We start from the raw sequence: 72089 nt of genomic DNA, 5'->3' as shown, positions 1-72089 counted from the left end.
TTCTATATCAGCTTATTATATTTCTTCCTTAGTTCCAAGCATCAGAAGAAAAGTCAATTTCTATTCTAATTCTATTCAATTTCATAATTCACTTTACAACCCTGATTAAACAACAACCAAAAAAAAAAAGAGGAAAAAGAAAACTATAATTCAAAAAGAAAATTACTACCCTCTATAGTCTCTCACAAGTCACATCTCTCTATATGCTGGGATTTCTTCATTCCTTTGTGTGCGTGTGAGAGAGAGAGAGATGAACATTTTTGCAGTGCACAAGCCGCTGTTACGTTGGCTAATGAAGCTGGACGAGTAATCTTATCAAAAAAAAAAAAAAAAAAAAAAAAAAAAAAAAAAACAAACAAACAAACAAACAAGCAGAGACTAGACGAGTAATCTGTGACTTAAATTTAGGGGGCTTGGCCAATAAATAGCGTCCCGGCTCAGATGGGCCCATATCCAAGATGTACACGTTTTCTAACTTTCTATATTTCTTCCGATTTCCAATTTCCAACTTCCAAGCATCAGAAGAAAAGTCAATTCCTATTCAGTTTCACAATTCACTTTACAACTCTGATTAAAAAAAAAAAAAAAAGGAAAAAGAAAAGTATAAAAGTCAAAAAAGAAAATTACTTTTTTTTGGATGAAAAAAAGAAAATTACTGCCCTCTACATCCCTCACAAGTCACATTTCTCTATATATGCTAGGATTTCTTCATTCCTTTGTGTGCGTTTGTGCGTGTCAGCGTGTGTGTGTGTGAGAGAGATGGTGAACATTTTTGCAGTGTACAAGCCGTTGTTACGTTGGCTAATGAAGCTAGTCGGGATGAGACCCCAAACAGTGGAAATCGAGCCAGGAACTGTAATGAATTTCTGGGTCCCTAATGAAACTCCAAACAAATCCAAAAACAGCAATAATAATAAAGCTGTTGTATTCATTCATGGGTTTGCAGCTGATGGTATTATAACGTGGCAGTCCCAAGTGTTAGCTCTAGCAAGAAAGTACAAAGTTTATGTGCCTGATTTACTCTTCTTTGGCGGTTCAATCACTGACAGATCAGAGCGGTCACTGGAGTTTCAAGCTGAGTGTGTGGCAAAGGGTCTCAAGAAACTAGGTGTGGAGAGGTGCACCTTGGTGGGGTTGAGCTATGGTGGGATGGTTGGGTTCAAGATGGCTGAGTTGTACCCGGACTTGGTTGAGTCTATAGTGCTCACTTGCTCTGCCATGGCCTTGACCAAGTCCATCAGTGATGCAGCCCTTGAGAGGATTGGGTTCAAGTCCTGGTCTGATTATTTGCTTCCAGATACTGTCCAAGGTGTGAAAGTACTTTTTGACATTGCCACCTTCAAGTTGCCTAGAATCCCTAATTTCATTTACAAACATTATTTGGAGGTATGTAATATTATATCATATATATATATATATATGCTTCATCATGGTGTTATCAAAAAATATATATATATATACTTCATCATGGTCACCCTAGCTATGGTATTTACTGTCTTTTCCACATGGACATGCATAGCTTCTTTTATTTATGCAGCAAATTGATATTGTGGATTAAAATCCTACGGAGTTTTTAGAGTTATCTTGTATGTAATTAAGTGACATACTAAAAAAATATTTCAATGTTAAGAGTTTTATAGTTCAATTAATTGACACCTCCTTATATTTTTAATGGAGATATCCAGGATTTACATGCTTATATATTCTAATTAACATGTAAAAGATACGACTATTCAAACATTAAATACTTTGTTGCTCATGGATTGATCTCAATGACTACGCAGATAATGTTTGACAACAGAGAGCAAAGAGAAGAATTACTCAAGGCTTTAGTCATTGATGATAAGGACTTTACCATTCCTCATCATCCTCAGGTTTGAATTTGAGTGTTTGAGAAATTAAAATTATATAAATTTATGCTAAAAATGGGACGTGTCAAATATATGGTTTATATTTACTATGATAATTCTATGAAGATGATAAATCTTAAATAAAAAAAGAATCCTACTACATTGGTATTAGGGTGTTCTAGACAATTAGGAAATGGAATTCTTTTGTCATATTTGTAGTAACAATAAAGTTCTATGTCCTTCCACATTATTCTCTAAAAAAATTGTAGTAACATATGTTTTTCCACTTTTCCTTCGAAAAAAAAAAAACTTTTCCTTCGTTTTCACTTCTCCCCGATTTCTTTAGCAAAATACACGGTTAAATTATATTAAACCTACTCTTATCTTATAGGATTTTATTAGCAAAATTAATATAAGAGTGTTTGATGCATGCATTTGTTTCCCTAGAATGCTTTTAAGTCATTTCATTACCATTCATATATATATATATATATATATATATATTTTTAAAGTCATTTCGTCTATAACGTTTTCCTTTTTCTTTTCTTTTCCCCCAAACCAATTCTTGATTAATACAAATTTTAATTGACTGCTCAGTACTCATCACTACCTGTGATCAGTTTCATCATGTTTGAATTTTCCTTAATTATTTCTTACAAAAAGTAACACTACACTCGTTGTATTTCAACTATGAACATGATAAAAAAAAGCCACAATAATTTCACATTATTTTCAAATTAGCATATATCAACCTACATAGGAATCCATCACTTTAATTTAAATTATAAGAAAACTCACGTCGGTCCATATATAATAGCATAAGGAGTAATTTACCTGTTCAACTCCAAAACTTAATAATAGCATAAGGAGTAATTTACCTGTTCAACTCCAAAACTTACTCACACCAATTCAAGTAAACTTTAATATAAATTTAGATTAATTTTTCAATAAAAACATGTTTCTCTTTTTTTGACAGAACAGTAAAACATGAAAATATGGTAATGTTTTGATTTTTTTTTTTTGGTTGCATTTACCTTTTCATATTCAAGCTACGTACGGCACGAATGCAGAAGTATCCTCACTGGCTAAAATTAATATTTTCTGCTGCAATTAAGTTCACAACAACTCATGTCTACAGTTTTATATAATGCCGATGAATATAATAATATTTTTTACTGAGGACCCAAAGTACGCAATTAACGCAATTGGGACTCAAGTATCAAGTGCAAAGCTAGTTATATAATTTGCACGTACTAACGCGGAACCTAATTTGTAGAGTCTTTTGATTAAATATTACAAAATAAGAAGTTTATTGTTGTTATAGGTACTGTTTAAAATTATTTAGCAAAATGAGAAGAGAGACTGAATTTCGGCAATATCATTGTCGAAATTGTAAGAAAAAGTATGAGAGAGAAGAAAGTTGAATGATGTGACTAGAAAGGAGAAAAAATGAATTCCAATATTGGTATTATAGAAATTCATTCCACTGCCGGTGAAGTGCTCTAGTGGGAGTGCCTGAATGAGATTTACCAATTGTGGCAACCAAGTGGCCGAAATTGTAGGGAATTGAGGAGAGAGAAAATATTAATTGTGGCAACAAAGTTACCAAAAATAGGAGGAAAAAAAAAAAGAATTGTGGTTGCCAAAATTTGGGGAGAAATTAAAAATAAAAAAAGTTCTATGTTCACAATGTTTTTATAATATTTTCACAACAAATCATAGGTGATTAGTTGTTATTAGTTTAAATTTGAATTTAACACTAAGATTACTTTTTTAATCCAACAATAACAACTAGTAACAACCTATCATTTATGATTTGTTGTAAAAATGATATTCACATATCATTTCTAAAAAATAAAGAAAAGAAAGTGACTACTGATTTATGACAATGACATAGGAAGAAAAAAATTGTTGCAATTGGTTCGTGACAATAACATTACTAAAAGAGTAAAAAAAAAATGTTTGATTTTTGACAATGACATTGTCGGAAAATTTGTAACAAGCATTGTACATTGTCAAACTTTTGAACTCAGTAGGACCCTATTGGACCCCTCCCCTGACATGAATAATTGCACAATCTAGAAGAAAAGATATCCATTTTGAACTGTACGTGTCTATGGTAGGGAATGTTTTAAATTTCGTATAATCTCACCCTTATTTCGGTAATGTCATTGTCAAAAATCAAATAATTTTTTTCCCTCACAAACCAATGGTAACATAATTTTTTTTTTCCTTCTATTTCAACAATACCATTACCATAAATTAATGGGCACTATTTTTTTTGAGAAATGATATGTGCATACCATTTTTACAATAAATTCTAAATGGTAGGTTGTTACTAGTTATTATTGTTGGATTGAAAAAGTAATTTCAGTGTTAAATTCAAATTTGAACTAATAACAACTAATCACCTATGATTTGTTATGAAAATATTGTAAAAATATTGTAGACGTAACATTTTTTTTTTAATTCCTCCCAAGATCGGCAACCACAATTCTTTCTTTTTTTTTTTCCCTCCCATTTTCGGCAACTTGGTTGCCACAATTCATATTTTCTCTCTCCTCAATTCCCTACAATTTTGGCAACTTGGTTGCCACAATTGGTAAATCTCATTTAGGCACTCTCACTAGAGCACTTCACAGGCAATGCTTGGACAGTGGAATGAATTTCGATAATACCATTATTGAAATTCATTTTTTCTCCCTCCCAGTCACATTACTCAACTTTCTTCTCTCTCATACTTTTTCTTATGATTTCAACAACGGTGTTGCCGAAATTCAGTATTTCTCCTCATTTTGTTAAATAACTTTGAACAGTACCTATAACAACAATAAACTCCATTTTTTGCAATATTTAGCCAAAAGACTCTAATTAGTACGTACTGTCATTGATTAAAATTCAATGTAAAATAGAGAAAATATTTCAACTTGGTGTGTGTTTATATATATATATATATATATATATATAAAGTAAGAGGATCATGACATCTATTTGACAAAATCAAAATATTAGATGTGTAATTTTTATTGTATGATATATCTTGTTTTTTACCTTACTCTTACACATAATAGGAAGTACAACAGTTCCTAAAAAAAAAAAGGAAGTACAACAAAAATTACGTGTTTGAAATAGTTGCAACCATCAAGATGTGATTGATCTTTTGCAATATTGTCCATATATGACACGTGATTCAATCCTTGACTATTTTGTCAGCTCCCACACTAGTCGTTCGAGTAACGCCCCAAAATCTTTTTGACGTTTCCTCGATCATAATTTGTCCAGTTTTTTTAATTTGAGCTTTGAGAAATGAGGACAAAGGAAATATATATATGGTCTTAAGATATTTGTTTTTAACCATTGATCGCATATTGTTCTTGTAGCGGGTACAGCTTCTGTGGGGAGAGAACGACATCATTTTCAACATGGAAGTTGTTAACAATTTGATGAGGTATGTTTCCTTAATACCATGCCAACGAGTCATAACAAACATCTCTCTCACTCAAGAAGACTCTATCTAAATAGAATGGATTTCTCTTATTAACAATGATAAATCGAGCTGAAATTGATTTTCGATAAACATTTTTCACAGTAACGGGTGTTTGGGTGCAGAAAACTGAAAATATTAGTCAATTGAAAATTGTATTTTAGTTGATCATACAATAAGAGCATTTATGGCTTATATTAGTTTATATTTTCATTTTCCGTAAACCATTTTTCACCTTACTCAATACTCATCAACCGAACCTTTATCCCTCACCCTTCACTATTTGTTACCCAACCACCTCCCCCCCATTAACGTCCTTGGTCTTCAATGGCCAACCTTCGACCGTGGTGCTTGAAAGATGAAGAAATGTGGGAAAGTAGTAAAAACTAAAAACTATGTTTTCCTTAACATTTTCAAAAATGCAACTAAACATTTGAAAAATATTTTTCTAGAGTACTTTCAAGAATATAACCAAACACTTGAAAATATTTTCTATCTAACTAAACACAAACAATGTAAAAGTACATATGTACAATGCATAAGTTGCTTTGTCTATATACAAGTAGAACAAAGCAACAAAGAAGAAAAGGAAAATATTGAGCTAACAGAATTTCACACTATCAGCTAAGTTACTAACCAATAAGGTATGCACATGTGGAATGAAGTAGTAACTAATCTAACAAAATAAAACTGAAAAGTATTTGCTTCTCCCATGTCTGTTTTAACTGAAGCAACTCGTTTAAGTTGAACGACATCGTTTCATCATTCATGTGTCTTAAGTTGAACGGCGTCGTCTACTCTCTTCTCTAACTTGGGATTTCTTGAGTAGAATGGTGGCGTTTTATGCTCAGTTAATGTTTTTCGCCTGTGCTGAGCTTTAACAATTCATTAATCAAAGATTTTAAATACAATGATGACACTAATTGAAACTTGAAAACCACTATAGAACTTTAGTGTGATGGTCACTTTATAGGTATAAGTGCTCATAGGGTAAGGAGGGCAAAGCCAGGATTCTTTAAGAAGGAACTTCACATATATATAATTATATACATTTTCATTAAACTAGAATAAAATTTCTATCACATATCAAAAAAAAACTTTGAAAGAAAATACAATATTTTGGCAAAAAGAGAAAAAAGAAAAAAGAAAGCAAATACTATACAATGGAAATGGGTCTTATTTGGGTTGTTTTAAAGATGATACTAATTAGGGCTTGATTGTGATTGTGATTGTGATTGTGATTGTGATGACAGGCAATTGGGAGACAGAGCAACACTGCAATATATAGAGAAAGCAGGTCACCTTGTTGAGGCTGAACGACCATGCGTCTACAACAAGCATCTCAAAGAAATTCTCACCACTTTATTCGAAAATGGGCACCAAAAACAACGAAACTTATAGTTAGTTTGTCCTCCTTCGTAGAATGCTCCTATTGGTCAGAGCTAAATATATATACTTCTAGTAATTTTTGTTCCTATTGCAAATCAAAATGTTTTCAAACATTTTGACTATGTCTCTCTTGGTAGGATTATTTAACTATAATGTATTTTTCATTTAGCAAGACTTTTAATTCCTAGCAGGATAGTAATATATAAATAAATGATATTGGTTTCCCACGTTTTTTTTTTTTTCCTAATTGTTACAGCAAGTGAGAAAGAGGGGACTCGAACCCTCAGAGAATGCTAATGACTATAAAAGCAGAAAATGAGTTATCAATAGGAATATTTTATTTGAGATATTGAAAATATTACTTTGTTTGAGATATTGAAAATATTAATTCGAGGAGGACAGTGAGGGTGAATATTGGAGTCGACACAAGCCAAAAACCCAGCCGAACCAAATGGTCCAAATCCATCTCCACCTCAATTCATAAGGCACTTCAAGTCCTCCAAAAATTCATTCTGGAAAATCTCCTGCACTACATTCCCTCGGAGCAAGAATCCTCAGGAGCTGTAAACAATATCTTGCATTCCAAATATGCCAGGCAACTCTATAAATTTTCAACCCAAAACCGTTGCTCCAAATTCCCTTGTCTATTTTGATAAAAATTGTTTTAAATAATCTAGTGTTTACAATCTATAGTTAACTTTAATAACCAATTGTTTGTGAATTGTGATTGCTGCCCATCCATGTAGGGCAGGGTTAGCCCATTAAACTAATGGTCCATGGAGTGGGGCCTTTGCTTGCTGCATCCTAGCGATGTTATCTCGCAAATTCACATATAAATCCATCCAATCACTTTAATGCCCAACTAGATTAAATAAATTCATTTGGTTGGTCAAGAAGGACAAAAGTAACAATGAACAGTCATATATATAAAAGGCCAAAGCTTATCTAGATAGACATCTAACTTATACAAAAATCATATACTATATAATAAAAATTAAGCTTAGAAGCCGTGTTACGCCAAGTAGTTTCACCAAATTGCAGAATTTTTTTTTTAGATTTTTCATATGCTATATAATAAAAATTGAGCTTAGAAGCCATGGTTGCACCAAATGGCTTCACCAAATTGCAGAATTTTTTTTTTTTTTTTGGATTTTTAGATTTTTAAAAAACTAAAAAGGAGTAGTATACTACCAAAACTCTAATTTATGTAAAAAAAAACTGCATATTAATATTAGATTAATCAGGACTCTAATTCATTTTTATTTCTAAAATATATATATATATTGCTTCACATAAGATTTTTTTTTTTTTGGTATTAATTTTAACGTTAAAAAAAAAAAAAATCTAATATCAATCTAGCTAATAAATATAAATTCTTTTTGTTGTTATCTTCTTCTCCTATAATTTCTAAGTTGATTAAAAACCTTAACTTGATTACTGTATGGGATATGATCCTAGACCCATTGAGCCTTGGGCCCTAGTCTTATGGTATAGTACATGATCCCATTCCCATTGGACCTTTGGCCTTGGTCCGAACGCATTTTAAGGCCCAATCTGAGCCCAAATACCATAATGAGTCCATCTTGTCTTAAACGTATCAGAAGTAAGCCCCTATCGATCAACTTTAACTTGATCGAGAATGTGACAGCCTATGTTCTCGATAGCCCAGTATTACCTTGGGAAATATCGTTGCCGAGCAGCCTTTTGGAGGCTAGAACCAGCTCCAATGCCATTACAACCATTCTCAACAGAGCATATTCCTATAAGGAATAATTAGATTGGACCCCACCCGCACGAGTGAGATCAAAGAGTAATCATAACGCCTCCACCCACCTCAAACTATAAATAGGAGAATAGAATGAGAAGAAGGGGGTTGGCAATTTTGAAGAGAGAGAGAGAGAGAGAGAGAGAGAGAGAGAGCTAGCAATACTAAGGGGGAGAGCAACACAGAGAGGAAAGTAAGGGTGTTCATAGGAGCTAAGGGGTGTCATTGGGTTACTTGGTGAGGAACTGCCCTTATTAGGAAATACTAGGCCCACTCTACAAGTAAGTTGTGAGCCCAACCCTAAGCCTAGTCTGTCGAGCAGAAGTTGGGTATGCACAATTACAATCCAAACTCTTCATCCAATCCCTTCCTTCACTTTTTTATTCTTTGGATAAACACTAAAATTTAATATTATATATAATAAAAGTTGGGTTTAGAAGTCATGGTTGCGTCACATGATTTCACCAAATTACAAAAATTTTATTAAATTTTTAGATTTTTAAAGAACTAAAAAGGAATAGTATACTATCAGGACTCTAATTCATGTCTAAAAAAATTGTAGATTAATATTAGATTAATCAGCACTATAATTCATTCTTATTTATAATTCAAAAAATCAGGACTCTAATTCGTTTTTTCTCTAAAAAAAATACTGCAAAAAAAATAATAAAATAAAATACTGCTTCATGTAAGATTTTTTTTTTTTTGGGTATTAATTTTAATGTTAAAAAAAAAAATCTAATATCAATCTATCTAATATATATAAATTCTTTTTGTTGTTATCTTCTTCTCCTATAATTTCTAAGTTGATTAAAAACTTTAGTTTGGTTACAATCCAAACTCTTCATCCAATCCCTTTGTAGGGTCCCGATTTGTGGCCCAAATCCAAAGTGTATGAGATCTCGGCCCAATGAGTCCAATACAATAAATTTATAGAGAGTGAGTCCAAGAACAAAATCCTAATGAATTGAACAACGGCTAATATTAAACTAAATGACAATCAAGCACGAATAAGAAGTATTGATCTTAATGGACTTTCAGTCCGAGGAAATCAACATTAAATATATTGATCACAGTTGGATACAAAGATAATTTGTATTGCTACAATATTCTCTTTCTTCTTTTTCCAATCCCCTCTCCATGAAGAGTATTTCACCTTATATATCCTCCTTTGGATCATCTTCACCCTCCACTTGTTGATCATCTGAACCTTGAGTATCTGTCCCATCAGATACTCTCTCTGATTTTCTGTGAGTTGTGGTAGCCAAGGTAGTATTGTTCAGAGGTCTTCTCCGCATAAATGCGGCTAGAAAAGTAGCTGCAGTGCATTTAAAGCAGTGGTAGCAGTTTTTCCTTAGATATTTTTAGGTTTCCTTCCTTCTCGTATGTTCATGAAGCATGTCTCTATCATTAGAGTCTCTTGGAGGATTATGCTAACAGATGGAGTACATATTGTGAACTATATTTATCATATCCGAGAAGGAGTTCCTCCTCGAACAACCTCTCACTTGTTCCCCATCTTTGAGACTTGAATTGGAAACGTTTGTAAAAATGTGCTCCCCCCTAGATCGAGGGTTTTACATGGAGTCGCCACTTATTTAATTTAAAAAGGAAAAACAAGAAAACCTTTAATGAAAAATACTTCTGTTGTATTAATGTATATGACAATTTACATCGAATTTTGTAATAAAAATTTACAATACTTTTTGTCCTAGGTACAATCTAAGAAAAGTAAATTACATTACTTTATTTCCTAGTTACATTCTAAAAAAGGTAAAATTGTATATACAAAAAAAACATTGTCTAGAACCCTTGATCTTGGTTCGGAGGCTAATTTACGAGATGGGAAGGGATTAAGCACCCATCTCGCCCGGTAAAACCGGTCTCCTAGGTTAAGGTGGCCAATGTCATATTATGTTAAACAAATACAAAGAATATGTCATATAAACATGTGATTTGCAGGAAGTGTAAATAAATATATGTTAGGGGAATTTGACATAAAGAGAAAAAAAAAATAAATAAATAAAACTTGTTAGATAACAAAAAATGAAGGTAATGGGATGTTCATCCAAGAGATCAATATAAATAAAGAATTCCTAGCCTAGAGATGTTCATTTAAGCATGTGAGGAAAAACAAAATTGTCATGTTATTTGTCATCAACATAATTGCAAAGAGAAGCAAATAAAAATAAAACCTTTAAGCATATTTGATCATCCAAGCAATTATGAAGAGAAGTAAAAGAAAAACCCTAGACATGTTTATCTAGACAAAATCAAAATACTTTGACATGTTTGTTCAAGCATTTAAAAATGTAAAACAACTACCTAGACATGTTCATCTAAGTATTAAAGAGAAAGTTGTGTTTTAGCCTAGAAGTGCTCATCTAAGCATTCAAAAGAAAATTGTGTATTGGCGTAGAAATGTTCATCTAAGCATGTAATAGAAAACCAATAAGACATAGGCATGTTCATCCAAGCATAGCATAAAAGAAGTGAATAATGATTTGTAAGCATTTATTCTAGCATGTATAAAGAATAAAAAAAAGTTAACTACTTACCAGCATAAATTAAAAGGGGAAATGATCAACTAAAGGGTTAGGGAGAAAGCAAGGAAGAACTCAACTACAACCAAAGTAAGAACAATGGTTGCTCAATAGTTTTTTTTTTTCCGCTTTCTCACTAGCTCTCTAGAGGGAATTCCGGGTCCAAAGAATGGAAGAGGTCCTCTCTATTTATAGGGGAAGGGATGGATTAGCTTTAAAGCTAAGTTATTAGCTTTCTTCTGAAGCTAAGGGAGGAGATAACCTGTTTAAATGAGCTGGGGACGGATTTGGTGTTGATCCCCATTCAAATTTTGAAATGATGCTGCACCTACTTCGTATTTTGGCTCCAATTTTCCGATCAAAATTCCAATTGATTCAAGATGGGTTTTTTTTGAAAGGAAATTCAATTATCTACAACTTTTTCAAAAATAGAGAAAGCCAAATTTCAAATTTATCCATGCCAAAAATGTGTTTCAAATTGCTGCTGAAAATAGTAACGTCTTTTGAGCATTTTTGAATTTTTTCATAGGCTGTATCTGTTTCTTTACCCATTTTATTTTTCAAAAATATTTCTTCTGAAGCAAAGGGAAAGGATAAGTCTATTAGATAGGCTTGAACAGATTTGACGTTGAACTCACTTGAAATTTTGAGAGAAAATTGAAGATAATGCTGAATTTGTGTTGTCTTCTGCACCTGTTTCATATTTTGGCCATAACTTGCTGCTCAAAATTCCAATTGATTCGCAATTGATGTTTTTTGAAAGGAAATTTAATTCTCTACAACTTTTATAGAAATAGAGAAATCCAAATTTCAACATTTCTCTGACCAAAAATGCGATTCAAGTTACTGCTGAAGATAATGACGTTTTTTGAGCATTTTTTCTTTTTCTTTTTTTTTGAATTTTTCATGGATCATATCTCTGGAATTTTTTTTAAAAGAGCAGATAAGATGCCATAAAAAAAAAAAAAAAACATTTTTTATTATTTTCTTAAAAAAATGAAATAAAATGAAATCCAATCAAAAATCACACTTGATTAATTTTAAATTAATTCTTGTGAAAACCAATCAAAATTAAGTGTTTAGAACATGACGCGATCAGGCCCATCATGTAGGCAAGCCATGATCATTGAAAATTGTTTGTATGATAGCTTTTGATCAGGTGGTCCGATCAAAACTCATGACATACCATTATGATCGTTAGAACATCAAGATTTGTTTTGTATCACAAATCTGAAGATCTACTGGTTAATTAAATGCAAGTTGTAAAATGGGGTGTCTACAACGTTTAACAACTATTTGCTTCTCCTCGGACCTATCAATGTCCTCGAACAAGGCCCAAGACCCAATATACTATTTTGGTCCCTTGTCCCTACATCCTTCCTTCACTTTTTATTCTTTGGATAAACACTAAAACTTAATATAGAATTATGATTAACGTTAATGTAGAATTCTAACTAATTGATACACATGAGGCCCAAGCCTATGTTAATTGATATAGATGACACATTTTTATCTAAAAAATTTCAAATTAGGTGCCTGAAATAAGTCATCTTTAGATAACTTTAAAAAATAAGTTACATTGAGTTTTACTTCTTCTTCTTTAGATAACCTTAAAATTCTAAATTGATTATAACTTTTTTTTTTTAAAAATCTATCCTATTTCCTTATTAGCATCATTCACGTTTACTTACTTCTTCTTCTTTTTTTATTTTATTTTTTTAATTATTTTTTATTATTACTTACGTTCATGTCATTGTTGTCAACATTTTTTTTTTTTTTTCATTCAATCTATATGACATTTTTATGTTGTGGATAAAACATATATCCTAAATTAACTCTTCTTCTCTTATAATTTCTAGAGTGATTAGAAATCTAACTTCCTTATAACTGAAAATTTTCTATATATATTACATTTTTCTATGTATTCTTATATATTCTTAGGCATAGCAACATCTTCTTCTTTTCTCTCCCCCATTATTATTAGTAATTCTCATTCTTTTATAATTTCTATGTGTTTAGAAATCTAACTCTCCTTTTTTTTTCTTCCTCTTATTACTTAGGAAATTTGATGTCTGTAAAATCCATAGTAGAAGTTTTTATCAAACCTACCATCCAAAGTATTACATGTATGTATTTCTCTTCTTTGTTATTGTGTTTTTTTCCAGCAATGGTGGACAAGTACGTATCTCATGCAAGCATACATGAATTTAAATTGCCTTTCAATATTTTGAATGCTTTATTATTTCCTAGATGTGATTAGGCACGAAAGCATATGCTTTATTATTTTTTTGGATCAACTAAATACACCACTATTAAGTTAATAGGATTTTTTATATAATTTTTTTAAACAAAATGAAATTTATTTTTTCAAATTGGATTTATTCATGTTGTCCCCTTTTTTTTTTTTTTTTTATATTTATATTTTGAATATTATCACTTAATACTTATTTATGTAAAGTATGCATAGTATTATGTATTGGTTTGCAACATTAATTAATATTTTTTGCTAATTATTAGTATAATATTTTATTCCCAAAAAATTTTCGTTAATCAATTTTTTTTTTTTTGGTTTTTTATTGCAAAATTTTGGAACTTTAATTCCTGAATTTTCATAATCTTTAAAAAGTAATTGTAAGGACACGATTCGTAACGAACCATAACAGTGTTGGGCTCGCACGTAAAAAGGCCTAAACAATATCATTTGTAGAGCGTAGGTTTGAAAAGCTAGGCCTTGGTCACCAAACGGCGGGTTTTGGTAACGTTCGTATATGATTTAAGTCGTGTTCGCCATGGGAGTCTTTCTCCTGGAGGCGGGCTGGGAGGCTATGGTTTTTGGCCATTTTTCCCAGCCCCTCTCCCCAGATTGCTTATCTTTCCTTTTATACTAGCCTGCCTTCCTTATCCAACGTCCACGTGTGGGGTTCGATTTTCCCAAACTGATACTTGTCCCATTCGCCCATACCCAGAGTGGTTGGGGGTGGTTGTAAAAGTTGGAGAATATGGCTCTGTTAGGTGCAGAGTATTGAATGGCAGTAAGGGCAGCTTTCACTGGTCGTTATATTTCCCAGCGTACCCTTTTTTAATGACGTAGATATTCTAGATCTTTTCCCCAAGCTGTTTCTAGGTCGTTCTTGTCCTTCCTTCCTGTGAGACCTCGGACCTGCCGAGGACCGAATTGTCCTCGGTTGTGGCACAAGGCTATTTTGTACTTGTATTACCTACCCTGGGCTATAACCCTTCTCGGCTCGGGCCTTAGGCCCCAACGTGTAAATGGGCCTGGGCCACGAACTATTGGGCCCCACAATAGCCCCTCAAAATCCTACTGCCCGACTTATGGTCGGAGAGGAGGATTTTGATAAAGTCAAGCCTTTATTATGGCTCGTTTAACTCTGTCTTTCATTAATACTGGCGTCTTTTTTATCTACCCAGGAAACATACCGGACTACGAGACATTACTATGAATTCATTCACAATGCGTCTCCGTCGTTTGATTATTCGAAACGCGTCTTTAATGACTTCCATTCACGAGACTATTCAATTTCAACGGTTCGTTGACAATGTGGGGAAGTGGAACGGGTACATTTTTCGTTTACAGATCTGCTTGGAAATCTGGACAGATTAAATACCTTCCGTTTTGTTCTTCATATAAGAAGAAAAGTAGGAGGCTCTTTCTCTTATACAGTGACCCTTTTCACCCTTCTGAAATCTGATGCCCTTATCCTCCTTCAGAGTTTACTTTACTCACCAGTTACACCTTAAATCGTGATACGTTCGAGATAGGAATAAGTAATGGAGGAACCGTACATCTCCCAGAAACACCATATTCTTATGAGACTCAAAATGGCTCGGTCAGGGCAGGGATGGTGGATACTCAAGATCCTTCTTACCTTCCTTTCAGCCAAAATCCGAAGCAGGGGCTCGTCACGTCAAACTTTCGGCGTGACTGAGCTGGGGTCACCCATTATCAGTACCAGTCGCTCTCTTATGAGCATAACTAACATGGCACTAGCGTGTTAGGAGTCAGGACTGACGCAGGGACCAAGTGTCCCTGCTTCTTCCTCTCTTCCTTCACTGGTGCCTCATTTTGCCTCTCTTTCTTCTTCATTCCACTGCCAGATCCATCCTGGCGTTTTTCCTTCTTCCTCTTCTTCTCCTCTCTCTTCTTCTCCTCCTTCTTTCTCTTCATCTCCTCCCTCTTCTTCTAAAGAAAGTCCTTCTCTCAATATGGACGCTACTGGAGCAGAGTTTGGAAGGGCTTCGAAGACGAGAGAAAAAGACATCAGACTATTTATTTGTGATATTGTTGTTGTTTTTTTTTTGATTATTTTTGTAATCCACCTTCTGTATAGGCTTGTTTAAGCCCTTATTTGTACGTTGTAATACCTCTTTATATTAATAAAAATGGTCATCGCTTTATTTCATATGCTCTATCTCTTCATTTCCGAAATGATTACGCCGTGAACAGATATACAATCTTGTAAATTCTTTTTATTTTTACACTTTGACCGACGTCTAGGACCGAAATCCTAGTTAATAAAAAGATCTTGTTTTGTGTTTATAGAAACTATCCGACTTAATAATACTGAATCGAACAAGTGATACTTAGGGCTGAAACCCCTACTAGGAAGAAAAAGAAAGGACATTATGATGAGCTTATTGGGTCGGCCTGGCACAATACCGCCAACCTTAGAGCACAAGACTTAGGGCTGAAGTCCTTTATCAAGGAAAAAGGCGCTGTTATGGACTTACGAGTGCTGTTCGGCACAACAATGCAGACTTGAACTAATGACACTTAGGGTCAAAAACCTTTGCTAAGGAAAAGTTATTATTATGAATTTAATCAAAGTTACTTGGCACAACACTGTCGACCTGTGAAAACAACACTAACCCCAAAAATAGCCGAGATGACAACTGAATGCTAGGTGCGGTGCAGGAGGTAATCATCCGAAGACATATAACCCGGAAATGAACAGCCCCTCCAGGTTGCTGAGTAATAGGGTGTTTCACCATCTTTCTAACAATTTAAATAGTTTTAACCTTTTATGGTATTTGAGCCGAGGTTGAGCAACTTAGAATCTTTATTAAGTAGCTGACCTTACCATAGGTTTGAGTTCAACTAAGTAATTGGTTTCTCCATAGGTTTTGAGTCCGACGACCATATAATACCTTGGTTCTATCCAAAACTCAGTTTTCTCATCTAAGTAGTTGGTTTCCCCATAGGTTTGAGTCCGAGGACCATACAATACCTTGGTTCTGTCCAAAACTCAGTTTTCTTATCTAAGTAGTTGGTTTCCCCATAAGTTTGAGTCCGAGGACCATACAATACCTTGGTTCTGTCCAAAACTTAGTTTTCTCTTCTAAGTAGTTGGTTTCCCCATAGGTTTGAGTCCGAGGACCATACAATACCTTGGTTCTGTCCAAAACTCAGTTTTCTCATCTAAGTAGTTGGTTTCCCCATAGGTTTGAGTCCGAGGACCATACAATACCTTGGTTCTGTCCAAAACTCAGTTTTCTCTTCTAAGTAGTTGGTTTCCCCATAGGTTTGAGTCCGAGGACCATACAATACCTTGGTTCTGTCCAAAACTTAGTTTTCTCATCTAAGTAGTTGGTTTCCCCATAGGTTTGAGTCCGAGGACCATACAATACCTTGGTTCTGTCCAAAACTCAGTTTTCTCATCTAAGTAGTTGGTTTCCCCATAGGTTTGAGTCCGACGACCATACAATACCTTGGTTCTGTCCAAAACTCAGTTTTCTCATCTAAGTAGTTGGTTTCCCCATAGGTTTGAGTCCGAGGACCATACAATACCTTGGTCTGTCCAAAACTCAGTTTTCTCTTCTAAGTAGTTGGTTTCCCCATAGGTTTGAGTCCGAGACCATACAATACCTTGGTTTTGTCCAAAACTCAGTTTTCTCATCTAAGTAGTTGGTTTCCCCATAGGTTTGAGTCCGAGGACCATACAATACCTTGGTTCTGTCCAAAACTCAGTTTTCTCATCTAAGTAGTTGGTTTCCCCATAGGTTTGAGTCCGAGGACCATACAATACCTTGGTTCTGTCCAAAACTAAGTTTTCTCATCTAAGTAGTTGGTTTCCCCATAGGTTTGAGTCCGAGGACCATACAAAACCTTGATTCTGTACAAAACTCAGTTTTCTCTTCTAAGTAGTTGGTTTCCCCATAGGTTTGAGTCCGAGGACCATACAATACCTTGGTTCTGTCCAAAACTCAGTTTTCTCATCTAAGTAGTTGGTTTCCCCATAGGTTTGAGTCCGAGGACCATACAATACTTTGGTTCTGTCCAAAACTCAGTTTTCTCTTCTAAGTAGTTGGTTTCCCCATAGGTTTGAGTCCGAGGACCATACAATACCTTGGTTCTGTCCAAAACTCAGTTTTCTCTTCTAAGTAGTTGGGGGAAAATAGCCCCTCGGTTATGGCATGAGACCCTGGCCTTGAGGGAATTATCTCCTCGGCCGAGCCCCTGAACCATCTATGCGGTTGACGCTACAAAGCGTAGCCCCTAGTGGAACTTTACGCTAGAACTCAACAACCGGCCGCTAGAAATGACAAGGGAACTGTCCCGACCTACCGCCTATGCCAACACACAAGCCTTCCCCACAGACGGCGCCAATTGTAAGGACACGATTCGTAACGAACCATAACAGTGTTGGGCTCGCACATAAAAAGGCCCAAACAATATCATTTGTAGAGCGTGGGTTTGAAAGGCTAGGCCCTGGTCACCAAACGGCGGGTTTTGGTAACGTTCGTATATGATTTAAGTCGTGTTCGCCATGGGAGTCTTTCTCCTGGAGGCGGGCTGGGAGGCTCTGGTTTTTGGCCATTTTTCCCAGTCCCTCTCCCCGGATTGCTTATCTTTCCTTTTATACTAGCCTGCCTTCCTTATCCAACGTCCACGTGTGGGGTTCGATTTTCCCAAACTGATACTTGTCCCATCCGCCCATACCCAGAGTGGTTGGGAGTGGTTGTAAAAGCTGGAGAATATGGCTCTGTCAGGTGCAGAGTATTGAATGGCAGTAAGGGCAGCTTTCCCTGATTGTTATATTTCCCAGCGTACCCTTTTTTAATGACGTAGATATTCTAGATCTTTTCCCCAAGCTGTTTCTAGGTCGTTCTTGTCCTTCCTTCCTGTGAGACCTCGGACCTGCCGAGAACCGAATTGTTCTCGGCTGTGGCACAAGGCTATTTTGTACTTGTATTACCTACCCTGGGCTATACCCCTTCTCGGCTCGGGCCTTAGGCCCCAACGTGTAAATGGGCCTGGGCCACGAACTATTGGGCCCCACAGTAATCATTCTTCCAATATCAATTTTTTTGTGCATTGATTATTTTTACTCTTGAGCCATCACTATAAAATAGGGTTTTTTTTCCTTTGCAATTATCGAACTTTTTTGACTAAAATAGTAAAATCAAAGTTGAAATGATAGCTATTTTTTAAAATTTTATTTCAAAGCGGTCATAGACTCAGATGCAACTTTAAATTCTATATGGTTATATTTTTTTTAATTCAATTTAATTTTCTTCTTGATTTTTTTTTTTCAGGTTTGTCATAAAAGACTTCAAGCATATCCTAAGAAAGGTTTGTAATCATATGTAGATTCATTAAATGCAAAATTCATATGCAAATAGTTTGATACATGTAACTAAAAATAATATTATAACACAATTAATAAGAATTATTTATTTATTCATAAGAATTATTTATTTTGTTATAATAATTATTAAAATATAATAATTATTTTTACATGTATTCTATAAATTTTATCAAAAAACCGTGCAACGTACAGACCTTTAACTAGTATATATATATATATATATATATTTATATTTATATATAAAATGCCAAAGCTTTAAAAAAATTCTTTTAGATCTCAAATTGGAGTTTAATTTTTTGCCATTTGTCCCACCTAATTTTTCGTGTTTTTGGTACAACTATTTACTACACTACAAAAATCAAGGAATCCATTTTAATTTTCTTGAATTTTTGTGCTAAATGAGTTATTAAGTGAGAAAAACATATAATCAAAATTAATAAACCTTAAAGAAATCACCATCAATGATTCATTTTTCTTATAGTATTATTATTATTATTATAATTATAAAAATAGTAGTTGGGCAAAAAATCACCGAAGGATTTTTTATTATTACTAGCGTTGGCTGCACGTGTAAGGCACGATGCTGCCCCCAGTAGTGAGAAAATTAATATAAATTTTGTGTGTGAAATCGTAAATTTTGTCACCTGATTTGATTATATTAAAAAATAAATTTAAGAATATTACAAAATATCACAATATTTTCACAATATCTTTATTTTTATGATCTGAATAGATATTTTTTTAATTTTATTTGAGAGAAATGCTATATTCATAACATTTTTAGAACAAATTTTAAATGACAAGTTATTATTGGTTTTAAACTGATAACATTGTTATTGTTATTCTAAAAACATTTATTTTTAGCTGTGGTTGGTCATTGAAAACTTTAGGCATTATAGCTACAGTGCCAGTTGAATAAACCAAAAGCACTGTAGCTCCAGTGCTATCCATCAATAATAGTTTACTTATGATTTGTTATGAAATTAATGTTAAAATGTTGTGGATTTAGCATTTTTTATTTGATATATAAGAAAGTGAGATTTCAACAATTATGAAAATATTGTGATAATAATAAGTGTTGTAACATTTTTTTAAAATATTTATTTTCAGTTGTGGTTGGTTACAACCTCATATTTTATTATTTTATTTCGACTTGTAAGAAATTGACACGTCAATAATTGTGAAAATATTGTGAAATTTGTTATGTCAGTATAACAATATAAATGTCAGCTTACATCAATATTTAAAAGAAAAAAAAAACACAAACCGATTACTAAAAAAAAAAAAAAATAACTAAACCAGAGCATTGTTGTAGCTACAGTGCTGTGTAAAAACACTGGATGTACAGTGCCAAGACACTATGCACGTATTTGCACTTTTATTATAAACATTTATTTTTAATTGTGGTTGGTCACAGTCTCATATTTTATTATTTTATTATTTTATTTCGATTTGTAAGAAATTGACACGTCAATAATTGTGAAAATATTATAAAATTTGTTATGTCAGTATAACAATATATATACCAGCTTACATAAATATTTAAAAGGAAAAAAAAAACACAAACTAATTACTTAAAAAAAAAGTAGGCACTGTAGTGCCGCTTGGTACTGTAGCTACAGTGAAAAAATACTGTACTAACAAGTGTCATAACATTTTCACAAAACATTTATTTTCAATTGTGGTTGGTCACAGTTTCATATTTTATTATTTTATTTTGACTTATAAGAAATTGACACCTACGACGTGTCTTGGATCTAACATTAAGTTTAATGTTAGTTCCAAAACTACGTCGTTTTGGTATTTAGCTTAAAAAAAAAAAAAAAAAAAAAAAAAAACACGACAGCATCACAATTTTAAACCTTAGAAATATTTATACCCACTTGCTTATTCTTTCATCAGCCGTCCAAGCCCCAAACTCTCCTTCTCTCATAAACGTCTGCTTCCTCTCTCTTTCTCTCTCCTCACTTCTCTGCCTTCACCTCCATTGCTTGCTACTTGCTACCACCGTATTCTACCCCTCAATATCACAAATCTTGGAGTGTCACTCTTTCCTCTGTCATTTTCGCTATTCTCAGGAAGTTTTATAGAAGATTTCGAATTTTGATGCTGCTCCTTACAATGCTTTCTTTGAGGTTTGTTTATGTATTTTATTTTCAATGGTTTTGAATGATCTTTTATGGATTTAGTTTAGTTCTTTTTTTTTTTTTTTTTTTTTTTTTTAAAAATGGGTTTTTTGTGATTCAGTTTGTTTTTTTTTTTTTTTAAAAAAAAATGGGTTTTTTTGTGATTTGAAATAAGATATTATGTTTGATTTTGGGCACTGATTGACGAAACCAGATTTTTATATAGTCAATAGATATGGATTCAGTTTAATTTTTTTTTTTTTAATGGGTTTTTTGTGGATTCAGTTTAGTTTTTTCAATGATTATGATGGGGTTTGAGTTGTTAACAACATTGTGTTTGATTTTGGGCAGTGATTGACGAAACCAGATTTTTATATAGTTAATCGATATGGATTCAGTTTAGTTTAGTTTAGTTTTTTTTTTTTTTTTTTTTTTTTTCTCTTAAATGGGTTTTTTGTGGATTCAGATTAGTTTTTTTTTTTTTTTTAAATGGATTTTTTGTGATTTGAAATAAAATATTTTTGAGAGAAAAGATTGTGAATTTGTTTGTGTTTGTGTGTTTTCTTTTGTTTCTTTTTTCTTTTTTATGGTATATTTGGCTTTTTGAATGATTATGATGGGGTTTGTGTTGTTAACTACATTGTGTTTGATTTTGGGCGGTGATTGACGAAACCAAAAATTCCTGAGTCGATCTGGTCCTCTCATCCTAAAATGATAGAGAGAAAAGATAGAGAAGAGATATAGAGAGTTCTTCCCATGTTTTTTTTTTCTTCTTTCTTCCAGAGCCGATCTGGTCTTGCCATCCTGAAATGATAGAGAGAAAAGAGAGAGAAAATATCCGGAGAGTTCCAGAGAGAAAACGCACCGTTTAGCACTCCACAAACGGACAAAAAAGGAGGACTCACGAAACCAAAATCATAGTAGAAATTACTGTAGATGGCATTCGCGCTTTTTATATAGTTAGTAGATTATTTGTATTAACATGAAGACAAAAAAAATATGCTCAAGTTTTTTTATTTTTTATTATTATATATATTTAACTTTTTTGTATGTAACCAAAAAAAATAAAAATGAGTCATACCGGGTTGACCCAATCCATTAAAAGACCAAGTAAGGGTTATAGGTTTTACAATATGCAATTTAAGTTCACAAAGTGATTAAAGTTAAACCCATACCTTGTGCCCCTAAACTTATCCATTGGATGACTTTAGAGAAAAATAATATCAAACTCAGTACTGGTGGCAGTGCCAATGGTCATCATGGGAATTGGGTTTTGAGGTTCTCTTTGCATTTTACAAATAGTTTTGTTGCCAAATAATGGGCTATACATTATGGATTGCATCTGGCCTGGGAAAGAGGATTTAGACATGTCCAAATAAGAAACCGACTCCCTCTTGCTCTTGGTGGTCGCTTGGTCACTTTTCATTTCCGTCCTTCCCATTTTTGGCTTTTTGTACAAATTAACTGCGTGTGAAGTTGTCAGTCCACTCATTATCCAAAATAATAAACAAAAGAATCCACTTTTATTGGCCTATAGATCTTGGATTTTTTTGTCATTTTTTTATTTATATTAACTCTTTAAAATTTTACAATAGCCTTTTTCATATAACCATATTGTAACTCTAATTAAAGTTTATTAAAATTCATATATATAATAAAAAAATTAATATAGAAAAAGTCTCTTTCATTCAACCAAAAAAGGTCATTCAAATATAATATATAATACCTGAACCGAGAAACAAGATAAGATCAGACCTAAGGTTCTTACCTCACATGTATGCACGAGGTTGTCCAATATCATCAAATTGATATAAAATCAGTATTTTACTATTTTTATCAAACAAGAACTTCTCATTAATTATCCTCATTGACCCATGAGTCTTCCATTTTTTTCCTTAGTGGTGGAGTTAACCAAATTATAGGTAAGATTTTTGCTACAAAATTAGTTAAAGTTTAAGACTACAACTTTTCTCTTAAAAAAAAAAAAACCTTAAGACTATAACTTTACTCAATATCTTTTCATTGGAGGTGAATTTTATCAAATCCATAATTGGATTACATCTTATTTTATATCCTCCATACTTGTAAAATTTTTAGAAAATTAAAGATCAATTGCTAAGTCATCAATAAATTATTTAAATTGCAAGTTTTTATAGTTTAAAATTATGCATAAAAAAAGAGCTTACAGATAAATATAATAAATAATATCCGATTGATATAAAATTTAACATGTTTATTAAGAGAACAAAGAACATATAATTTAACGGTTAAATTTTCAAAATATGTAGCAATGTTTATTTTATTGAGTAATGTTATAGTTTTAGAATATAACTAATTTTGTAGCTAAACTTTGTCCTCACATTTTTATCATGATAAATATTCTATTAGTTCATTTTATTTTTTATTTTTAACATTAAAATGCACCAGTAATCTCTATTATAATAAATCTGCCACAAGTTGCAACTTGCCAGCTTATCTCTTATGGACTCAATCACATAATTAAACCATGCTTAGACACTCCACTAGTCTCTTTGATAAAGCTTATCTCTCTGATTTATTTATTTATTTTTTTCATATTTTTATCCTTCAGTTTATCAGAGTTATGGAGGATTCAAGTACCACCAATGGTGAAGACTGGATTAGTAAGTTACCAGATTCACTGCTTTGTCACATATTCTCATTTCTTTCACCAAAGGAAGCAGTTGGGACTAGCATCTTGTCAAAGAGATGGGAGAACCTATGGACTCTGTCCCCAGTCTTTATTTTTGTGATACCTTTACGACTGACTGGTAATTACATGAACAAGGTAAATTGCTTTATTGATTATGTAAACTGGGTTCTTGCTCATCGTGATGGATTTGCCATTGAAAAATGCAATCTCTCATGCTACACATTACATGCATCAGCACATCTTTATTCATGGACTTGTGCTGCGATTGCTTGTATGGTTCTAGAGCTAACAATTACGTCTGAGCTTTTCCGAGTAGGACAGTTGCCATGGTGCCTTCTCACATGCAAAACACTTGTGGATTTAAAAATTCATGGAAGATTTGTGCTCAACTTCCCAACATTTATTTGTTTGCCAACACTAAGTTCCTTTATCTGAATTCGGTTATATATGGGGATGATGCCTCAATGCAAAAGCTCTTTTCTAGTTGTCCTGTCCTTGAAGATTTGGTCATAAAGAGGCATGACTGGGATGGTGTGGGGATTATGAATATCTCTGTACCTTCATTGAAAAGATCAATATTTTCCTTAAGTCTAAGAAGCATAGGAAATTATGAGTACAAGGTTGTCATTAATACCCCAAATCTTGAGTATTTGGAAATTGATGATTATATGTATGAAGATTATTCAGTGAATTCCACACCCTCTTTGGTTGAAGCATGCATCCAAGGTACATGTGTATTTGGACTTCTTGATGGAATCTCTCAAGTCAAGCTTTTAGCATTATCTGGTGATGCTATGCAGGTATGCTTGCACACTTTTCTGTCTGATGTTAACTTCTATATTTATTTGCATACTGCATCTCATCAAATTCATTTTGTTTCCAATGATCTGTGTTCAGTCTCTGCACAATATTGTTCCCATCCTCCCCACCTTTCATAATCTCACCCATTTGAAGCTTGGAATTGATGACAATGTTGGTTGTGAACTACTACCAAATATACTTCAGACTTCACCCAATCTCAAAGTTTTAACTTTAAGCAGGTGAGTTTGGATTTCTTTTCCCCCTTTGTTTGGATGGTGGGTTAATTCATGTGTATGTCATTGTTAGAGTAAATGAATAAACTCACTACTTCCTAAGAGCTTAAAATTTTGGGAGAATTGATAATTTAACATTGTATTAAAGTAGGATGTCCTGTTCAATCTTATGTGTTCTGTTGAGTTAGCGGAAGCTCTGACACTAGATTGTTGAACAAATGACTAAACAAAGAGCTTTTATTAAAACTTGACTCTTTGAATTACAACACTTTACAAGCACTAATACTTATACAAGACATACACATCAACTCTCTAAACATCTATGTATTTACACAACACAATATCTCTTACTTATTTCTTTACTTCGGGCCAAAATTGGGAATTGAGCCCATTTTTCAAACAATATAATTAGTAGTTAAGGTTTCAAAACTATATTTTTTACTAGCATTTCAAGTCTAAAAGACTCGATTTTAGGCCTATAAATCGAGTTTTTGGGACTCGATTTTCATGGATTGATCACGTCTGATGTAGTATTTTTTCCACGTGACGTCTACCTGGAAATCGAGTCTCTAAGACTCGAATTCTAACCCAAAAAAATTTTAAAAATTTTTAAGTCTTATGTACAAGCCGAAATACACAAAAACAAATTTAAGAAATCCCAAACACATCAATCCCAAGAGAAAGAGCTCACCTCACCAACGCAGCCTGGGTCTTGCATGGCCTGGGTCGCGCATAGTGGTTTGAAGCCACCCACTCGAATCTCGATCTTCTCTTTTTTTTTTTTTTTTTTTTTTTTTCTCTGTGTTCTTCTCTGATGTTCTGGTGGTTACTCTCTGATTTGTTCTAATTTATAAAGGTTATAAATCGAGTTTTAGAGACTCGATTTCCATGTGGTCGCCATGTGGAAAAATATGCCACATCGGACTTAATTAGAGTATGGAAATCGAGTCTTTGATGCTCAATTTATAGGCCAAAATCGAGTCTTATAGACTCAAGATGCTAGTAAATAATATAGTTTGAGAACCGAAACTACTAACTATATAGTTGGAAAATTATGGTTAAATTCCCATTTTTGCCTTTACTTCACACTCTTCACAAGTCTCTCACACATCTCACTAATCTCACACTAGTCTCACATACCATCACATGTATTTATACTAGGTATATGTTGGCTAGAAAACCAACATGAAGCTTCTAGCATCTTCCTTTTTATTGGCATTAAATGAATGCCACTCTCCAATCTTCTAGACTATTCTATAAACATGTGACTAAAATTAACTAGTGCAAGGAAGCTTCTAAAGAAAATATAAGAACTATCTTGGAGAGAATTCCAGAAAGAGAGCAAGAGAGAAATTTCCGAAATTAGAGAGATTGAGTGAGAATGTTCTAGAAGTTTCTAGAAACAACAAAGTTAGTGTTGATTTCTAACATTTTCACCCTACCTCTGGTTTAAATTTTCCCATGTTGGGCCTCACTCAATAACAGCTCAAGTGGCCCACACGTGAAGGAAATGTTGTAGATTAAATGAATAAATTCACTGTTTCTTAGAGCATCCACAGCAGTGGAGTTAAAAATTTAGCAATTTAGCTACACTAAAAGCTATTTTATCTATTTTATCTACACACATGCTACAGCAGTGGATCTATTTTAGCTTTCAACACAATAAAATAATATATCTAATACAATAAAATATTCCATCTCACTACAATATCTCAGTACAATAAAAACTCCACAAACCGATCCACCACCACGGCCAACCAAGAACAACCTCCCACAGCCACCATGAAATCCAGCCAAACCACCATCACGAAACCCAGAGATGGGACGACGATGAAGATCGGCAATGAAGGACTAGGCGATGAAGATCGGCGATGAAGGATCAGCGATGAAGATCAGCAATGAAGGATTGGTGATGAAGATCAGTGATGAAGGATTGGCGATGAAGGATTGGTGATGAAGATCGGTGATAAAGATCGGCGATGAAGGACTGGGCGATAAAGATGAACTCAGAACAGTCGGCGAAGCAAAGAGTAGATGAGGGAGAGGAAAAAAAAAATGAGAAGGAAAAAGGAAGAAAGAAGAGAAGCCGGAGAGAGAAATAGTGAAGAAGAAAGAAAGAGAAAATATTTTTTAAATGAAAGAGGTGAGATATAGCTCCACTGCTGAAGCTTACTTTTTGTGTTTGTGGAGCTAAATTTTAGCAATATAGGAATATGCCTCCACTGCTGTGAATGCTCTCAATATCTTAAATTTTTGGGAGAATCGGTAATTTAATAGGACCAAAATTTTCTTTAAAATATCAAAACATTTTGTTATCTTCCTTATCAGGGACTTGTAAAACCTTTCAACAAAGGAACCTTTCAATTCAGCTGGAATCCGCCTAGATGTGTGCCATATTGTCTGCTCTTGCATCTTAAGACAATTGAAATTCACAATTTTCTTGGAACACCAGATGAGGTAAAACTTGTAAAATATTTGCTGAGGCATGCAAAAGTTTTGGTACTGGTGACAATATATTGGTACGATTTAATGATGGACTCAGAAAGCCAAACGACAATGGTAAAGACGAAAGTTGATATATCAAAGTCTCCAAGAGGTTCAAATACCTGTCAACTCATATTTCATCATTTGATGTATTGACTATGTGCTCCATTCTTCTGGAAGATCAGCATCTTTTGAATCACCGTCTGCCTTATTAATGTAAAAATTTATTCTTTGATATTTAGTACAGTAATAACAACAATGTAGTCCTACTCAAAACCAAATATTACCTTGCTTTACCTTAGAAGATTTGGAGCTGCTCATTGCAGAGAGCATTTTGATATCTTATTGCTTTCTTAATTATGTGCAAGTGCAACAAGAGGTAAGTGATTGTTATGTGGAAATGATAGTTGTAGATCCATCTAAATAGTTGATCTTGATTGAAATGTTATAGGTGATTGGACTTAAAGAGTGGGTGTGTTCACATTTTCAATTGGTATGACATTGGTTTAATTAGAAAATTCTGGTGGGGAATACTTCAAAAGAGAACAACCACTACTTCTCTCCTATGGCTAGGAAAGATTTATGCCAATCCAAGAAGGATGGTGGCCTTGGTTTCAAATATTTTTCAGATTTCAATATCTCCCTGCTAACAAAGCTCGCATGGTGAATTTTAGGAAGAAAATAAAAAAGGAAAATTTTGTATTCAAGCCTTGTCTGCAAAATATAAGGTGGATAGGAAATGGCCTTGGGCATAGACTCCAAAAAAGGCCTCCTGGACTTGGAAAAGTGTAGAAGCAGCCAAGCCTATTCTTTTAGGTGGAGCATGTAAGATTGTGAAAAATGGGGAGTATCTTAACTTGGGAGGATCCATGGACTCCAAATCTTCTCAACTTCAAACTAGTGCTTGTAACAAACCCATGGGTAGGACTTACCCTTGAAAACCGACTTGCAAGGGAAAGGTGTCCAAAAACTCATAAACACATGGTTAAACTTATACTTAATCCATGAGAGACACTAGGATCATAACAGTGCCTAAGTCACCTAAATGCTTGAATAATTGCCCAATAGTGTCACAATTATTTACGCCAAACAAACAGGGAAGGATGAAGCAAAACTTTCTCAGTTATTTGAGAATGATTCAGTCAAGGCTATTAAGCAAATTCCAATCAGGGTAGGTAGCTCGATCAGATGGGTGGACCTGGACCAAGTCATCAAACAGATCTCCTAACTGTTAGATCAGCTTATTGGGAAGTTACTGCCTCCAATAGAGGGGATGGATTTGATGAGGTCAAAGCAAAAATATGGAAGTCTAATTTACATGAGAGGCTAAAGATGACGCTTTGGAGAATTGCCTCTGGAATAATTCCTACGAAGGATACCATTTTGAGGTTCAACCCAGACATTGACCCGGCTTGCCACTATGTGGTGAATCTCCTGAAACTTCAGTCTATATCTTCATCCACTACCAAGCAGCCGGATCGGGAGTGTAATTACCCCTAAATTTTTTTTTTTTTTTTCTAAGCTTTAAAAACATCAATGATATTGTTAAGGGGAGCAAATGTAATTTTATTGTATATAGGCTGGTATTTTTATAGATAAATTTTGGGCCTAAGAATACTTTTATCTCTACACACAACATACTCTCTTAAGCAACGTAGGACAATTATCCATCTTTGTTATTGTTGTTGTTTTTTTATTTTTTATTTTTTGAAAAAAAAACACACGCACAATATTTGGGAGTTCTTAAAATTAGATTCAATCATGGTGAAATTTGAATGGATTTGATTTTACCACATCATGATCTAAAGATTCTAAACAGATATTGACTAACACTTATTTGAGATCTAATTTTATAAGATGTGACAAAATCTAATCTATTCATTTCATAATGAATTAGTAGACTTTTAATATCTCCACAATGGTCTAGATCATGATGTGGTAAAATCAAATGCATTCACTTTTTACCATGATTGAATATAAATTTAAGAACTCTCAAATATTGTGTGTGCGCGTTTGTTTTTCCCAAAAAAAAAAAAAAAAAAAAAGATGGATAAGTTCTAGCATATATACAATAAAATTACACTTGTTCCCCTTAACAATATCATTGATCTTTTTAAAGACCATGAAAAAAATTCAAGGGTAGTTACACGCCTTTCCCTTGAGGTTTGGAAAAATGACACTCCATCCAAAACTTGAAAATTTATGCCCCAAAATTTCAATTTTACCCAAAGGAAACAATCCAATCCTTTAAAAAATTTTAAGTAAAATAATTTTGTCATTCTCCATCAAAATTTTAAACAAAATAATTGTGTTAATAGATAGTTTGAACTAGAAAATCAGAATACTTGTGCGTTTGGATAGTGCTGAAAAGCACTATCCTGTGTTTGCGTTTTCTTTAAAGCATGTTTTGGCAAAGCCAATGCACTTCCAATGAGTCCCGTGCATTATTCGCGAGACCCACAAACCTCTTTTTTCAACAAAATTTTCATTACAAATGGGTCCCACAGCGCTATTTACACATTTAAAAATTATTTTGTTACAGTGTTTTCAGTTTTCAGTTTTCAGCAAAATAAACGGTATCCAAACACACCCTACATACTTGTTTGTGGAGTGGTCATACTTGTGCTTACTTTTCCAATTTCTATTACAACTATGGACTGAGTATTTTCAACTACGAATGTAATCAAAAAAAACTTTCGCAACAAAATAGAAAATGATTTTTTGACAAACATTATGATGTTATGGATATCGATGTGACAATTCATATGGATTCAATCATAAATGATTTTGAATATTAAAAAAAAAAACACTAAGTTCCATTTTCATTAATGATATAGTTGCTTTGCTATATCATTAATGAAAATATGGACTTGATATATCTCTAATATCTCTAACAAGTCAAAAAAAAAAAAATAATAATAATAATAAGGGTGCTTTGCTTTAATAGAAAGTTCAAATGATTTATTGATAAAATCAACATATAGACAAGACCCAGCAGCTAATATGATTGAGATAGAGCTGTCATGTTTGACATTTTATCTAGAAATGTGAACAATTATAATATTCTTATCGCCATTTAAATAGAATGCTATGCTGTTGTGCCGAATTAAGTCATCTCTCACAAATCGAATATATATGCCTACAGCTCTAATATAATCAAATTTGATATATAATTATATAAGAGGGGTGGGGGAGATGGAGCAGGTAAATTATGGTTTTGAATCTCGGACCAGACCGTGTGGTCCGACCGGGTTAACCTGAAACTGTTCAGCAATCCGATTTTTTAAACTGAAAAAAACTAGAAATTTGACTTTTGCTAGAAACTGCGTGAACCGCAGTCAAACCGCACGGGCTTCTAAACCGGTCATGGGTTTATGGGTCGGTAACATATTTCTTCAAATATTTTCAATAAAAAAAAAAAAAAACTGGTAATCTATTTGCTCGTCATCGCCAGAAGTCCAGCCTGTCAATCCTGTTTGTTGACTAACTTGACTCCATTCCTTGGCTACAAACAACTTACCATCACAAGATCTTGATTTTGGTTGGAGGGGAGCTTGACTCTTGTAGTCTCGTTCGTTGTGAAGAAGAAAGATTGAGAGGGAGAGCGGAGGAAAGAAAAATTTGAGTATGTGACAAGGAGCAAGTGAGTTTTGGTATTTATTTTGGGGAAGAACACCAAAGCGGTGGGAGGTAGGGTATTAGATTTAAAAACAATATATATATATATATATATATTAAATAAGCTTTTTCTCTTGGGATGAGTTATTGGGCATGGGTCATTCTACCATACCCCCTTTTTTTTTTTGGGTATGATATCCACCTAAATCTAAACCATTAAATGAATAAAAATTTGATTCGGACCATTCATTTAATTTAGAGTAATTTAGAGCAAATACTGGCTACCGGTCAAACAAGTTATATATATAAGTAAAAAAACAGAAAGAACCCAGTATTCACTGTGCGCTTCTCTTTCTCAAAAACAAAATTCTCTCTGTCACGTTTAGCAAAAAAAAAAAAATCTCTCTGTCACGCTTCTTTCTCTCTATCACGCTTCCGATTCGGTTTTTCTAAAGAACCCAGAATTCAGCTTCTTTTGTATTAGCTTCTTCTCTTACTAATCAACCACAAGAACCTAGGGCAGCTAAACAAAACCCAAAGAAGAAACAGTATCGGCCTTTCTTTGCTCGGCGACGATATTTGAAATAGGTTTCTCTTTCTCTTTCTCTCACACGAAGTTGATTTTACTACTAATATATAGATTATTAAAGTTTCTTTTGACTACCAGCACATGATTTTTCTTTAGTTTTATTCATTGTTAGTAATCCCTAATGCTATTAATTGATTTGGGTTTTTATTTTTATTATTTTGATAGGAGATTTGGGCGTTGTTTGTTAACTTTGTTTCAAAAGTTGATTTGGAATTTCCTCCTATTTGAGAAACAAAATTTCAATACCCATGATTGCTTTACCATAATTCTCCCCCACCAAGACGACCGCCACCAAATAAATAATATAAAAAAGCATAATAATAAAAAATAAAATTTGCTGTAATGGGAGGGTCTGTCAACTATGCTTGCAACAAAATGTAATAGAGTGGCAACTTAGTTAGAGTAAATGAGTTTCATGTCTGGCTAGGGGAAGGCTCTGACTTCTTCAAACATTTGTACAGCAAGAACTAGTAGTCTTGTTCCTTAGTACAAATACTGCTATTTTAATTAAATTAAAATAAAAAGGTTAAGAGATTGTTATAGCATTATGTCCCCGTAAGTCCTCTCTTAGCTAAGTTCTACCTATCCCTAGCATTCTTTAACATGGTACTATAGTTAGGGAAGCCTAACATAATGTTATATATATGAGTGGGCTGATATATATGTATTTGGAATTATAGATCTTTTTGCTGCATTGTTCTCCTCTTCTAACCTTTTGATTGTCTTCTCTATGTTAGCAATGATATTATCTTTTATCTTTATCTTGTGCATTTCTTTGAAATACTGATTTTTCTGTGGCACTTCCAAATGCTAGTCATTGCAATGTTTTGTAACAACTGCAAATTAGATATTCTATATATATATATATATATATATTTCGTCACAATTTTTTTTCAATCTACAGTTTTTAGTTTGTTTATTAGTTTTGTTGCTTGGGTTTACTCCCATGGCAGCTGACTACGACTTAGGAAGCCTTAGTTGATAGTTGCTTTGCTAATTTATGGAGTTTGTCAAACAATTCTGTATATTACTTTTGTGTCATCAGTTCAGTCCTTTACATTTTTTTTTTATTCTATAATTTTTTTTCCTTTGCTGAGTTGTTAAAGTTGAGTTGGAGCTAAAGCTCATTGGCATCTATGTTATTTGCAACTTAAACTTCCTGGATTCGTATATTTTTCTAAGCCGTATATATGTTTTTTTTTTTTTTTCCTTTTCAAATATCCAGAGATACTTCTCCCTTACAATTTAGCTTTACCTATTGAGGGGGAGGGGCAACCAAGTTTTTTATCTATCTTTTGTTGGGGAGATAGTTGGGAGGAGGAAGATAGAGAGAAATATTTTTCTGGTAGAGAATATAAAAATTCCATTGAATTCTTACTTGCAATGAGGATTTTGATTTTTTATAATCAGAAAAAATGAAATGAAAGTTTTTAAACTTCTGTTGTATACCGTTTTGCAATTATTTTTGCAATATGGTTGGCATATTGTTAGTATCCTCTCTTATTAGATATATCATATATGAAAACTACGACATTACATGAGTCCAGCACCTTTCAGTCTCAATTACAGAAACTCATTAGTTGTTAAAAGAATTTAAATTGAATGCTAAATAATCACATATTTAATGGCATTGAGTTGTTTAATGTTTACTCTTCAGCTAAAGTATTTATGATTGTTGTCTTTTTATGAGTGGACTATTGGTATTGGCAAAGTTACAATCCCTTCTCTTTTGTAGACTTGGTAAATTATTTACGTTTTGGCTTGCAATTCTTTAGATTACTGCCACTTTCGTTCTTGGTGAGTGTGTAATTTCTACCAAAAAAAACTTTAGAAATTAGAGGGTTTCTCTGTTTTCTTTCTAATAAAATGTTTATGATTTAAAAAAAAAAAAGAAAAAGAAAAGAAAAGAAAAGAAAGAATGCTGAATGACAATAGCTATCAAATAGAAGTGAACAAATGAGTATTCTTCCAACTGTTTAGGTCCCCAAGTAAATTTTCAAATCCAATATTGCTATTAATTAGACCTTTTCTCTTCATGTTCCCCATATTAATTTCCCAGTTATGCTCACTTTCTTTGTACTGGTCCTTATATTAGTGAGTTTTGAAATTTAGCACACAGGTCCAGAAGTTTCATTGTACAATGAAGTTATAAATGTAGACATTGTTTGGGAAAAAAATTGGCATTGAAGGTGAAGGTAAGGCTGCACCTCAATTCTTCTAAATGAATCTTCTATTTTTCTACGTGAACTCCCATTTCATATTTTTTCTTCCTATAAATTGTGGAATGGTCATTGTTTACAAAATAAATTTGCTGCACAAATGAATTCAAAAGCTTTCTCACGACTTTATTTTATGGAAGTATTTTTTTTGGAACCTAAGGAAAATTACACTTCTGAGATCAAATAGATGTTGATGTACTATAATTTTTCCCTTTTAAGAATTGTACTCAGTCTCAACTGATTAACAAGTGCATGAAAAAAAAGCTTCATTTTGCTTTGTCCAACCAATGAATTTTCTTTTGTAAGGGTATTATGGTCATTTTCTTTTCTAAGGGTAGTTTGATCATATTTTAGTTTCGTAGTTATTTTAGTAATTTTTTTTAGATTTTATGGTAATTTCAGTCATTTTTTAAGTTTCAAGATTATTTGGTCAATTTTGTTTGTTTTAAGGGTGTTTTGGTCATTTTCTAGTTTTCGTGGTTGTTTTAGTCATATTTTGGGTTTTTTTTGGTAAGTAGTTTTTATTTTATTTTATTTTTTTTTTATTTAAGTTTTAGGGTTATTTTGTCATTTTTTAGGTTCTAAGGGTATTTTGGCAAAAAGTAATATTATATTTTAATTGTTTAATTTAATGATCTGTGATATCTACCAAAGACCTTGTAACTAAATTGACATTTCCTCATGCACAAAGTGTTTGGGGGTCTAGGGGGAAAAAGGTTCGAGCTGCGAGTTAGCAGCATGTAATTATCTCTAAAAAAAAAAAAATGATTTGTGGTATTTTTTTTTATGTTCTTTTTTCCCTTCATACCTGATATTAATATTTTAGTTTTTGAGTGAATTACACAATTTTAGTGTTTTGATATGTTATAATTTGAATTTGAAGACAAATTTCTAAGTCATACAGAAATTAGGAGATTACTATAACTATGATTGTCTTAAGCTTTTAAATGATTCACTTGAGCACATGAAAGCTTTTTTCTACTAACATATGAAGCTCATCTTGCATCTTGAAGTTAAGCACTAGCAGCTAAGGATTCTTTGAAAATTTATTTTAATACAAAACAAGAAAAAGGAAAGGGTGAGAGTTAAAACCATTGCACTATTCATAAGCTCAAGTGTGCAATCTCAGGTGGAAAATCTGCTACTGGTTGTGTGAAAAAAAAAATCCACAGTACCCTATTGTAGGAATGTGAGAATACCACATGAGAGAACAATTAGTACCTAAATATAAATAATTACTACTAAGAGAAAATTACTATGAAACAAATCATATTTTGCTACCATTTCTAGAAATTTTTTTTTATGTAAGTACAATCAACCTGAATTTATTAATCGAATAGAAAATTAAAAGGGATAAAGGATTCAAAACATTGTTTTTCCAATACTAATCACACGTAAGTAGTGATGGCTTATATGGCAATTACAACAAATATTCTGTTACATTGAAGCTCCAACTTCATCTGTATTCACTACAGTTCCATTAGAAACATCATCTCCATGAAGCTGAGCAGAAACATCGTTTATGACTGAATTCAACTGAGCAATCTTCTCCGTTAATATTTTGCGGGTTCTCTATAGTCATCACACCACCAATGCAATATCAATGCATTGCAAACATTTATTAAAAAAAAAAAAATGATAACTAAAACAATATCAATAATAGTTAAAAGAGGATGAAAATACAAGTTAACACAAACAATTTGTACAGTGTTTCTTTTTCTTATTTTTTTTTTCTTGAAGCACAATTCATAAAGCTTACTTATACATACGAATCATTATATTTTTCTTGTTTGTTTTATGACAACCAACCATAACTAGGCCTTAAATTGTAACCAAAAAGACTTTTCTTTCAAAGCTGAACACGTTAACAAACATGCATAACACAAAATGAATAATTTAAAGGATTGCAAATGCAGGAACAACTTCTCACCTCCAAAGCTTTCTCCTCATCACATATAAATTTTGGCAACTTCCTCAACAGATCTTTTCTGTCAGCTCCAGCAAGTGCCTTGCTTATCTGCAAAAACTAAACTAATCAGTACTTCAGCCTAAAAAAATTTCAAAAAATAAATAAATAAACAGTGCATATGAGCTGCTAATTGTATGAACAGTATATAAACCACATCAATAGCCCAATACTTACTGATGCATCACATGGCTGTTTAATTAGGCCAAATAATTACATACATTTACATATTTCTTGATACTATGACTTTAAATGAAATATTTTTACTCTATAGGCTGAAAAATGTGACAAAAACACATGTATTACTCCAATTAATTAGAACTTAAGGAGACAGATGCACAACATTCTCATTACAAAGCCACTAACAAAGATACTTGCATAATTTGGTTTTCCATCAAATAAACCAGATTTTAGATCATTAAAGTGTCAAAACGAACACATACACTACTCTACTTAATTGATAACCTAGGGAAACACAAACACCCAAGACCAAATAAGGTGGATTTCAGTAGGTATATTTTCTCAAACATCTTCAGTGCATTTCACAACTCAAACCACAGTAGTAACATAGGGAATGAGAAAAAACTGATCCATTGTGACAAACTTCAAACCAAGAAATTATTATCAAGCTAAGAATCATAATTCTGTTTCAGTGAAAGAAACTAAGGAATAAGAAATAGATACTCTTAGGCAAAGAAATCAGGATCAGAGGAAAAAAATCATAGCTTTAGTATCATAGCTTTAGTATCAACATTTCCAAAATGCCAAAGCCAATAGACCCATACACACAACAATTACAAGAAAACCCATTTTCATTCAATCACAATAGATTCGGCCATATTGCAAAGTCCCAATTTTCAAACTCAAGCAAAACCATCAAGGTTTACACTCAACAAGAAAACCCATTAATCAACCTAATAAAAAAAAAAAAATCCAATTTCCATACACATAGCATCACAGTTTTAGCATAAAAATCCAAAAAAAAGGGCAGAACATAGAGAGATAAACTAAAACTCTATGAAGCATTTCAACAAACATCTTTAATGCCCACCCAAAAACCAGCTTAAAAAATGCCAATAATAACAGTTACTGCTAATACCAGAAATCCAAACAAGAAAACCCATTCATCAAGCTAATCAAAACTAAAACAAAATGTTATTCATCAAACTAATAAAAAAAGGAAACAAAATGAGTGTCAAAGGGGTTTCGGTCTTGTCTAAAAGGCCAAAAAAAATTTAAAAAAAATAAAAGAGAAAGAAAATAAAGAATAAGAGAGCTGGACTCGCGGCCACCAGTGGTTGTGACGTCGATGAGAGGCACCGCCAATGGCGATAGGTGTGAGTGGAAGTAGAAGCTCGGGCATGGCTAGGCTTGAGAGAAGCAGAAAACAAAGAAACCCAGAATAGTGAGACGAGAAGAATGCCATAGTGGCAAGCATCACCGGTGGTGGTGAGGGATTTGGTGGCTGCTAGCTATAGCCATGGAGATTCAGCCATAGACAAAGGTTTGGTGGAAGAGAGAAATATTTTGAATTTTTTTTGATTTGATGAGAAGCTTAGGTAGGAAGCAGTGAGGAGAGAGCAAATTGAATTGGCAAAGAGCTGAGCAAACGGATTGCCAGCTTGGACTGATGAGGTGTCAAGTAAATGAGTCATTAGATTAAATCGATGGCTGGGATTTGTGGTATTGCCCTAGGTATTGTAGGGAATGTGAATCCATTTTTTATTATACGAAAGTGCATCACGGTGGTACTACTCAATGTAAAGATAGTACCATTAAATGTGAGAGAAAATAAGACTATTAGGGAATGTGATAAAAGTGCAGTGACATGTGATGTAGATGCTGCATAATGTGAGAATAGTACCATCAAATGTAAGAAAAAAATAAGGAAATTATTGAATGTGATAAAAGTACAGTTACATGTGATGTTGATACTGCTCAATGTGAGGATGGTACCATAAAATGTGAGTAAAAAAATAAGGGAACCATCGAATGTGACAAAAGTTCAGTCACATGTAATGTTGGTACTGCGCAATGTGAGGTTGGTACTAGGAATGGCAACAGGTTGGGTTCGGTTCGGGTTTTTCCATATCCGTACCCGACCCGTGGGCCAGGACCCGTGGGCCGCACCCGGCCCATTTATTAAACAGATTTTTTTACCGGGGCCCAGACTCGCCCCGCTGGGCCCCGCCCAGCCAGACCACTTCAGGGCCCAATCTTTAGCCCCTAACAGTGGCCCAATCAATTAAAAAAAAAAAAATGTTTTCTTGAGAAAAAAGAATCACAGCAATGCAACACAAACAACAAATCCAAATGAATCTCAAATCAAATCCACCATAACCAATCAAATTTCCTATTCACAGAAACCAAATATATTTGAAATCAAACTATTCACAGAAACCAAATACATTTGAAATCAAAATCTAAAACAAGTACATGCAAGGAACATCAAATCTTAACAACAAAATCTAAATCCCCAAACCCACAAGTTAAACAAAGAGAATCTAAATCCCCAAACCCATTAATCAAATAAAGAAAAAATGGAAGAAGAACATCAAAAACCATTGCCGTAAATCACCGTGGTTGTTCGTCTTCGTCTTCGTCTTCGTCTTCATCTTCTTCAGCAAAGAAAGTGAGACCGAGAGGCTGAGAGCATGAGAGAGGCATGGCTGACAGTTAGTGGCTGACGACGTGAGACATGAGAGGAGAGTGAGTGAGAGTGGGAGAGGAGAGTGAGTCAGAGTGGTGAGTTGAAGAGAAAGAGATGAGAAATGGCTGAAGTCTGAAGAGATTGTAAGGGTAAGGTGTTTTAGTGTTTTATCAATATATATATAAGAGGGTATTTTAGTAACTATACATATATATTTAACCGGGTCGGGTTGGGTTTTTGTAAAAACTCGGACTTGACCCGGACCCGCTTCTAGTTTTTTTCTTTTTAAACCCAAACCTGACCCTATTTTTAATCGGACCAGGTAAAACTCGGCCCATTAGGGTTGGATCGGGCCGTGTACCCGCAGGTCAAGTAGAAATTGCCATCCCTAGTTGGTACCATAAAATGTAAGAAAAAATGAAGGAACCACCGAATGTGACAAAAGTATAGTCACATATGATATTGATACTGCGCAATGTGAGAATGGTAGCATAAAATGTGAGAAAAAAAATAAGGGAACCATCAAATTTGACAAAAGTATAGTCACATGTGATATTGATACTGTGTAATGTGAGGATAGTACCATAAAATGTAAGAAAAAAAATAAGGGAACCATCGAATATGACAAAAGTACAATCACATGTGATGTTGGTACTGTGCAATGTAAGGATAGTACCATCAAATGTGAGAAAAAAATAAAGGAACCACCGAATGTGACAAAAATACAATCACATATGATCTTGGTACTACGTAATGTGAGGATGGTACCATAAAATGTGAGAAAAAAAATAAGGGAACCATTGAATGTGACAAAAGTACAGTCACATGTGATGTTGGTACTACGCAATGTGAGGATAGTTCCATCAAATGTGAAAAAAAATAAAGGAACCACCGAATGTGACAAAAATATAGTCACATGTAATGTTGGTATTGTACAATGTGAGGATGGCATTATCAAATATGAGAAAAAAATAAGGAAACCACCTAATGTGATAAAAATACAGTCACATGTGATGTTGGTACTGCGCAATGTGAGAATGGTACCATCAAATGTGAGAAAAAAATAAGGGAACCACCGAATGTGACAAAAATACAGTCACATGTAATATTGGTACTACACAATGTGAGAATAATACCATCAAATGTGAGAAAAAATAAGGGAACCATTGAATGTGATAAAAATACAGTCACATATGATCTTGGTATTCCATAATGTGAGGATGGTACCATAAAATATGAGAAAAAAAAAGGGGAACCATCGAATGTGACAAAAATACAGTCACATGTGATATTGGTACTGCATAATATGAGGATGGTACCATCAAATGTGAGAAAAAATAAAGGAACCACCGAATGTGACAAAAATACAGTTACATATGATCTTGGTACTACGTAACTTGAGGATGGTACCATAAAATGTGAGAAAAAACAAAAAAGAAAACCATTGAATGTGACAAAAATACAGTCACATGTGATGTTGATACTGCACAATGTGAGGATGGTACCATCAAATATGAGAAAAAAAATAAGGGAACTACCAAATGTGACAAAAGTATAGTCACATGTGATGTTGGTACTGCACAATGTGAGGATGCTACCATCAAATGTGAGAAAAAATAAGAGAACTACCAAATGTGACAAAAGTACAGTTACATGTGATGTTAGTACTACACAATGTGAAGATGGTACCATCAAATGTGATATTTTGGTAACTTGATATAGCAGGTTACCTACTAGTGGGTACCGTACCCCCAAAAAAAAGGGGAGGTACGCTAGAATTATCCTAAATTTTAAAGGCGTAAATGCACTTTTAGTTCTTACATTTTGGTTTTTTTTTTTCCCCTACATTTTAATTTTACCATTTTTAGTTCCTAAACCAATTAGCGAGTGTCATATTGATCCTTATCGTCAGCCAACTAACAAAAAAAGCTGACGTGACTGATGGAGTCCACTGTCAGCACATTAAATGCTGACGTGGCTAATAAAATAATATTAAAAATTATTTAGTATTTAAAATATACCACTTCAGCATTTTAATTTAAAATTTTAAAAACAATAAACTTTAATTTTTTCAATTCTAATTTAAATTAAAAAAAAACAAAAAAACAAAACAAAGAACCTTTTTTTTCTTTTCAATTTTAAAGATTAAGAACATAGAAATCCAGCCCTAAAGAACATAGAAATTAAAACCCAGGCACGAGAAGTCAACTTAGAGAAAATCAAAAACCCAAAGTACAGAAACCACAATCCAAACCTACAGAAAATCAAATAGCAAAAATGAGTCCACAAACCCCAGATCTATGAAACTGAAATGAAGAGAGAGAAAATACTAAACCAACACCACCACCACCACTCCATGACCCACCATCACCACATCCATCACAAGGTTAGTGCGAAATTAAAAAGGAAAAAAAAAATTGACTCACCATCAAATGCACAAGATCAATGGCAGATCAGAGGAGGCAAAGAAGGGTTTGAGCAAGACTCAACCTATGGACAAACGATGACTACAAGTCAACGACGAAGGCAGTGGCATCAACTTGAGAACGGCGGCGGTAAGAAGGAGGCTAGGTTTACTGGTTTAGGGATTTGAGAGAGAAAGGAGAACGTGAATCTGAGACTGAAGCGTGAAACTGATCCGGTGAAAACCATCCATTTTCCTTTTAAATTTCTCATAGGTCGGGTCGGTTTCTATGGGTCTGTGAGAAAAAAATTGATGATGTGTTTGCTTCCACTAGAATTGATTACCCATATCTTTGGTTTAGGATTTGGCTTTTGTTATTGGGTTTTTTTTCATTTGAGCTTGTTTGTACTAGGAGTTTGTTTTGATGGAGGTAAGCGAATTAGGTTGTTGCTCGTTTTGCTAAAGATGGATTGATGGGTTTGTGTTTGTATTCTTGCTGGATTTGTGTTTGTGTTTGTGTTCTTGCTGGATTTGTCTGGATTTGTATTTGTGTTTGTGTTCTTACTGGATTTGTGTTTGTGTTCTTGCTTATTCTTGTGTTTGTTTTCTAAGAAAAAAAAGAGAGAAAATGTCAAATAAATGAAAATTTTCTTCTTGGTCTTAAATCTGAATTTGTGTTCTTATTATTATTGTTCAAGGCACTCTTAAATCTCAATTCACGTTATTTTTTGTTTTAAATTCTATTTTTAATTTTTTTATTTAGTTAAAATTAATAGATTATTATTTTTAATTTAAATGCTGATGTGACATTTTTTAATGCCAAAATAAAATTTTTTTTTATTATTTTAATAGTGTCGTCAGCCACGTCAGCTTTTTCTGTTAGTTGGTTGACGGCAAGGACTGATATGACACGCGCTAATTGGTTTAGGGACTAAAAGTGGTAAAATTAAAATACAGGAACTAAAATGGAAAAAAGTTAAAATGTAAGGACTAAAAGTGCATTTACGCCAATTTTAAACTATCAGTGCATTATGTGTAGTACCCAATATATGTTATGATATGATTTGAAAATGGGATTATATAGTATATATTATGCAATTTTATTGTGAAGGTTTTTGCGAAAATAACTAAATAATGAATTATAATATAATTTGATAATTCTTATATAGTGTAACAAAGGATTTATAGCTCACATGGAAGGATTTTTTGTGTTGATATAGGTTTCATTTCAGTTTTATATATTGAGGGTGTTATTTAAAACGATCTAAAACTCTCATGGTTTTAATATATATATTTAGGATTCAAGTTAAAAATCACCCTAAATTATATATAGGAACAGGGGCGGCTTGATACATTTGGGGGCCTAAGGCGAAAATTGATCATCTTAATTTAGATGCAAAATTACTACTAATTAACATGAACTACGTAGAAATTTTTTTTTTTTGGAATTATTAAGACAGAAAAAATTGGACAAAATTTTTCATACTTGTTGATGTGGTAGATTGATAGTGGTAAGTAAAACAGTGGTGTTAGTGGTAGATTTAGATGAAAACTAGTAAAAGTTTGCTAATTAAACTCTTATTATTATTCTTTTTTTTTTAGAAGTGCGACATTCACAATATTTTTTACAACAAATCCTAGATTTTAAACTGCTTTTTGTTTTTATTTGAAAATATTACTATAATTATTTTTTTGCCATCAACAATAGGCTGTAACAACCTGCTACTTAGCATTAGTTGTAAAAGTGTTGTAAAAAATATTGTGGACGATGTTGCATTTTTCTCTATTTTTTTATTTGTTTTTTATCTAGTAAAAAAACTTATTTTATTTATTGATTATAAATAATTCTATTGGTTAAAATTTGGGGGCCTTTTTTTTACTTAGGGCCTTAAGCGGCCGCATTTCTTGCTCCACCATAGAGCCGGCCCCGTATAGGAATTATGTAATTTATTCAAGTATTTAACTAAAAGTTATCCAATTATCTAGTGCAACTGCAAGTAAGAATATACCACCTACCACAATATGATTTTTGAGATTTAAATTTTATTATACAATATATGATATTAACTAATATTATTTTCATATTTATTTAAATTATTGATAACATGTCAAAATAAATAAAAAATAGGATTTTAAAAACTTAATGATTAAGGGCTTGTTTGGTTTAGAAATAGCTCAGTTTTCAAAACTCATAACTTAAACCCAAAACTAATAACTCTTAACTCAAACCTCATCTTCACTCAAAAACTGCAAAACACTTGTTTGATTTAAAAACTCAATCACATATCTCATTCTAATAACTCAACTTTTTGCCAAAACTGGGGACTCCATCCACTGAAAATCAATTCTCAGTTTTTGAAAATACTCAAATGTTGTTTCCGAATTCCATCACTCAAACTCAAATTTTTCAGGAGTGATGGAAACAAGTACTCAAAACCAAGCCAAACACAAGTTTTTTTTGTGGGACCCACGCGTTTTGGAAACTCAGTGATGAAAGCTGAGTGATATCACTCAAAATTTGTGTAATCAAAACAGGCTCTAAGTATGACTTTTTCGATGATTCTAATGATAAATTTTTTCAAGGTTTAGTTACACTATCTCATTTTCTGCACATGAAGAACCTAACTAGGTTTGCATCTCCCTTTCTCCCTTATTGTAAGGGGAAAATAAAAGTTTAATAAAATGGGCACAATTCATTCACATAAATGGTGAAGAGATCAAGGGGTTTAAGCCTACTGAATGGTGCAACTATCAAATTAATATATTAGAAAACCGCGCATGTAATGGAACTTAATCTTGTTGTAAATAGAATAACCAGATTCAGTAAAACTAAGTAGTTGGTTGATGATATGTTATTTAAACAAAGATCAACAAAACCAGCTCAGATGGGCCCGTATCCAAGATTTAAACGGTTTCTATATCAGCTTATTATATTTCTTCCTAGTTCCATGCATCAGAATAAAAGTCAATTTCTTAATTTATTTTTCACTAAATCTGATAAAAATAAAAATAAAAAGGAAAAAGAAAAGTATATGTCAAAAGAGTAAAAGAAGGTCATGAATTACTGCCCTCTACATTCTCTCACAAGTCACATCTCTCTCTCTATATGCTGGGATTTCTTCATTCCTTTGTGTGCATTTTGAGAGAGAGAGAGAGAGAGAGAGAGAGAGAGATGGTGAACATTTTTGCAGTGTACAAGCCACTGTTACATTGGGTAATGAAGCTAGTCGGGATGAGACCCCAGCGAGTGGAAATCGATCCAGGAACCATAATGAATTTCTGGGTCCCTAATGAAACTCCAAAAAAATCCAAAAACAGCAATAATAATAAAGCTGTTGTATTTATTCATGGGTTTGCAGATGATGGTATTATTACGTGGCAATCCCAAGTGTTAGCTCTAGCAAGAAAGTACAAAGTTTATGTGCCGGATTTAGTCTTCTTTGGTGGCTCAATCACTGACAGATCAGAGCGGTCACCGGAGTTCCAAGCTGAGTGTGTGGCAAAGAGTCTGAAGAAACTAGGTGTGGAGAGGTGCACCTTGGTGGGGTTGAGCTATGGTGGGATGGTTGGGTTCAAGATGGCTGAGATGTACCCTGACTTGGTTGAGTCTATGGTGCTCACTTGCTCTGTCATCGCCTTGACAAAGTCCATAAGTGATGCAGCCCTTGAGAGGATTGGGTTCAAGTCCTGGTCTGATTATTTGCTTCCAGATTCTGTCCAAGGTGTGAAAATACTTTTTGACATTGCCACCTTCAAGTTGCCTCGGATCCCTAATTTCATTTACAAACATCATTTGGAGGTATGTAATATTATATCATATATGCTTCATCATGGTCACCCATATGGGCATGCGTAGATAGTATTAACTCTCTGTTTCCCATATGGGCATGCATAGCTTCTTTTACCTATACACCACAAAACTGATATTATGGATCAAAATCCTTTAGAATTATCGGAGTTATTTTGTATGTACATCCTGTATATTCCAATTATGGATCAAACTGATATATGCTTCATCATGGTCACCCGTATGGGCATGCGTACATCCTGTATATTCCAATTAAATATGATTAATTTGTAGCTCATGGTCATGGACCGATCTCATTGACTATGCAGGTAATGTTTGACAACAGAAAGGAGAGAGAAGAATTACTCGAGGCTTTGGTCATTGATGATAATGACTTTACCATTCCTAGCCATCCTCAGGTTTGAATTTGAGCATTGAGAATTAAAATCGTATAAATTTGTGCAGAATGACGCCTGTCAAATATATAGGAAATGGAATTTTATTGCGCTACGTGATATGCGTAGCAATTAGGTTCTATGTCAACCCACAATATTCTCTAGAAAAATTTTGCACGACTTTCTGAGATGAGAAAATTTTTTTCCACTTTCCTTCCTTTTACACGGAATTTTTTTTCTAAATAACAATAAATATTAAAAAATTTAGTTAATTGTCACATTTCAAAACAATATTGAAAACTAGCATCTCGAGTGTCTAAAACTCGAGTTCCAAGATCAAAATCGAGTTTTTAAGACTCGATTTGTAAGCGGATTACTTTAAAGTGGAAAAAAATTAAGCTGAAAATCGAGTTTTAAAGACTTGATTTCCATAAATTGAATAAAAACGCCGCTATAGGTCTATAAAACGTCACTATAGGGCTTAAAAAACGCCACTATAGGACTCCATAAATCTGTACTTAAGAAAAAAAATTTCCCAGGAAAACGCCGCTATAGTGTTTTAAAACGTCACTGAAAGACTTAAAAACGCCACTATAGGTGAAATATTTTTCGCATAAAACTCGAGTCTTAAAGACTCGAGATTTATGTGATTTTTTACCACTATGGATCTCGAGTTTCTAAAACTCGAGATGCTACTTTCCTATATTATTTCAAACGTTGCCTAACTAACTATATACAATTCTTTTGCATTGTTGTTTTGCACATTACCTCCTTTTACACGTCTCTCTAGTCTCTAGCGTCTTCAGCAACATACACATCACAACTTACAATTACATTAAACACTTACACTTACAGCAATTTATAAGCAACATTAATACAGAAGTGCTTGATGCATGCATTTGTTTCCCTAGAATGCTTTAATTATTGAATGGTAAATATTAATTTTAAGTCATTCATTAGTTTGAGTTTTGCTTACTTTTCCTGCAAATCGCAATATTAGTTGCTGTCTTATTTCACACTCAAGCAAGCTAGCACACATGGTGGAAGATTTTGCTGTTAATTTACCAATTTTCTCGAAAGTTTAAGGCTTGTTCGTTTGTGTTGTTTAAACAACAGTTTTTGTTGTTTAAACAATACAACACGTATTTCCACAACATTTTTCCACCCCCACACATATTTTCACAATACTTAAACAACGTTGCCAGAATAACATTAACAAACGGGATTTTAAACTTGTAACTATCACATATGTCTAATACTTGACCAACTGAAATTTAATGTTTTGTGCAACATTTAAGTTCAGATCATCAAGTCTATAGTCTACAGTGTTATGTGGGTTCCATAATGTCTGTTTTTTGAGAAATTATAAGGTCCTCATGGTGGACAAATAACGTGGTCTACCATTCCACTAAAAGACTTCCACTTGTTTAAAATTGTTGAGTCAGAAAATTTTTTTAAATAGAAACTGATTACTGACTCAGCAATTTTAAACAAATAAAAGTCTTTTAATAGTATGATGGACAGATAACATGTTCCATCGTAAGAACTGTATAATTTCTCCTGTTTTTCAAATGAGTAGACACTTCCATGGAACTAGCGAGATAGGATTTAGAGATTTGATGTCAGCCTTCATTCTATTAATGCTACTGGGACTCCACAAATCAGGTCTCTCCCTCCATATCCAACACGTGTTAACTAGCCTCACATACACCTAAAACTAAACCTAATTGGTAATATGGCTATTGGATAGATTAAAATTCAAATGTAAAATAGAGAAACTATTTCAACTTGGCAAGATAATGGAATAATTAAGAGGATGACATGACATCTATTTGGGACAATCAAAATATTATATATTTGATATATCTTATTTTTTGTCCCTACTCTTACGCATATTATGTCCATCAAGATATAGATATAGATATAAATATATATATATATATATATATTTTTTTTAATCTTTGTAAGAAAGAAGTAAATTCCATAGTTTCGACAAAAAATGAAAGAGACTGCAATGTTCATATATGACCCGTTATTCAAACCTTGACTATTTTGTCAGCCCCCACAGTAGCGCCACAAATGTTTCTTTTTTGACATTTCTAGTTTCATAAGTTTCGCATTTTTGACTTTGAGATAAGAGAGTCAATTTTATATTGAAGATTATACTGATTTGGCCAGTGAAACGAAATATTTTGGAACTGATCAATACTGGTGTACCATTTTAGGATTACCGCTATTTTATAAAGAATTCAAATTTAGTAATGATTGAGTGTAAAAATCATGTTAGTAAAAGTCAAAGTGTAAAAAAAAACTCATTTAAATATCTTTGATCCTCAAGTTTTAGTTAAAATACTATCTTTTAAAATTCATTATACATTGATATTATTTTTAATTATTATTGTTAATAATACAAAGTTTTTTTAGATGACACATGGTAGTAGGTTTTGTTAATTATTATTCTTATTATTATAATAAATCCATTAGAAATTGATATATTTGGTAATTGGTGTACCGTAGTTGAAGTTAAAAATAAAATACATAAATAAAAATTTCAATAAAAGGAAGTTAAGATTGAATTCATCTTCACGTGAGTGGGTGTTGGACACTCAAAACAATTAAAAAATATATAAATTATTTTATTCAAATAAATTAATAATAATAAAGGGGAAGCTGTCAAGCACATAAAACAAAAAGCACAAAACAAAAGAAACTGAAAAGACAAACTAAAACAAAACAAAAGCCAAGAACTAAAGAAAGAGGGTTTGGGTTATTTAACGAAGAAGAAGAAGTGGGAGGAGAAGAAGATTGGCAAAATGGGATTCCGGCAATGTGGCGGTGACTTTTTGGCGACAGCAGCAGCATAGTGAGAGACTGTAAGTTAATATGTTATATGTTACTGAAAGAGGAGAGAGATACTGGATCTGAAAATTTTTCTTTCTTTTTGATCTGAAAGTCATGTTCCGGTATGATTTTTTCAGCTGAAGCATGATATTTCGTCCGATATAGCTGGAACAATCCGGTATGATCGGTATTTGAACCGGAATGAAACACGTGTGTTTCTGTACTGTTTTAAGCTTCGGTAAGGAATATACCGACTAGTACGGTACGGTATCAACTTCCTTGCTTTGAGAGCAGAAGAAAAATAAGAATATAATAAAATTGGAAATTTGTTAACCTAATGATGCATATGGTTGTTGCATGCAGAGAGTACATCTCTTGTGGGGAGAGAATGACATCATTTTCAACATGGAAGTTGTTAACAACTTGAAGAGGTATGTTCATTTATGCCATAAGAATAGTCATTAATCAAAGCTTTTGAATACATTGAGATGCCCCCCCCCCCCAAGGGACGGAGCTAATAAGTATAAACATTTTTTTTTTTTTTTGAAACTCCAAGTAAGCATTCATTTAAAAGAGAAGTGTTATGTTCATAATATTTTTATAACAAATCGTAAGTAGTAGGTTATTATTAGTTGTCTTATGATTGAGAAAAAAGTAAGAATAGTCATTAATCAAAGCTTTTGAATACATTGAAATGCCCACCCCCCCCCCCCCCAAGGGACGGAGCTAATAAGTATAAACATTTTTTTTTTTTTGAAACTCCAAGTAAGCATTCATTTAAAAGAGAAGTGTTATGTTCATAATATTTTCATAACAAATCGTAAGTAGTAAGTTATTATTAGTTGTCTTATGATTGAGAAAAAAGTAATTTAAGTTGTGGATTCAAATTAAAATCAATAACAACTTACCGTATGTGATTTGTTGTGAAAATATTATGAAAATGTCATGAACATAGTACTTCTCAATTTAGAAAGTTAGGTTTTTTTTTTTTTTTTTTGGTGTCTTGTGTGTTGTCAAATGTGTGTGGGTGTTCACTTAAACTAGTTAGAATTGGCTTAGGAATTTTTTATTTTATTTTTTGCTTGCGTCTTGGGTGGGTTTGTTTTGAGATGTTGTTTGGGCTTAAGTTTGTTATTGGTAAATTTTTTTGTTAAGCTTGTTTAATTTATTTCAAATTTTAGATCAATAAAATTTTTTATGTAACCTTTAAAAAGATCAATAATATTGTTAAGAGGGCAAAATGCAAATTTATTAAAACAAATTGCTAAAATTAATACACAAATACATACTAAAAAGAATTTGAAAAAATTTAAGGGGGCCCACTGCCCCGAAGTCCAACTATATTTCTGTCACTGATGACACCGATTGAAAGCAAATTCAATCAAATGGGCCTTAATTACCAGGACCATTAAAACTGTGAAGAAAAGTACAAAATGCAGAACCTCTTCTATATAAGATAGAGAAATACCAAGAAGCATGCATCATTGATACCGAGATATTCTTTTGAAATTCCATAGCATTCATTGAAGAAGAGGGGAGCTGTATATTGAAGGAGAGTAAGGATTTTGGGTTTTGAGAAGGGGAGGTGAACCTAAAAATACGCGGGTGTGAAGAGCAGAATGTTTTATTCACCCAAAAAAAAAAAAAAAAGCACAGCGTTAATTGACTGAAATTGGTGTGTACACGTGGCAATCTAAATTGGAGTTGCAATCTGAACACGTGGCACAAAATTAGAGTTCTAATTTAGAATTCAATTTCACACTCTCTCTGCTTCACCTATTATTTTATATATAGATTAGGCATTGGTTGTGATCGCAGACAATTGGGAGACAGAGCAACACTACAATATATAGAGAAAGCAGGTCACCTTGTTGAGGCTGAACGACCATGCGTCTACAACAAGCATCTCAAAGAAATTCTCACCACTTTATTGGAAGATGGAGACCAAACGCAACGAAGCTTATAGTTAATTTGTCATCCTTTGTGGAATACTTCTATTGTTTGGAGCTCAATATATATACTTTATAGTAATTTTTGTTTCTATTGCGAATCAAAATATTTAAAAACATGTTGACTATGTCTTGGTAACTAAAATATTTTTTTTTTATTTGCTTACTCTCTTTTTTTTTTCTTTTTCTTTTTTTAAGCAAGACAATGATATATAAATGATATTGGTTTCCCACTTTTATTTTTTTATTTTTATTTTTTTATTTCAATTATTATAACAAGTAAGAGAGAGGGTACTCTAATCCTCAAACAATGCTAATGACTATGAGAGCAGAAATGAGTTGTTCATAAGTCAAACTTTATTTCACATATTGAAAATATTAAAAAAGATCTTCAAGATATCAAAAAAATATACGTATATTATATTGTATTGTATGTAATTATAAAAATATAAGGCTTACAATCACATTAAGCACCAACTCTTATAGCAATTTGTATTTTAGTCATTTCATTACCAGTCTTGTTTCTCTTTTCTAAAAACAAATATTTGAATGATTAACACAAATTATAAAATGAACAATCACAAATCATAATCTCAAAGGTTAGCTAAATGGTTCTTAAAATATCATGATATCCATGAAATCTTGGATTCAAAACTTCTTGCTAACATGTTAAGACATAGGTTTAAGGAATTTTTCTCTATTAAAACCTAACGTGTGTGAGATGAGAAACTAAATAAAAAAGTACTCACAAGTCACAACCTGTCTGAGTCTCACGTTTGAATTTTGCATACTTTTCTTATAAATTGTAATATTAGTTGCTGTCTTATTTCGATTCAAGCTAGCTAGCTATCACGCATGCTAGATGATCTTGACCGAGTAAAATTAATGTTTTCTGCTATCATCACTTGTCTACAGTCTACTGTGTTGTGTGGGTTCTATAAGAAAAATGCTAAAGTCACCAACTATTTGACAATTTTTTTACAAATTAATGATGTGGTGAGTAGTTATTAGTAAGTAAAAATGTGATGTTAGTGGTGGACTTAAAAAAAAAAATTTTGTCACATCAATAATTTGTATAAAATTGTTGCAAAATAGTTCGTGAATGTCTGTTTTTCAAACAAGTTTGTCCTCTCATGGAATTTAATGCATATGGAACTACTCCACAAATCATGCCTCTCCCTCCTATCCAACACGTGTTAATAAGACTCACATACATCTAACGCTAAGCCTAAGTAGTAATATGCCCATGGGTTGATTAAAATTCGAATGTAAAATTAAAAGAGAAACTATTTCAACTTGGCATGAGATTATGGAATAATTAATTAAGAGGAAACATCTATTTGGCACAATCAAAATATTATATATTGATATATATATATATATATATCTTGTTTTTGTCCATACTCTTACACATAATAAGAAGGCAACAACAATTAGGTGTTTATTAAAATAGTTGCAACCATCAAGATGTGTTTGATCTTTGGTCAGCCACCACAGTAGCCCCATAAACGTTTTTGACATTTCTTCTTTCATTAGCTTTGCACTTCTGACTTTGAGGAGTGAGGACAGTAAAAATAAGAATATACTACTATTAACACATTTGTTTAACTAATGAGGCATGTTGTTGTTGTTGTTGATCTCTTGTGGGGAGAGGGTGACAACTTTTTCAACATGGAAGTTTGTCAACAATTTGAAGAGGTATGTTTCCTTTATACCATACGAACAAGTCATTAATCAAAGATTTTGGATACAATGAGATGACACCGATTGAAAGCAAGTTCAATCAAAATGGGCCTTATGTTGTTTTATGTATACACTAATATACATATATTATATGTAATTATATAAAACTAAATATAAACAATAATTTAGAAAATACAAAAAATAGTATTATATTAATAAAACATTAATTATCATAAAAAATCTCAACGGATCTCTTGATTAGTTGATATATCAACTCCGTGATTATGAAATAATAAATCGGTATTTTAAATCGCAAGCCAAGATTTCACTTGTAAATTAAAAAGATCCTCTTTCTCAACAAAAAAAAAAAAAGAAAAAAAAAAGAAAAAGAAAAAAGATCCTAATTCAAGATGGACATTGATGGAAAATACTGGAGTAGCCCAAGCCCAAAACCCAATCGAACCAAATTGTCCGAAAGTTTGTAACTAGAGTTTTGTAATCAAGTGTAAAGTAGTCTATATACCGTCCTTGGGTGATGTTTCATTTTTAGCTATTGTAAAACTCATATACCTGTCCATCTCTTGTCGCTTTATTTAACAATCCGAAATCAGGCCAACACAACGAGAAATTATAGAGTCCTCTGAAGGACCACGTCACTTGTTCACAATTTTACTAAAAAACTTCTATTTGTTTAAAATTGCTGAATCAGTAATTAATTTCTGTTTAAAAAAATTTTCTAACTAACAATTTTAAACAAGTGGAAGTTTTTTAGTGAAATGGTAGACCACATCATTTATCCACCATGTGGATCCTATAATTTCTCCAACACAACCCATAAAAATCAACCTATAACCACCAAAAAAACACCTACAACAACAACCCAAAAAAACACCACTACAACCACCACAATAATCGCAACCATAGCCCAGCTAGAAACACCGATTGACAAAGATCTAAAGCTCTAAGTGAGATTGGCAGGGTGGCATGATGAGATTAGTGTTAGAGGAAAAGAGTGAGAGCGGAAGACAGTAGCATGGCTAAGGAAGAGAGAAATAGACAAACGAGGAGATCAGAGAGATGTATTAAGGAGAGAGAAAAGTTTTATAAATAATACTAAATATTTTTAGCATTTCTAACAATACCACACCATTGATAAAATTGTCCCGTAGGAAATGCCAAATTTTTTTTTTGGGGCATTTGACACATCTCATAAAGGTTGGTTTTTGGTGTTTTATGTGCCAAATACCAAAAATTTAGCATTTCACACACATGATACCAATGTCCTTAGAGCATTAGCATCCAGAATGCAAAAAAAGTTCTATTTTGCATCCTTAAACACCACACTACAAGAAAATCGAGCTAGTGTGGTGGGTGCGAAAATTGCCGCTATATATCACATATTGCGGCGCTTTTTTGGACCACACCCTATAGATGAGATATATTGCGGCGTTCTATTAGACTACCACAATAGATCTAGCCTTTTGTAGCGTACTACAGTGGCACTATATAAAACCGCCGCAATATACATGTTTTAGCGGTGTTAGACTTAGCTACAGCAGCGCTCCATAAACTTGCTGCAATATATAAGTTTTAGCGGCATTTGATTTAGTTATAGCGGCAGTTTAAGCGACCACCGCAATAAACCTGTTAATTGCCCAAAAGTCCAATTTTTTTTCCATTCATTTTCCTCACATAAATCTATCAATTTAGACCCCAACCTTATCATTTCTCATCCATTTGTCTCCCTCTAAAAAAAACACTATTTCTCTCTCTCTCTCTCTCTCTCTCTCTCTCTCTCTCTCTCTCTCTCTCTCAAATTAAAATCTCATGTCATTGATCTCAATACCCAACGATCGATCTTCCCACCACCACCATGCATTCTCACTCTTAAACCCTAGATTGAGTTTGTCTCTATTAGCACTTGCTGTAGCCACTAGCCGATTGAAGCCCCAAAAACAGCCATCGAGGCTTGATTGGGAATATAAAAGTGACTTTCAACAACACGTCCACAACCCACCCCACAACTCATCATCGAACCCAACTAACCACCACTTCCACAACCACCAATCACCATGATCCACCATGGAGGGACGGGGCAGAAAGAGAGAGACCCATTGAGAGAGTGACCCACTAAAAGAGAGACGTTGATTTGAGTGAAAGAGAGAGTAAAGCATCGATCTTTGAGAGAGAGAGAGAGCCACCGGTTTGAGAGAGAGAGAAAGTTAGTATGAGAGCAGAGGACTTTGAGACATATTTGGGTATGATTTTGAGCAAAGGAGAGAGATAGAGAGAGCGGATTGATGAGTGATATGTGCGAAGAGCGAAGAGGGAAGAGCAAAGATGGCAATGCTTGGTCATGGAGTTAGAGAGAGATCTAATAATTTTGGAAAACAAAGAGAGGGAGAGAGGAAGGATTGCGAATGTCTTAGCTAGAAGAGTTAGAGAATCGGTTTAAGAATGAGGTTTTGGGGATGAAGCTTTTTTGAGTGTATGATTGTGCGAGAAAATGCTTAATAAAATGTTATTTTAATTAATTGATATTGATCGAAGAATTTATGTTATATTTTGTGGCCCTCTACAATGGTGGTATTAAAAACCACTGCAATATAAATGTTTTAGTGGCATTTTTGTTACTTATAGCGGCGGGTTGGATGATCACGGCAATAGATACTTTTTTGCGGTGCTTTTTCTTAGTTATTATTTGGACTGCCACAATAAACCTTTTAATTGCCCATGTATAGTCTAATTTATCCCTATGTTGTTTTGTCGTTTCCCTTGCCTAAGCGCCCTTTTGGCTTTTCATTTTCCCTTCGTTAGCTCTAAGAAACCCCCCTCCCCACACACACACACACACTCTCTCTCTCTCTCTATCAAAATCTCTTTCACTCTTAAAATCTCCAATCCTCAGCACATGCCAAACCCACCCAACTCACTAGAGATCGAACTCGACAGAGACCCACTGCTTCTCACGTCGTTGCCAATCTCCAGTAAGCATCTCATGAGTTTTTATTTGGCTTTATTTGTCCATGTGCCTCTATTTTCAAGAATCGATGAAGAAACCCATATGCGTTTTGTAGAAAATTTAGAAAAAAATTAATCGGAATGTGGGTATTGTGACGAAAAGTCTTTATCCTGTTGTTATGTTAGCTCTGGGTATTGTGATGTTCAAATTTGGAGAAACATTAATCAGAATGTGGTTTTTTTGTTTTATTTTTTTGACACATTCTTCAGACAACATCCAAGCCCAACCTAGAATCTTAGTGATAATGATGATGATGATGATGATGATGATGGGAAAGTAGTTCTTGGTGAAGTTGTCACTATTGGTTGTTCTGACTGTGGTGTTGTGCTTTTAAAGGTTTTCTTTCTCAGTTTTTGGTTGTGGGTGTTTCATATTTGAGCATTTCCATTTCTTGAAATGGGTTTTTCACTGCATTTGGTAGGTGGTTCCTTTTTCTCTTGTTCCCATAGGATTAGAAATTTTATTTACTTTTTGTTTGCTCTATTTTAATTGTTTTCCCATTTTTAGTAATGGATTTTTGTGTGTGTCCTGTTTGATGTTTGATCTTAAGGTTAGGCAAGCAAAGAATCTGTTTCTCTCTCTCTGGAGAGATAGAGGGAGGGGGGGGGGGGGTTCTTTTTCCTTATTCTTGAATGATTGAGCTCCAAAGAGTTTGAAGGAGATTCAGCGAAGAATTCAATTTTGTGTTGAGTGTTTGTGTGATAATTGGAGAGTGGTTTTTTCTGTGTTTGGCTATTTAGTAGAGGAAATGAGTACCAACTAAAATGCTCAACTCATAGTTTCTGTTTGTTGCTTGTTTTTTTTACTTGTCTTGCTGCTTAAGATAGCTTCTTGTGTTGACTGTAGTTGCAAATTGTTTTATAATTTGTTCCTATCTATAGTAATTTTACTCATTCATTTATTTAAAAAATAAATAATAATAATTAAAAAAAACCTTTTCTGACCTTAGTTTTTTGGTCCTTTTAAGTCCAGTTGACACATTGCAAAACTTGGCAGAAACCCCCTCCATTCACTTGCTTTTACATGTATAGTATAACTTGTCCCAAACATAAACTCAAAAATAGGGGTGTTTAGGCCTAGTTAGCAACCTTACATAGAGAAAACCAGAAATGAAAAAGCAATTTAATTAAAAGGAGAGGAGGTAATTATTTGTACAGAAATTATTTTTGGTTCATTTTTCAACTCACAAAGCAAAAGGAAAAAAATGGTAGAAAGACATGAGATCAGACAGCTGTTCTACTGTCATTTTCCCCATCACACTTCTTGCTAGCTTTTCTTTCTCCTCATTGAACTTCAATCTCTCAATGTAGGAACCTGCATTCCTTACTGTTGCACCCATTTGCTTCAACCTATTCTCTTGTCGAAAACTTAGTGCTGTGTTTGACTGCAATGAAATAACATACCCAATTCATACCTAAACATATAAAAAATAATAGGCAAAGATTATATTGTATAATATCTAATTAAGAAGGAAAACCCCAATAAATAAATATAAATCAAGCACTCTTTAGATCTATATCTATATAATACCTCAAGAGATTCTGCTCCAGCTTCAAGTTCAGATTCTTTCCAAGGATGTCTCACACAGCCAGTAGTGTATAAGTGTCTTGCAAGAAAAATTGTTGAAATATATACACACATGCTGAGAATTTATAGGATTGGCTGATTCAAATCTTGAAAAAGAATAATTAATTAACTTGGATATTCTATACACAAGCATGGGATTATTTGATGTAGAACTATATCATTGGAATTTTCGATAAGTTGAATAATCAAAACATCAAGGCAAATAGATGCATATTTCAATAGTTTTATCAGTTAGTAGTTATTTTAGGCCTTAATTTAGTTATTTTATTATGCTATTTTGGTCTTTTAGCAAAATTGTAGGAAATTTAAGGTTTATTTTGCCATTTTATTTTTTGAGAAAACTGCCAAAACTTATAACCCAAGAGGCTTTGATAAATATGTGTTGTTATAGATTGATTTTGTCATACTTGAATAGATTAATTTTCTGAACAGTCCTCAAATTTCTGATGGATTCTAGATCATCTTGGAGCTCAAATTTCTGATGTGTTCTTTCCTTGTCCTTTTTTCAAATTTAGTGCTTCTTTTAATGCTCATTATAATGTGAGACATAATTTGACATGATTTAGAAATTTTGCCCATGAATTTTCTAGGAACCTTTCCTTATTTTATATTGTTGATTTTTTAGGTTTGAAGATGTGTATAGATCCAAATGCTTTGACAGCTGCATGCATCACTTATTAATGCTATAGGACTGTAAATAATTAAAATTTGATGGATAGTTGATGATTGTTGCAGTTATTTTATGAACTAAGCTCCAACTTTAGATGCTTACATGCTGATGGATAGTTTTGGCTAACATTCTTAAGTAGGCTGATTTGAGAATGCAATAAACTATATATCAATTTTAGATTTGAGAATGAACTTAGGTTTATATATATTCTTTCCTTGTTGGCAGATTGCAAAAAGAAGAGGCATTACAAGTTCGTGTAATCAAAGCAAGTGAATTTGTTTGTGTTAGACTTAAGGTTCTCTCTCTCTCTCTCTCTCTCTCTCTCTTTGTGTGTGTCTGTGGTGGGTTGTTGAATTGGGGCAAGCAGGTGGCTTGCATGGAGTTATAAGGTGGTTTTAGCTGATATTGAGAGTGTCGATTGTTTTGTGTAATATTAGATGATTCTTGTTGAGTTGTTTTTATTTGATTAATTAATTTTAAAGGCTTCTCTCTATCTTTTTCACACATGAGGAAGACTAAAATGAAATGGGATATTTAAAGAGATGTCCATTCTTAAAGAATATTGCTAGTAATGATGTTATAGTTACCAAATGTGTTGATAACTTCTCTATGCGTTTGAATTCGTTGTTTTCTTAGGAACATAGCTGAAAGTGAATGATTAAAGATGATTTGTTTCTTAACTTAAAGTGAAAATGAACTAAATAAAACGTGTGTTAACTCTTGGTTTATGCTTTCATGAAATCACAATATAGGTGTTTCTTGTAAACCACTTTATAGCAATGGATAAGAGTTGGATGAAACTTACCAATAGAAGGTCGCGAGAATATTTAGATGGAGTCCAACAGTTTCTAAATTTTTCATCTAACCATGCACACCCGGATGGAACGATTTCATGTCCGTGTAAAAAATGTGTGCATATAGATTTGTGGCCTACAGATGTTGTACAGGCTCACTTAGTGTCACATGGGATTTGTAGGGGTTATGACCCTTGGGTTTTTAATGGGGAATCATCGTTTGCAAAGACTTTTACTGAAATTCCTAATAGTCATGTCCAAGAAAACCCGATAGAGTATGCCGATCTTGTGACATGTTGCATGACATGTTCCTCATACATGATATGGCATTTGGGAAAATGGAAGAAGTCCCTAGTGTGCAACAACCCACAGAAGGTCCTGTAGAAAGTCCTAATGAAGATGCACTTCAGTTTATGAAATTGCTTGAAGATGCTATATTATTAACCAAGAATTGGGGAAATCAGTCACAACAAAAGACAAAATATTCGGTGGAACACACTCCAACAAGATTTGAGAAGAAAAAGATTGTCTCGCTCTCTGGGCTAAAGCATGTGCAACTGCATTGCCTTCCGACCTACATGAGCAAAAGAAATACTCAAAAAAGAGTTTGATTGGGACATAATGTCCTTGATGAGCTGCCCTCCTTGAGATTTTTCCATGCCTTTACCCCTTAATGAGTTTATGATAGATTCAAAATTGCCTTCGCAGACAAACTGTGCATGGCCCAATTCTGCAGTGAATTGTACTGCTCACCTAGTAGCAAGAAGCTCAAGGATTTCTATTGTTGGTGGTTTCACAATCTGCTTTGATAGGGCAGCCAACACTTGGCCTTTGCTATTCCGAATTACTATACCTAATCCCGCCTTATCTGACTCTCCGTACATGGCTCCATCATAGTTAGTCTTCATCAAACCCGCTGCAGGAGGAAGCCACCTTTAAGGAACTACTTGACGTCTATGGGAAGAGGTGATTTCCAGGTCCCTGAATTTGTAGAGGTAGTCTTTTGCAAAACTTGAAATATTGCGAAAGGGCTAGGAATTTTCTTAGAGGTGAGATTTGTTACGTTGATACCAAAGTGACCAGGCCGTTGCTACAAACAGAGACAATAAGGCAAGTTTGGCTCGGATTTTTTTGTAATAAATCCAAGAAAGAGTCTGAACCCATTGTGCTCCTATCCACCTAGCCAAAATCATTTTCCTAGACCACTTTGATGCATTCACAACTCCACAAAGTGTGCACAACATTCTCCGATTCTTTAGAGTAGCAGGACAGATCGATTCTTGAAGAATTTTTCGCTTCAGTAAATTTTCCTTTGTGGGTAGCGAGTTTGTGCATGCCTTACAAAGAAAATGTTTTATCTTGCCTGGAACCTTCAACTTCCAAATGCTTTTCCAAAAACCCCTCTATGATTCTCTGACTTGTGGTCTGTTCGTGTCAAGAACCTGAAGCTCACAGAGAAGTTTATAACTTGACTTCATCGAGTAGCTACCCGATTTTTTTGCTCTCCAAATCAAGGTGTCGGGTTGTGGGGTAGAACACAAGGGTAGAGGCTTGATAAGTTTGGCTTCAGGTGGGTAAAAGCATAAATCAATTAGACTAATGTTCCACCAACCCATTGCAACATTTATCAAAGAATCTATTGTGGAATCAAGTGCTAGGTGCAATGCAGGAGAGCTGATTCTGACTTTAGGTCTCGGTAACCAAGCATCTTTATATATTCAGACAGACTCACCACTACAATTCTCCAGGTTGATCCTTTCTCAATTAAATCCCTGGACCAAAGGATACTCTTCCTTGCGAAGGAGCTGGTAGAGGGTTTGGGTTCCAAAATTGAACAATTTGGAAAATATTTTGCCTTAAAAACTCTATAAAATAAAGACTTCGTATCGGGTATCAACCTCCACACCTGTTTAGCTAACATGGCTTTATTGAATTTGCAAAGATCTTTAAAGTCTAATCCCCCCTTGCTCTTTGGTTGACACAAGACCTCCCATTTTGCACCATGAATTTTTCTCCTATCTCCCTTTGTCCCCACCAAAATTTTCGAATGAGCATCTCAATATCTTGGCAAAGACCGATTGGCAATCGGAAACAACTCATGGTGAACGTAGGGATGGCTTGAACCACTACCTTCAAAAGAACTTCTTTGCCAGCTTGCGATAATATATTCTCTTTCCACCCCTAGAGCTTACCCCAGACTCTATCTTTTATGAAGTTTAAGCTTGCATTTTTTTTTCCTTCCAATCATCGCCGATAAACCCAGGTATCTTTCATACTCCTTTATTTCAAACAACCCAAGCAGATTTTTATTTGTTCCTTCGTAGTATCAGAGGAGTTGTTGCTAAAAAAGAGAGTAGTCTTGTCTGAATTAATTTTTTTGTCCCGATGATCGTTCATATATTCCTAAAATCTCCTCGATTTTTTCAACATCCTCCAATCTTGCTCGACAAAACAAGAGGCTATCATCTACAAAAAATATGTGAGATATCTTTGGGCCATTTCTACAAAGAGAAACACCCTCAATATGTTTACCAGCCAATGCATGTTCAATTAAACTATTTAGACCTTCAGAGCATAATAGAAAAAGATAAGGGGAAAGAGGATCGCCTTTATGAATAGCTCTAGTAGGAACAATATGGCCTTTTGGCTCGCCATTGACTAGAATAGAATAGGTCATAGATTTTATACACTCCAAAATCTAGCCTACACAAGTCAAGTGAAAACTCATCTTCTCCATGATCCTTTGAAGAAACATCCATTCCAAACAATCATAAGCTTTGCTCATATCTAATTTTAAAGCAATATGCCGAATTTTCCCTTTTTTTTTTTCCACTTCATATGATGTAAAGTCTCAAAAGCCACCAGGATGTTATCGGAAATAGCTTTATCCGATTGAAAGACACTTTAAGATTCAGAAATAATTTGGGGTAAAACTTTCTTCAACCTGTTCGCCAACACTTTTGAAACAGGTTTATATAAGATATAACAAAGGGCAATGGGGTGAAATTTAGTAACAAATTTAGGACTCTTCACTTTGGGAATAAGAGTAATAAAAGTGTAATTCAAACCTGCCTCTATTGAGTTTGAGTTTAGACAAGCTAAAACAGCTTTGACTACATCATCCCCTATACTCTTCCAATAATTTTGGAAGAAGATTGGCGGCATTCCATCTAGACCCGGGGCTTTTAAAGGGGCCATTTGCTTCAAAGCTATCTCTACTTCATCCTTTGTAAAAAATTTTATTAAACAGCGATTCATGTCCTCAGTCACCTCCTATTTTGTAAACTGAACTACTTCCTCTATTTCATGTAGATTAGAGGTAGTAAACAATTGTTTATAATACTCCACAACCATCACCAAGACCTTTTCATCACCCAAGGCCAATCTGCCATGCGAATCTTGGAGTTTTGAAATGCTGTTACACCGAAACCGCTGTGAAGCTTGGTTATGGAAATAGCTAGAGTTTTTGTCACCCGATACCATCTAGTGCACATGGCTTTTTTGCTGAGACATTTTTTCCTCCAACCTAAGTAACTCGACAACCTCAAATTTTAATTGAAGAAAAAACTCCATGAATGCTCACTTAGTACACTAGTGAATGTTCGGACCCCCCAATTTCAAAATTACCAACTCAAGCTTATATTCAAACAGTGTATGTGCGGAATGATAAATATAAGCTATACCCAAACAATCAAACTACTCTAAGCCATAATTTAATCACAACACAGTAGTAATTAAATGCAAAGAGTAAAAGATAGAGAGAAGCAAACGCAAGATAACATCGGCATGTGTTATTGAAGAGGAAACCAAAAAACTCGGCGAAAAACCTCTCTGCTGCCTTCCAAGCAATAAAATGATCCACTAGAAAATCAGCTGGGATACATGAATAGCAATAGACCTTCCAAACCTAATCTACCTGATGCACCTAAACCCTCCAAGCTTCTTGCTCTAACAAGGTTAAGCCTAACCGTATCTTTTCTAGCTTTTTGGATCCCGCAATAAGCCCATTACATCAACCAAATGAATTGGTCCTCTATGAACTGCTTCCTAAACACCAAATAACCTTGTTAGGACATATGTGTTTCACATGTTAGGAACATATATCACTATTTTATGTAATTGACTAATCCTTTGACAAAACGCACTTTATTTGTAATTGGGTAGATTTAGGATGTGTTTAATGTTTCAAGAAATAAGGTTTCAAATTCAAGTGTTAAAGTCATGCAAGTCTGTCTAAGAATCAAGTGTGAAAAGTGTTGTTCATTAAAACTTGACAGCTAGCATCTATTGAGACTTAGAACTATCTAAATCCCGTGGCTCGACAGCAACTCAACAGATAAGGTATCTGTCGAGGTTTATGAAGTTCAGTTTTTCAGGACTGTTTTTCATCCAATCCGTGATTATATGTTTGGGATTTCTTTTCTTACAACCCTAGACATATATAAGGATTATTTTAAGGGCCATCAAAAGTGACACAAGTTGCACAAGTGTTGAGCAAAGTTTTGTTTAAACAAATTGTGACCGGAGACAGAATTTGCCCTAGTTCATCTTTCTTGTGAAGAAGCTGTTGTGTTTGTACATCGTAGGGTTTTATAACCAAAGAACTTCTTGATCTTCATCGTGTGATGAACAGAAGAACTTCGTAGCCAACAACCTCCTCTAGCTGGTGATTGAAGTCGCGTACTGGGATCGCAATTGGTTAGTCACGTACTGGGAGCCGTGCATTGAAAAAGAGAGATTGTCACTACAGAACAAGTCCAATTAGTTATTGGGGTAAGGGTTCAACTGTAGGTTGGTATAAGGTATTAGGATTCCTTTACTTGTAACCGCTTGTTATAATAATGGTGGATTCTCAGGAGTGGTGACCTTAAAATTACTCGGTGGGGTTTTTGCCATGTAGGTTTTCCCCGTTCGTAAACAAATCACCGTGTCAATTTATTTTCCACTGCATACTTAGTTTAATTGGTGATTTGTTTGTGCTACCACGCGCTTTGCATGTTAATTTGATTAATTAATAAACTTGACTAATTAATTAATTAATTCATCACAAGAGGTCAATACGTTTTTGGCCTATCAAACCTTCTCATTGATATGGGTATGATGAGGTAAGGATTTGGCTAAAGAGCCTCTCGAGGGTATGACAATAGAAAGGCCGAGAATAGAGGAATTTGAGAATCAAAAGTATAAGATTGTGGATGAATCAATCTTATTGTTCTCTACGATTTATCTCTCAAAATTCTCCTTGGAAGCTCTTTACATTTCATGGGTATAAGGGTATTTATAGTAGGATATTAGAAAGAATGTGAAAAGTCATTTTTCTGCAAACAAGGGGCTTTGGCAAGTGACTCATGACTGGGATGAGTCGCAAGTTCCAGTCGCCAAGTAACAGAATGGCTAGACTGTACTTTTTGTCTTGTAGTGATCCAGCTATGTTGACCCTTCAACTTCCTGCATGCTTCACACGTGTGACACTTCTGGCAATTCACTACTCGCGAGTCAGTCGCGAGAATGCTTTTGAATGCACACACTTGATCAGTTCTTCATACTCTCTCACACACAACCCTTACATTATTCCCACCTTAATATAAGGTTTCTAATTGTTGAATTACAAGCAAATTTGGCACGGAATAAAGCCAACACATGGTTGAATAAATTCAACCTTACACTCTACACTCCCTCCTTTCACTGCTGCATCTTCTGCTTTTTTCAAGCTCTTTTTCTTCTTTGTTAATGTGTTTACTACAGTACAAAAGGACTGCTTGCTCCATACTTTCAGTTGGGTTTGGCATGCATCCACGTTTTGCATAACTCTATTCATAGTTGGATCCAAGGACATGGCTTTCCAAGCATTTTTAATGGTGTCATGGCATCTTGCTCTTCAAGCCACATTTGTTCAAAACGCCAAGGACGTTTGGGCTTTGTATTAATCCCATCGGGTTGAACTAAGATAGGACTTTGGTTTGAAGAAGTACATAATAGAGTTATTACCTTTGTTGCTGGGAACAAATCAAACCATGTCGCTATGCTCACAGCTCTGTCTAGCCTTTCCTAAACCACTCCACCATTCGGATGAGTTTTAAACCATGTGAACTTGTTTCCCACAAAACCGAGATCAAACAAACCACACTCGTCTAAGGCTTCTTGGAATTTCTGCATCTGTCCATAAGGTCTTAAACGGCCTGCCAACTTTTCATATGACTTCAAAAGTTCGTTAAAATCACCCCTACACAACCATGGTACAGCAAAACGATTGTTTAAATCTCGTAACAAGTCCCAGGATTCCATACGAAGCTGAGTTTATGGTGCTCTGTAGAAACCCGTAAAGCGCCAAACATTTTCCTTTCCTCTATTGACCAAAACATCAATATGATTATGAGAGGAAGACATGACTTGAAATCAAAATCCTTCTTCCAAAACAACACCAAACCACCACCACGAGTTAATCTTGAAACCCCATGATGATGGAAAAATTAAGTGAATCACGAATTCCAATTAGCCCAGTACCATCTAGCCATGTTTCGGCTAAAAACATCACTGTAGGATCTTATGCCCGGACTAAATCACCGAGCTCTTGAATTGCTTGCTGGTTCCCAAGCCTTTGACAGTTCCAACAATGGAAACTCATTGTTTTTGGCAGGGCTGGGGACCAGCCACCGCCAGTGAAAGATCATTATCTTGATCATCACGAGAAACCAATTTTCTTCTTCTTTGGTAACCCTCGGTGATCCTCCTCTGTGTCAGAGCTTCTTTTGTTCCCCGTATGTACTTCAGTCTTCTCATGACTCCCATGCCCAACATGTGGTAAACGAATCCACTTTGGACCAGTTCGAGTCGTGACTTGGCTTGTGGGCCCTTGCGGTTTTGAATTATCACTTAATGGATTTTCAAAGAAATCCCCCGTAGATTTTGAGTCATTGCTATCAAGGGAACTTTGTATTGAGTTTATGGGATTTTTTGTCATAAAAGGAAAGCAAGACTCCTGATTTGGAAAGACCTCTATTTCTTTCACAATTCCTTCCATGCCTTCAAACTTATTTAACTTTTTATCAATTTCCTCCAACTGGCATTCGAAATTTCCTTTTCTAAATTGTTGATCTTCAAAACCCGAAGGAATATCTTCATCTTCCTTGGAATCTTCATCCAAAATAGGATTACTATTAATTGAGGGGGAGTTTTTAGGATATACCTTATGTGGTGTTGCCCCCTAAGAATTTGAATTTGACGGTGGTGGCCGTGGTGGGGGTTAGGTGGCGTTGCTACCAGTAGGCTATTTGCTTCCACTCCCCTTTCTTTTTTCATAAAACCCCAGAACAACCACCGTGGATTTTTTCGTCGGATTAAAGATTGGTGCACGCATCTAGGGACCGTATTGGTGGGATTCCAGGGTTAGAGTGCCTTCACTGTCGAACCATAAGTCACACTCCTTATCACTTTGTGTTAAACATCCATACTAGTAGCAACTATTCGGCAACCTGTCAAACTTGAAAGATACCCAACCAACCTCGCCATCATCCAAGGTGGTTTTTCAACCTCAATTGAGTGGTTTCGAAATATCTATGATAACTCGTGCTCTCATAAAATCTCCCCCCTCCATCTCTACATAATTCGAGGGACAAACGTTTCCTATCCCTAAACATATTCCTTCCGCCACCTCTTTAGTCATGAAGTGTATAGGGATATCATAGACCCGAACCCAAAAAGGAACCATGTCGAAACATAAATCACGTAGATGCATACCACGTTCATAGTGTTGTATTGCGACTAAATGTTTATCGAAGCTCCAAGGTTGGCTTGCAATAACTCTATTGGCTTCAAGTTTATTATCAAAAATGAACAGAACAATGTGATTTCATATATCCTTCACCTCGAAACCGTTACAAGAATACCAAAGTTGCTTAAAATTTCTTGCAATGGCATTAGTGTTAAGCATCCTTCTCGTGAAGATTTTGCAGCCAAAATGAACTCGTTAGAGCCCATCTCATTCCTCAACCTAAAACCATCACCCTTCTATCCTAATAGGGATAAGTGTCTCCATCCCTTTGTTATCTCTTCCATTTGAAAAAGGCTTAAAGAACAAAGTGTTTCCTAAACCCCTAACAAGAAAAAACCCACAAGCCTTAAACAAAACACCGTTCGAGTAAGGGATAGACTAGCCTCCAACAAGAAGGGATAGAAAATTCTACAGCCTAGGAGGAGCAAGAAAAAATCCTTGCTTTCACTAGCGACAAAGAAACTTTTTATATATTTGTTCACAAGCTTTTTATGCATTTCAATACCCGACATGCTTGAAGTTAGGATTGCTAATCAACCTTGTTATGAAGGTTGTAAGCATTTTACCAAATTGTCAGCCATTATGCATTTGTACCACATGAAGTTTCTTAATGGTTTGACCAACAAATCATTTACCATGTTGCTGCAATTTTTGCTTGATTTTCTTGTAATATTTGTATGGTTATAATACTTGTTATAATACTTGTAATTATGACATTTTGTACTAGGTTTTGCATAAGTATTTTAGCATGAAAACATTTGTAATTTGATAACTCAATTATTTGATTGTAGCGAAAATATTCTGTCCTTGGTGATCCTACTACATATGTGACTTTGAAGAAATTTACTTTACAGAAAATTGGGAAGGCTTGGAGGGATCATAAGTGTAGGTTGAAAAGTAAGCATTACATATCGGATGCAAGAAAAAAAGCACGGGTAAAGAACAATCGATCAAAGGGATGCATACCAGAAGATTGGGATGTACTTGTTGAGCGTTGGTATACGAATAATGTAGTGGTATTAATCTAACCTGACATGCTTGATGTAGATCATATATTTACTTTTGTACTTTTGAAATAGATACTTAAAGCATGTTGTATATAAACATGTAATTTTGTTGAATGTAGATAGAGTCAGAGAAGAATAAGGACTGTCATTCTAAGCAGGATGAGTTACATATCGCTGGTTCTTGTAGCTATGTTGTACATGCAACAAGAAGGTAATAAGTATTATGACTAATTTTTAAATGATTTTGACTTCTCCTAAGTTTCTGTGAAACCAATATTCATCACTACATAAATATGTTGTTCATGCAATGTAGGCAAAAACGGATGGACGTCTTGTAGAGTATGCAGAATTATATCCAATATTGCATAATCGTAAAGATGGATCAGTAGTTAATCCCGCAGTGAAAGAAAAAATGGTGAGTAATTTCTATGAGATTTGTATCCATGCGAACCTGAATACACACACACACTAGTTTCTACCTAGTAAGTACCATATGAATTGGTCAAAAATATCAAATGATAATACTGATAATGTAACTAATTTTCTTATTAGTTTGTGTTCAGGTAAGTTTCTTGGCAAGTTTAAATTGGATTTTAGTGAATTCTGCTACTTGTTCCATGCATGAATGCAGTAATTATGTTTTATATAATGCTACTTGTTCCTTGCATGCTGGTTTGTTTCTTCTCTTATTTCTCCTACTACTTTTCATGGCATCCTCCACCGTCAATAGATGGTTAAGGCTTGAGGCACTTAAAATTTTTTGTGAAAAAAAAAAAAAAAAAAGTATTTTGTCATTAATATTTTATGTTAGTTTTGGTTTTTATAAAGAAAACCCACATGGTTTATCATCATGTTGTTATGCATGTTTATTGGCATATAGTAGTATAAATATTTGGATTTGTAAGTATGTTACTCTTTCTTTAGAGATCTGGGTTGATTTGTTAATGATCCACTCCTTTGATGCATGTTTAACAAGAAAAATGAAGGTTTTTTTTTTTTTTTTTGATTGTCTTATTGGGGTGACTAGAAAACAAGGCTTTTGGTTAACAAATAATCTTTATTTATTTATTTTATTGAGGCTTTGAAGTTGCTAAAATTGACAATTGTATTTGTACAAGGCTAGTAAATATTGATGGAAACTACTACTATTTTTTACTAAGCTTTGTTATGAAGCACGTTTGTGCCAAGATGAATTCTTAGATTATTTGATGATGCTTGAATCAAATGATGTTGCTAATTTCTAATTTTTTCGTTTTGTTCAAACCCAAATATCAGGACAAAATGAAGGAATTGTTGGCTAACCCTGCAAATTACTTGCAGTCATCTAACACAAGTGGTAGCATTGCATGGTCAACAGATGATGTGTTTGTCAAAGTGATGGGCAAGGAGCGCAAAGGTCGTATATGTGGGGTAGGATTTGGTCCAAGCCCAGGTGGTCAAAGTAGTAAGAGTGCTCTAGGATAGTCAAATACAATCAAGTCAAGCAAGGGACGACGAAGTTGCACAACTGAAGGCTTTCTTGGCTACTATGCAGGAGAAAATGGCATGTCTTGATGAAATGAAGGTAAAACTTAGTCAATGCAAAGATGTGGAGCAAAGAATGGCTTGCATGCTTCAACAACTGCAACAATTTTCTTCATAATGCAATCAGGTATGATAAATGACTTTTAGACTGTCATAAAATTAATTTGGCTGAATATGTTTGAAATTTCATTGACAAAAAAGAGTAGGTTTCCTATGCTATTGGGATAAATTTTGAACACCTATTGGCTTAAGGATAGCTTTTAGTTGTTGAGATGATAGAAAAAGGAGGGAACTTTTTGAGGGATTTTTTATTTTTATTTTTTAGATGGAGAAAAGTATCTCTAGTTTTGTTTTTGTGGTATTTGGAAGTTGTAGATATTGAGGAAGGTTGTTTGTAGTTTCTAGTTGTCAAAAAGGAGGGATTTTTCTTGGGTTTCCAGACTCTGTTGTTGGGAGTTCTTGTTGCTAGAGTTTTGGAGGGTTGAGTTGGCTGTGTTTGAGTGGGAAAGGAGTTACCTTTTCCAAAAGCTTTTCAGCATGCCAACCAATGTGTCAAATTTTTTTAGTTTTTGTTTTATTTAATTCCCCTGCAATGCTTTTACAATAGGCACAATATAACCTAGACTGAAGAAAGACTTCACAATGTACTCACTACAATGCCTTTGAGATTGATTACTATTTGGTTCGTGTTATTGTTCCTTGAGAGAATTGTATGAGCAAGTTGAGGTACATAATGACCAGCATAGCTTTCTCTAGTTATAAAGAAATCTCTATTTCTTTGCCTTGGTAATATTTTCTTGTCATTCTATTCCATTTATATGCACTTATTGAGTAATCGTACTTTGTATGTACGATGTTCCTCCGATCCAACAATCTCCACCTTTCCAAAATTCATCAGCTGCATCCCATCAACAAAGAAACTTATAAGTTTTATCTTGGTATTCGAGGACTTTTTTGTTAACAAAGAACTTCATTTGAACAACCGCATTTTTTGCAAGTGTTGAAGGATATTTTTAAACACTTTGGAACTTTGATTATGGTATTAGCTTGATTTGAGCGGTTGTTTTATTCAAAGGACCACATCATTTTTTGTTAATCTTATGATGATGGTTATAGAAAATGTTATGTATTTGATATTATATTTCTATGTTAATATTATGTTAGTTTGGAGACATTTATGGTGTTATTAATTAGTTACATTTGTGGTATTGTGTTAGTGGAACCAAAACTATTACAGGTTCTTTGAAACAGGTCTTTGAACGGGTTATTAGCAAATTGTGGTTTTAAAACCCAGTGGAAAAAAAAAAAATTAACCTATAGCAACGGTCAAAAAGTGTTGCTAAAGGTGCACATGTTATGTTTTGAATGAAGACATGTTATGTTTTGAATAAAGACCTATAGCAGCGCTTCTCGCTCGCCGTTAAATGTTGTCACATATAGCCACTACAAGGGCAATTAGTTCGTTTTAATTGAAGCCCTATAGCGGCGCATATAACCCATCGTTAAAAGTCAATTGACTAGAATTCTAACCTTATATGATGGCCGTTTTCTGCCCGCCACAGTAAACCAAAACTGCAGCTAAAAAGTGCATATACAACGGTGCCTTTTGTTACCACTGCAATAGATCTGCTGTGGCACTATAATAGTAACAAGACGAACCATCACAATAGCACCTGCAACTATAAGTCAAATGTACCTTTAGCATCACTTTTTTTGGCTTTGGTGCCACTTTATTTATTTTACTAACTCATTTTACAACTCATCCTACATCCCAATTTCTATATTTACATACAACCTAATAAAATAATATAAATCAACTAATAAAATAAATATAAAACTAACCCTCCCTCTCTCTCCTCTCTCATGTCTCTTTTCACTCTTCCTCTCTCATGTCTCTTTTCACTCTTCCTCTCTGTCTCTCTTTTTTAACACCCACAAACCCAAATCCAAACCCAAACCTAGAACAGAACAACCAGCAACAACAATCATTGGACAACAATCACAGTAACAATGCAGCCACCACCACAACCAACAATAGCAACCAAAACAAAAACCACAATCACCCAAACCACCAACCACATCAACAACAATCACCACCAAAAACCTAAGAAAACAAAACCAACACAGACCCATTGGATCCACCACCAAAAAAAAAAAAAAAACACCAAAACCACAACCACAACCAAAACCATATACGCATCGGAATCAGTCACAAATCCAAAGAACAAACCACCACAGACCCATCGAGATTCACCACAAACCCAACCTAGCGGCCATATTACATCGAAACCCACCATCACCAAGACCCATCGAAACCCTGAAATCAAACCACCAAACAACTCACCACTGAAAACCACTTCACCAAGACCCATCATAGTGACCCACCATAGACCCATCCACCGATTCACTCTACCACCAAAACCCACCATTGAATCAGCTCCATCATCGAAAACCACCACCAAAACCAACTTAGGAACCACTAAATCTCCACCCTTGAAACCTAGGTACCACCAAATCTCCACCCCTAAAACCCAGCCACCATCAAATTGATCTAACAAAAAATGTTTCAAACAAGAAAAGATAGATTAGAGAGAAATAAAGAGAATAAAGAGAAGATGTAGAAACAAAGAAGAGAGAAATAGAGAGAGCAGAGGGAGAAGAGTGAAGATAGGGAAAAGGGAGAGTGAAATAGAGAGAATAGAGAGATAGTGAAGAGTAAAGAGTGAAGACAGGGAAGAGGGAGAGTCAGATGAGAGAGAGAAGTGGGTGAGAATTAAATATTAGTTTTTAAGTTTACATCCTATGAACAGTGAGGTTATATATATGCAACCTCATTGTTCACAGGATGTAAAATATTTTGGGTTTACAAACCCAGATGGAGCATGGTTTTAAGGATTTAGGGGGGTAAAATAGCAATTGGGGGGGGGGGGGGGGTTTACACCCCCCAATGCTAGTGCTCTTAGTGCCTTGTAGCCTTTTCAAAAGTTAGTGCATTGTAGCCTTTTAGGGAAAAAAAATTATTTTTTATACAACATTTTCAAAACTTATCATGTGATGTCTTAGTTACATATCAAATCTCAATTAAATGTTTTTCTTCTTTCTTATTTGAACCTGCTAGAAGTCTATAACTCAACTTCTCCTTCGTCTAAACCATCTGTTGTTGCATCCCTTATTGCCTTCACTATTAGATCCATAGTTGTCAGTGTCGTACAATGTGCGATACATATCGTACAATGTGCGATACATATCATACGATACATATCATATCATGTACAAAAAATTCTCTATTGTAAGTGCTGATGAATAGTTCGATACATAAGTGTGTATTGTATAAATTGTATTGTATCGTTGAATTATAAGTATTATACGATACATAGATGTGTTTTTAAAATGAGGTCTTTTAAAAACAATTGTGGTTTTATTTGATTTAAACAAGTTGTTAGACTTGTTTTTAACACAAAATTATTGGGATACTTAATTGTGATCAATAAAATAACATGTCCATGACTTTTTTCCCATTCTTCTCTTTCTCGTACAAAATTTGGGCCATACACTTGGCACTTCACTTTATATTTGTAAATTTCTTTTCTATGTTATGAATAATGTATTGAATGAAAATATAATAATTTTTATTTTATTATTATTTTTATAAGTCTAAAAGGCTAGAATGCTAAGATGAAATATAAAGAAAAAAATTAGAATAAAAGAATAAGAAAAGGGATAGTAAATGTTGATGGCGATGAAGAAAATATTAATGAAAATGTTGATAGTGATGAAGAAATAATTTTGCACAATGTTGAACATGATTATAATAACATTGACTTAGATGGAGTTGATTAGACAAGATGATAAAAAGAAATTATTATTTTGGCTCATATATCATATATTATCACTTTTGATTTTAATTAATTTAATTGTGTATGTTGTAAACATATGTTAATTTGGCTTATTTAATTAGCTTTGTTAAATACTATTACATAATCAATGATGAAATTGGTTATTGCTTGAATATATTTCTAATTTATGAATATATCTTTTTATATATGTATATCTATAATTTTATTAAGTGTCTGTGTATTTTACGAAATACAATATGATAAGATACACGATATAAAAAAAAATAAAAAGTCTATTCACGATATGATTTATGTTTTGACAACTATAGTTGAATCTAAGAAGGTCACCATTGTTGCATCCATTCACTGCTTGATCCCAAAAGCCCAACAAGTTCAACACTCATTATCAAGAGCTCAAGATTTAATACTCAAGCTCACCGCTATTGCATCTTTCACATTTAGTTTAGTTTATTTTTATTTTTATTTTTATTTTTTATTTTAATTTTATGTTTTAGGAATTTGATGGAATGATTTGATATGTAAGATTCAAATTGGTTTTGTTTCAAATATTTTTAAGTGCCAGGCCAATTTTTTGGTAAACTTGATTGATTAGGCTAAATTTTATTTAGCTTTTTTTAAGTGCCAGGCCAATTTTTTGGTAAACTTGATTGATTAGACTAAATTTTATTTAGCTTTTTATTGTTGGGCTATTATTTTTGGGCTTATTATATCAGTAAATTTTTTTAATGGGCTTTTTGTTTTGTTTAGGAGAGCCAATGATATTGTTAACGGGGGCAAGTTTAATTTTATTAAGCTGAATTGCT

General features: G+C 33.8%; 3 protein-coding genes and 1 long non-coding RNA gene across 8 annotated transcripts; 3 read left to right on the top strand and 1 right to left on the bottom strand.

Annotated features, from left to right (window-relative positions):
* Window positions 1-759: 759 nt before the first annotated feature.
* LOC115957953 (2-hydroxy-6-oxononadienedioate/2-hydroxy-6-oxononatrienedioate hydrolase-like) lies at window positions 760-6845 on the top strand. Its single transcript, XM_031076308.1, has 4 exons — window positions 760-1386; window positions 1785-1874; window positions 5231-5298; window positions 6588-6845. The coding sequence occupies exons 1-4, from the start codon at window positions 760-762 to the stop codon at window positions 6733-6735; spliced, it is 933 nt and encodes a 310-aa protein (XP_030932168.1). The 3' UTR covers window positions 6736-6845.
* A 27891-nt stretch (window positions 6846-34736) lies between these two features.
* On the bottom strand, window positions 34737-36906 carry LOC115957952. Of its 2 annotated transcripts, none has more exons than XM_031076307.1 (3): window positions 36628-36906; window positions 35310-35396; window positions 34737-34951 (listed from the first exon to the last, which is right to left on the bottom strand). In XM_031076307.1, exons 1-3 carry the CDS (start codon window positions 36781-36783, stop codon window positions 34817-34819), a joined length of 378 nt encoding a protein of 125 aa, XP_030932167.1. In that variant the 5' UTR covers window positions 36784-36906; the 3' UTR covers window positions 34737-34816. The 2 variants fall into 2 exon arrangements, with proteins under 2 accessions (XP_030932167.1, XP_030932166.1); XM_031076306.1 differs by having other exon boundaries at window positions 35310-35400; window positions 36632-36901.
* Window positions 36907-43571: 6665 nt separating this feature from the next.
* LOC115957951 (epoxide hydrolase 4-like) lies at window positions 43572-49423 on the top strand. The gene is made up of 4 exons (XM_031076305.1): window positions 43572-44198; window positions 44516-44605; window positions 47786-47853; window positions 49241-49423. Exons 1-4 carry the CDS (start codon window positions 43572-43574, stop codon window positions 49386-49388), a joined length of 933 nt encoding a protein of 310 aa, XP_030932165.1. The 3' UTR covers window positions 49389-49423.
* Window positions 49424-53834: 4411 nt separating this feature from the next.
* Window positions 53835-68615, top strand: LOC115958168. 4 transcript variants are annotated; one of them, XR_004084465.1, is made up of 6 exons: window positions 53835-54041; window positions 56559-56628; window positions 65690-65914; window positions 66025-66116; window positions 66219-66320; window positions 67181-68615. It is a non-coding gene; the product is annotated as an uncharacterized LOC115958168 (long non-coding RNA). The 4 variants fall into 4 exon arrangements; XR_004084466.1 differs by adding an exon at window positions 54286-54412 and having other exon boundaries at window positions 66025-66320; XR_004084467.1 differs by having other exon boundaries at window positions 65753-65914; window positions 66025-66320.
* The last annotated feature ends 3474 nt before the right edge of the window (window positions 68616-72089 follow it).

The sequence above is a fragment of the Quercus lobata genome, chromosome 8, assembly GCF_001633185.2.
Source record: "Quercus lobata isolate SW786 chromosome 8, ValleyOak3.0 Primary Assembly, whole genome shotgun sequence".
NCBI lineage: Eukaryota > Viridiplantae > Streptophyta > Magnoliopsida > Fagales > Fagaceae > Quercus > Quercus lobata.
This window is presented reverse-complemented; position numbering and strand designations above follow the sequence as displayed.

Coding starts and splice junctions, on each gene's coding strand:
- LOC115957951 (XM_031076305.1), top strand. CDS start 43,572: ATGGTGAACATTTTTGCAGTGTACAAGCCACTGTTACATTGGGTAATG. Junction 44,606..47,785: donor CCATTCCTAGCCATCCTCAG/GTTTGAATTTGA, acceptor TGTTGCATGCAG/AGAGTACATCTCTTGTGGGG. Junction 47,854..49,240: donor GTTGTTAACAACTTGAAGAG/GTATGTTCATTT, acceptor TTGTGATCGCAG/ACAATTGGGAGACAGAGCAA.
- LOC115957953 (XM_031076308.1), top strand. CDS start 760: ATGGTGAACATTTTTGCAGTGTACAAGCCGTTGTTACGTTGGCTAATG. Junction 1,387..1,784: donor TTTACAAACATTATTTGGAG/GTATGTAATATT, acceptor ATGACTACGCAG/ATAATGTTTGACAACAGAGA. Junction 1,875..5,230: donor CCATTCCTCATCATCCTCAG/GTTTGAATTTGA, acceptor TTGTTCTTGTAG/CGGGTACAGCTTCTGTGGGG.
- LOC115957952 (XM_031076307.1), bottom strand. CDS start 36,783: ATGCTTGCCACTATGGCATTCTTCTCGTCTCACTATTCTGGGTTTCTT. Junction 35,397..36,627: donor ACAACCACTGGTGGCCGCGA/GTCCAGCTCTCT, acceptor TAGTTTTTGCAG/ATAAGCAAGGCACTTGCTGG. Junction 34,952..35,309: donor ATGAGGAGAAAGCTTTGGAG/GTGAGAAGTTGT, acceptor TGATGACTATAG/AGAACCCGCAAAATATTAAC.